Source organism: Narcine bancroftii, chromosome 6 (genome assembly GCF_036971445.1).
Source record: "Narcine bancroftii isolate sNarBan1 chromosome 6, sNarBan1.hap1, whole genome shotgun sequence".
Taxonomy (NCBI): Eukaryota; Metazoa; Chordata; class Chondrichthyes; order Torpediniformes; family Narcinidae; genus Narcine; species Narcine bancroftii.
The window spans coordinates 252,955,062-253,027,150 of record NC_091474.1 but is presented as its reverse complement, the minus strand read 5'-3'; the positions used below and the strand labels follow the sequence as shown (position 1 = coordinate 253,027,150).

At 45.4% G+C, this 72,089-nt stretch overlaps 1 protein-coding gene across 3 annotated transcripts; it reads right to left on the bottom strand.

The window, feature by feature from the left end:
* Nucleotides 1–18,045: 18,045 nt before the first annotated feature.
* tcte1 (t-complex-associated-testis-expressed 1) lies at nucleotides 18,046–61,771 on the bottom strand. Of its 3 annotated transcripts, XM_069887994.1 has the most exons (5): nucleotides 61,598–61,771; nucleotides 50,207–50,406; nucleotides 48,377–49,386; nucleotides 28,042–28,089; nucleotides 18,491–18,556 (listed from the first exon to the last, which is right to left on the bottom strand). In XM_069887994.1, the coding sequence occupies exons 2-4, from the start codon at nucleotides 50,364–50,366 to the stop codon at nucleotides 28,072–28,074; spliced, it is 1,188 nt and encodes a 395-aa protein (XP_069744095.1). In that variant the 5' UTR covers nucleotides 50,367–50,406; nucleotides 61,598–61,771; the 3' UTR covers nucleotides 18,491–18,556; nucleotides 28,042–28,071. The 3 variants fall into 3 exon arrangements, with proteins under 3 accessions (XP_069744093.1, XP_069744094.1, XP_069744095.1); XM_069887992.1 differs by lacking the exon at nucleotides 28,042–28,089 and having other exon boundaries at nucleotides 18,046–18,556; nucleotides 61,598–61,768; XM_069887993.1 differs by lacking the exon at nucleotides 28,042–28,089 and having other exon boundaries at nucleotides 18,046–18,556; nucleotides 50,207–50,371; nucleotides 61,598–61,768.
* Between the last annotated feature and the right edge of the window lie 10,318 nt (nucleotides 61,772–72,089).

Genomic DNA, 72,089 nt, shown 5'->3' with positions numbered 1-72,089 from the left:
AAGTCTTCCTCAACAAATTTTCCTTCACTTATATTTCACTAAAATCCTCTGAATTTGTATTTTCCTCATCCAATGCTTAACTTCAGTCAGTTTTAATGCCTTAGAAATAGCCATCTTTTCTCATTTCTCATGTCTGTAGCTCTGCAGGTGAGGGTTGGAACAAAAATGTATCATCATCCACTACTGCTGTTTTTCAGGCACCAGCTTTAAGTTCGCTTGGAAAAATAGCTTGCAAAAATTCCAGTCACAATAGCTTGCAAAATAAAACCCAATCAACTAATAAATCAATGTTCAAATCCTAAACGACAAGTCCCCATAAAATGTTACGGAGTCCAGAGGACCCCAAAAACTAGCAGCAATAGATATGCCCCACAACACAGGGTTACTTAAACACAAGTAGTTTTTAATTATATTTGAACAAAAGAACAGAATTAAACTTTTTATTACTTAACCTACCTAACTACTTAATCCCCCCTCTAGTACTAAGAGCGGGTGTGTATAATGTATATTTAAAATTAGAAAAGTTCTTTGGATCACAGTCCAATCTCACGGGTTGCAGGCAATTCTTGGACTGTGCACAGAAGTTAGCATTAACAAAGTTCACTAGGCTTTGGTGTTTAACAGGCAAATGGTGACCACTCAGGAGGTTTCTTGCTGGTTTTCAGAGAGAGATTCCTTTTCTAGGTCATCCGCAACTGATTCCTTCTCAATCAGTCTTGCTGACGAAATTTGCGGCCTTCAGGGTTCTCCAGATGATCCTCTTTCTTTCAGGTCACTTTTCAGACCACCAGTCTTCTCCTTCAACCAGGCAGCCTTCCAAAGTTTGCCAGCTTTGTCCTTCTGGAACTGATTTCTGTGTCTCTCCTCTCTGTTTCACTCCCTCCCTCTCTAGGCACTTTCAGGTGGCCTATTTCCCCACATGTAAATCCGCATGTTTAGGCAATATGCGGCTGTTTTGAGGCTACCTGAATGTGCTTGAGGTGAGCTATGTAACCCTCCTCCGAGAGGGATAATCAGCTCAGCTCAGTGGCTCCCCCAGCCACCTGAATGCAGCTGGCTGAAAGCGGATGTTAAAGAGTCAGCCTGACATGGCAGTGACGTCGTCAGCCTGAGACGCCTGGTGCAAATCTTGAAGCACATTGTACAGGCAGGCTAGTGTAGATACAGTCGTTTTGTTTAGCAGTGAAGGAAAACAGTGCATTTGAACAATGGCTTCAAGAAAGGCTAGTAACTGGTCTGAGGAAGAGGCAAGACTGCTTTTAGACCATCTGACTCAGGAATCCCAGGAAAAGGAGCTCACTGGGACAGTTAAGGATGGTCCCACTTTTGAGCGGCTGTCTGGAGTGGTCGCAGCACAAGGGCACAAGTGCAAAAAAATCAGGTGGTCACAAAGATGAAGAGCATGAGGAAGAAATTCCACGCAGTCCTGGACCACAACAGGAGTGGCAATGGGTGCAAGGAGTGGCAGTACTTCAACCAGTGCCACACTCTCTGGGGGGGGGGGGGCTAGCTGCTCAGTTACTCCCCTGAATGTAGCCAGTGCTCTGGAGACCCCCAAATCCACAGAGCTCATCCCTGAGGGATCTCAAGGTTCACACAGCAGCAATGGAGGAGGCCACCGCCGAGGACCCGGCAGCCATGGATTTGGATGCCCTCAAGAGAGGAAGTGCAGAGGTCACAGTCCCTGGAAGTGGTGAGGCGGCACTCTCAACAGAGAACACAGGGACAGTAGCATTGGGGTTGTGTTTATAGAGAAGCACCTAAGTCCAATGCTGATGCACTTTTCCTGTTTCCACCCACAGCCTCTGGTCCCAGACGCAAGCGCCAGCGACTGACAAAGGGGCAGCTTCTCGCGAAGGAGCTTCAGGCGATGATGTTGGGACTTGATAGGGAGGACAGTGAGAGAGACCGCCAGTGTGCAGAGGAGGCGCTGGATCACGAGAGAGTCATGCTCGCCGACCAGAGGGAGGACGAGGAAGCAACATGCCGCTCCGAAGTGGAGAAGCATGCCCAGTCGATGTCTGAGTTTGCAGCTTCCCTGCGGGGACTGAACGCCACAACGGACAGGCAGTCAGTCATCTTCAACAGATTGGTCACGCGATTGGAGGCCTCCCCATTCCCACAGTCATATGGTCAGCCTCATCCCACGTACCTGGCCCCTCCATCCAGTATGCCATTTCATTCCACACCAGTGCATCACAGTAGTGGACGCTTTGGCATGACTGAGATGCTGGGGTCCAGAACCGATTCCTCATTCCCCCCACACCCCCCCCCAACTCGTTCCTCTCAATGCTGGAATGAGGTTTGTGTCGAACTAAACATCCTTAATACTGCTAACTCACTGTTCACTTTTGTTGTTCCTGAAGCCCTTCATAAGTGCAATGTTATGTGTGACTCTTTAAGGATGGAAACATTCAGTGAGAAGCTCTGGTGCCGGGTGGTTGTGTTTACTGTTTTAGAGTTTCATTTATATGCACCCGTTCATTCGCGAGAACACATAACATGCCAGGCAGCAGGCTCATGTCACCACATTGGGTGGGGAGGGTGGAAATTAGGGAGCTGGGTAGCAGGGACATACCCTTACAGGATGGACATGATGGCAGAACGGATGGCCTGGTGCCCATGGCCCTGGTGATCTGAACGATCTGTGCTATTGAGCAGATCATCTGCTTCAACTCTGAAGGGAAGCCTTCCTTGTTCATCTCACATATATTGTGCAATACACAGCAGGCAAACACAACATAACATCTGGGACTAAGGCGGTAGAGATATATAGATGCTTGGACAGGCATCGCCAGTGGCCTTTTAGACGGCCAAATGCATGTTCCACCACTATCTTTGCTGAATTAAGGGCCTTGTTAAATCTTCGCTGATCCTGATCCAGTTCTCGGGGCTGTGTGAACCCCTTCATCAGCCAGCTTCGTAGGTGATGCTGCATCACCCACAAGATGCACTGGAACCTCCACTCCCTCAACATCCTTGAACACCTGCAGGTACAATGCAGAAATGTAGTTAATTCATGTACCTGAACGTTGACACAGCCAGCATGCATAACATTTGAAACACCGAGCTTTGAAGCGTGAACACTCACGTCACATGGGAAGAGGTATCCGACCTGGTCCTCTACTTTTCGATACAGAGGAGAGTTGGCAAGCACTCGGGCATCATGCGTGTGGTCCGGCCACCCAACAAACACATCTGAGAAGCTGTAACATGAATGGAAATCACAGTGGAAACCACACAGTGAAGTTCTAGTCATTGGAAATGTGATGTGTTGTACATCAATGGAGGCTTAACTCACCAGAATCTGTGGTCAACCACTGCTTGCAGGACCACCGAATGCCACCCTTTGTGATTGTACTAGGCTGCAGCGTCCACGCTGGGTGTGATAATGGGAATGTGTGACCCATCAATGGCACCAGCACACATTGGGTATCCCCTTTGGGCAAAGCCATCAATGGTCTCCTGGAGACGTGTTCCACTTGGCAGGGAGATGAAATGTTTACCGAGGAACTTCCTCAAGGCAGCAGTCACCTCCTGCACCAGCATGCACACGGTGCAGACGCTTATTCCAAAGATGGTACTGATGGATTGATACTCAAGGGCTGGCATACCACCACAAGGCCACAGCTAATCGAAGTTCAGGCTCCAATGGTCCGGTCTATGCGCCTTCAGGTGAGGTTCTATGAGTTCCAGCACGAAGTGAAAAGTGCCACATGACATACAAAAGTGTCTCCTTCACTCACCATCATCATATTTGATGAGGACATTACTCCAGAACTCAGCACCCTGCAGTTGGTTCAATCTCCAGAGAGACCGATGTGTCACCATTGCTAATTGACTGACCAGCAGCTTTCGCCTTCGTCTGCGGCTCTTACGTTCCACGCGCCTTTCGACCGCTAACTGCTGTCTTCTTGCCCTCAACCTTTCCAGGAACCTTCTCCTGATTGCACCCATGTGATTTTCAGTTCTCAAGGACGATTGAAGAGCTTCAACAGAACAAATAGCCTTACCAAGGATCTGCCATATCTCGTTCTGAACACTCAGAAATGCTGAAATCATCATCATTATGTCTCCTTCCTGCACAGGGTCGGCCATTGACCTGTGTTCCTTCTTGTCACGCTCAAAATGACATTACATCAGTGGACGGGAGGGAAGTCACGTGATGGAGTAGTGGCCGGACGGTGAACTCCAGCCCTCTCCAGAAAAGTTGAAAAAAATAAAGGAAAGCACAAAGGCACAAAAATAACAATTAAAGTAAAGTGAATATAAAGGTGGAAAGAAAATGGCGACGAAAAAAGAAAAATCAAAAACAACGGTAAGAAGAGAGGAAGAGAAGACAACAGAAGAAAAAGGAGAAGGCCTTACCTGTTCGAAGAGCCCGGCGGTGGAGAGAGAAGCCCGCTCCCTCAGGTCGGTAGAAAGTGGACTACAAAAATGGCTCGCTGAGCCGAGTAAAAGTGCGCAACCACGCATGCGCGAGGAGTCGCAAATAAACACCGACGGGAGGGGCAACCAGCTGGGGAGTCGATCTCCACAGCCGGCAATGACAGCTACAAAACAGCAGCAGCAAGAGGAGAACATAGAAGACAACGAAAACAAGAAAGAAGAGAAGAAAAAGAAAACAAAGAAACAACAGATGGCCAACCCAGAGGAAGAAGAAGAGGAAGAGGAAGAATACAGTGAAATAGATGAAGAAGGGAAAGGCAAGGTAAAGGATATACTTTCTCTTATTAAAGAATACATGGAGTCATTTAAAGAATGGCAAACACAAGAATTTAGTGATTTAAGAAGAAGAATAAACAATATAGAAGAGAAAGTGAATAAATAGATATGACCTTATCAGAAATGGGAAAAAGAATGGTCAACGTGGAAGAACGAGAAGCAGCAGTAGAAATGGAGGTAGAGGACTTAAAAAAGAAATTAGAGGAATCTAATAAAAAAGTTAAAGAGACACAAGAGTTGTTAGCTCAGAAAATAGATATAATGGAAAATTATAACAGAAGTAATAACATAAAGATAGTGGGCCTTAAGGAAGATGAAGAAGGCAAGAATATGAGAGAGTTTATAAAAGATTGGATCCCCAGGATCTTAGGATGTCCAGAACTACAGCAAGATATGGAAATAGAAAGGGCACATAGAGCATTAGCCTTTAAACCACAACCACAACAAAAGCCAAGATCCATTTTAGTAAAATTCCTAAGATATACTACAAGAGAAAAGGTAGTGGAGAAGACAATGGAAAAAGTAAGAGTGGACAACAAGCCACTGGAGTACAAAGGGCAAAATTTTTTTATTTATCCAGATATAAGTTTTGAACTCCTGAAGAAGAGAAAGGAGTTCAATACAGCAAGAGATTTTATGGAAGAAAGGTTATAAATTTATACTAAAGCATCCAGCGGTATTGAAAATATTTATTCCAGCAAAACAGACTATTCTTGGATCCAGAGGAAGCACGAAAATTTGCAGAACAATTACAAAATAGACTGAGAGATGAAGACGTGTAACGAGAGTACAAAAGACTGTGAACTAAAAAGACGTGTGTATAGGACTATATACATATATAATACATATATTACATAAGTGTATGTGCATTTAAAAGAAAATATCTCCATCGGGCACACAAAACTCAAAACGGTCAACCAGTTTACCTATCTCGGCTGCACCATTTCATCAGATGCAAGGATCGACAATGAGATAGACAACAGACTCGCCAAGGCAAATAGCGCCTTTGGAAGACTACACAAAAGAGTCTGGAAAAACAACCAACTGAAAAACCTCACAAAGATAAGCGTATACAGAGCCGTTGTCATACCCACACTCCTGTTCGGCTCCGAATCATGGGTCCTCTACCGGCACCACCTACGGCTCCTAGAACGCTTCCACCAGCGTTGTCTCCGCTCCATCCTCAACATCCATTGGAGCGCTCACACCCCTAACGTCGAGGTACTCGAGATGGCAGAGGTCGACAGCATCGAGTCCACGCTGCTGAAGATCCAGCTGCGCTGGATGGGTCACGTCTCCAGAATGGAGGACCATCGCCTTCCCAAGATCGTATTATATGGCGAGCTCTCCACTGGCCACCGTGACAGAGGTGCACCAAAGAAAAGGTACAAGGACTGCCTAAAGAAATCTCTTGGTGCCTGCCACATTGACCACCGCCAGTGGGCTGATAACGCCTCAAACCGTGCATCTTGGCGCCTCACAGTTTGGCGGGCAGCAGCCTCCTTTGAAGAAGACCGCAGAGCCCACCTCACTGACAAAAGGCAAAGGAGGAAAAACCCAACACCCAACCCCAACCAACCAATTTTCCCTTGCAACCGCTGCAATCGTGTCTGCCTGTCCCGCATCGGACTGGTCAGCCACAAACGAGCCTGCAGCTGACGTGGACTTTTTACCCCCTCCATAAATCTTCGTCCGCGAAGCCAAGCCAAAGATATAGTGTATAGAGAAGAATTAATGAGGGAAAAAAGGGGAAGAGAGGAGTAAAGAGGGAATTTAGAGAGTGACCTTTGTTGTATATAAAAATTGAAATCTTTTCTGGGGGGGGGGCTGGGTAGGGAGAAATTACGGTCACTGCAAAATCAGTTGACGCTTGCGAGTGAATTCGCAAATCCAAAATGAGAGGGGAGATGTGGTTGCCCGACAAGGGATAATGGGCAACTCAGGAAGGGGAGGGGACAATGGGGTTAAAGAAATATTAGGTAGGAGAATAAGGGGAATGTTTGATGTGTTAAAAATGTTGTCTTATAAACTGTTCAAAGAAAGAAAGCAGAAATGGATGAGAAGGAAAGGTGATGATGAGGAAACGGAAGGGAAAGATAAACAAAGTATAAAATGGCTACATTAAACTATATGACTTTAAATATTAATGGAATACATATCCATATTCAAAAGGAAGAAACTGCTAAATTTAATGAAAAAAGAAAAAATTGATATTGCATTTGTGCAAGAAACACACTTAACTGAAGTGGAGCACAAGAAATTAAAGAGAGATTGGATAGGACATGTAACGGCAGCGTCATATAACTCAAAAGCTAGAGGAGTGGCTATATTAATCAGTAAAAATGTACCAATTAAAATAGAAGAGGAAATAATAGATCCAGCAGGAAGATATGTAATGATAAAATGTCAGATATATTCGGAGTTTTGGAATTTACTTAATATATATTCGCCTAATGAAGAAGATCAAAAATTAATGCAGGATATTTTTCTGAAGATAGCAGATACGCAAGGGAATATATTAATAGGAGGGGATTTCAATTTCAATTTGGATTCAAACATAGATAAAACCGGGAAAAAAAATTAACAGAAAGAATAAAGTAACCAAATTTATAATTAAATCGATGCAAGAAATGCAACTTTTGGATATATGGAGGAAACAACACCCAAAGGAAAAGGAATATTCATATTATTCGGATAGACATAAAACATATTCAAGAATAGATTTATTCCTGTTATCAGCTTGTATCCAAGATAGAGTTAGGAAAACAGAATATAAAGCTAGAATATTATCGGACCATTCACCCTTGATATTGACAATAGAGTTAGAGGACATCCCTCCAAAAATGTATAGATGGAGATTAAACCCCATGCTACTTAAAAGACAGGATTTTAGAGAATTCATAGAAAGACAAATTAAAATATATTTTGAAATAAATACGGAATCAGTGAAGGATAAGTTTATATTATGGGACGCAATGAAAGCATTCATCAGAAGGCAAATAATAAGTTACGTAACTAAGATGAAGAAGGACTACAATCAGGAAACAGAACAGTTGGAAAAGGAAATAGCAGATATAGAGAAAGAATTAGCAAGGAAGGAAGACACTACTAAAAGAAGGGAATTGGTAGATAAAAAAATAAAATATGAAACATTTCAAACATATAAGGTGGAGAAAAATATAATGAAGACAAAGCAGAAATATTACGAACTAGGAGAAAAAAACGCACAAAATTCTAGCGTGGCAGCTTAAGACAGAACAAACTAAAAGAATGGTATTGGCATTAAGGAAAAAGGACAAACAGATCACATATAATCCAACGGAAATTAATGAAAATTTCAGAGAATTCTACGAACAATTATACCAAACTGAAAATGAAGGGAAAGAAGGCAAAATAGATGAATTCTTAACTAAAATTGAACTACCGAAATTACAAACAGAGGAACAAAATAAATTAATAGAACCATTTGAAATAGTAGATATACAACAGACAATAAAAAATCTGCCGAATAATAAAACACCAGGAGAGGATGGTCTCCCAATAGAATTCTATAAAACATTTAAAGATTTATTAATTCCTCCCCTCCTGGAAGTAATCAACCAGATTGATAAAACACAAAGCTTACCAGATTCATGCAAAACAGCAATAATTACAGTAATTCTAAAGGCAGGGAAAGATCCACTCGCACCAGCATCATATCGACCAATATCTCTACTTAACACAAATTACAAGATAATAGCTAAATTATTAGCAAACAGATTAGCTGATTATGTACCAAAAATAGTAAGTCTAGACCAAACTGGATTCATAAAAAAAAGACGAACAACAGATAATATTTGTAAGTTTATTAACTTAATTCATGCAGTAGAAGGAAATAAAACTCCAACAGTAGCAGTTGCTTTAGACGCAGAGAAGGCCTTCGACAGAGTAGAATGGAATTATTTATTCAAGGTACTACAAAAATTTAGTTTACCAGAGAAATATATTAATTGGATTAAAGCATTATATAAGGGGCCATTGGCGAAAGTGACAGTAAATGGATATGTATCAAAACATTTTAACTTAAGCAGATCAACAAGGCAGGGATGCCCACTATCACCCTTATTGTTTGCGTTAGCTATAGAACCACTAGCAGAATTGATAAGAACAGAAAATAATATAAAAGGGATAAAAATAAAAGACAAGGAATACAAAATCAGTTTATTTGCAGATGATGTTATAGTATACCTAACGGAACCAGAAACATCAATAAAAGAATTACATAAGAAAATGAAGGAGTATGGAGAAGTGTCGGGATACAAGATTAATGCAAATAAAAGTGAAGCAATGCCAATGAATAATGTGGATTTCTCAAAATTCAAGAAAGAATCACTGTTTAGATGGCAAATGCAAACAATACGATACCTAGGTATACAAATAAATAAAAACCTCAGCCATCTATATAAACTTAATTATTATCCACTAATGAAAAAAATACAGGAAGATTTAGAGCATTGGAAAGACTTACCATTAACACTAATAGGAAGGATAAACTGTATTAAAATGAACATTTTTCCAAGGATACAATACCTATTTCAGGCACTGCCAATCTCTTTCTCTTTGGCTTGGCTTCGCGGACGAAGATTTATGGAGGGGGTAAAAAGTCCACGTCAGCTGCAGGCTCGTTTGTGGCTGACAAGTCCGATGCGGGACAGGCAGACACGGTTGCAGCGACTGCAGGGGAAAATTGGTTGGTTGGGGTTGGGTGTTGGGTTTTTCCTCCTTTGCCTTTTGTCAGTGCCAATACACTTGACAGAAAAATTCTTTAAGGAGTTAAAGAAAATAATAAGGAAATTTTTATGGAAAGGGGGGAAACCGAGGATAGCACTAGATAAATTAACAGAATGGTATAGACAAGGAGGCTTACAACTGCCAAATTTAAAAAATTATTATAGAGCCGCACAATTAAGATATCTATCAGATTTTTACCAAACAAAAGAAAAGCCAGATTGGACTAGATTAGAGCTAGACAAAATAGGGGAGAAGATACCTGAACATATATTATATAAATGGGATGAAAAATTGGTAAAACATAGGAATTCTCCAGTATTGCACCATTTGCTTAATATTTGGAAGAAGATTCATGTAGAAAGAAATAAAACAAAATACCAATTATCAAAACTAATACTGACGCAAAACCAGCTAATCCCTTTTACGGTAGATAACCTGTCTTTTAGAGAATGGGAGAAAAAAGGGATTAAAAGAATAGAAAATTGTTTTTCGGGGAATAAATTATTATCCTTTGAACAAATGAAGGATAAATATAATATAACTCAAGATACAGTGCTGGCATATTACCAATTGAAATCCTATTTAAAGGATAAATTGGGAAGTAGTCTGAAGTTACCAGAAGGAAGCAATTTTGAATATCTGATTTCAGACACAATGATAATTAGAAAATTTATAACAAATATGTATATCAAATTACAAGAAAAGGAGAATGAGGAAATAAATGATAAAACTAAACAAAAGTGGGAACAAGATCTAAACATAAAGATAAAAAAGGAAACATGGGAGAGGTTATGTTTAGGAACTATGAGAAATACAATAAATACGAGATTACGTATGATACAATATAATTGGATACTTAGGTTATATATCACTCCTCAAAAGTTAAATAAATGGGACCCAACAGTATCTGACAGATGTTTTCGTTGTAAAAAAAGAAATAGGAACAACAATTCATGCAATCTGGACTTGTGAAAAGGTGAAAAAATTTTGGGAAGATCTAAACCAGATATTAAATAAAATTACAGAAAGCAATATACCAAAAAACCCAGAGATCTTCCTCCTAAGTAACATAAAAAACAAAGAATTTGGACTTGATTTGGAGGGTGTACAAAAAAGATTTGTTAGGATAGCCCTAGCTGTAGCAAAAAAATGTATTATGTCAAACTGGAAATTAGAAGATAATTTGAAAATACAGCAATGGTATATAGAAATGAATAAATGTATTCCATTAGAAAAAATAACATATAGTTTAAGAAATAATATAACATTATTTGAACAAATATGGGAGCCGTACATGGAATATAATAGAGAAAACCTACCGGGACATCTATCACCTAAAATGACAAAAGGAAAAGAGAATGGAAAGAATTGACTCAGTGGAAGTTTTTGTTCTTTAATGTTGAGTGACAACATTGTTTGATAGGTTTGATGTATCTTGGACTCAGAGTTTTGAATGGATGGAGGGGGAGGTGGGGGGGGGGAGGGGAGGAGGTGGGGGAGAAAACGACACTGTATATATTTGAAAGGAGAAATGTGTATATCTTGAATAATGTGATCTATAGTGTGAAAAATAAAAAATTTTTAAAAAAAACATCAGTGGACGGGATCCCAGCTGACCCTGGGCAGGAGCCGGAGTGGGCTCAGAGCCGCATCCTGTGCAGCTGTCCTTCAGGTGGCCAGCATTGCGCTTTAAACGCTGCCACCTGAACGGCAATTTAAAAGGCCGCTTCTGCTTCTTCAGGCGCATTCTTAGCGTAGAATACACCTGAAAAAGCCTTCTGAGAGCAAAGCTGTTTTCCCTCTGCCTGCTGTATGCTGTTACTTTGTTGCTCTTTGCAAAAAGCTTTCTGCAAAAGTCCTCCAAAGATTCTGTGTTTTAAAATGTTTGTGCGCAATCTGCTCTAACATTTCCTCCCAAACCACCTCTAAATATTCTGTCACAATCCTCATTGCCAGCACAGACGCCTGGACCCACAAAGAACATTTAAAACGCCTGTTTGCCCAGCTGCACACTTTCGGGCTAACCATCAACCCGTCCAAGTGCCAGTTCGGTTTATCCACTATCAACTTCCTTAGGCACATCTCCAGCGAAGGAGCAACACCTTTGCCTGACAGGGTCGAGGCCATTCGAAACTTTCCCAGGCCCAAAACCCTCAAAAGCTTGCAGGAATTCCTCGGGATAGTGAATTTCTATCATCGCTTCCTCCCAGGAGCAGCAGCCACCAGGCGGCCTCTTTTCCACCTCATTAAGGCAGGTAACAAGGAGCCCAGCTGGTCTGTGGAGACACTCCAGGCATTTGAGGAGACCAAAACAGTACTTTCCAAAGCCACGTTCCTGGCACACCCGAATCCAGACTTAACCCTGTCGTTAACAACAGTCACCTCAGACCGGGCAATGGGTGCAGTGCTGCAACAGTGGGTGGATCACCAGTGGCGGCCACTCGCTTTCTTCAGCAAACACCTCCGACCACCTGAGCTGAAGTACAGCGCTTTTGATCGTGAACTGCTGGCAATTTACCTGGCCATATGCCATTTCCAGTACATCCTCGAAGGCCGAGTGTTCACAGCCTACACGAACCACAAGCTGCTGGTTCAGGTGCTGGTCAGCGAGGCAACAATGGCACCTTTCGTACATCTCCAAATATACAACGGACATCTGTCATGTAGTGGGGAAGTCCAACGTGGTAGCTGACACATTGTCCAGACCAATGATCTCCGAGGTGACAGGTGGCGTCGACACAGCTCAGCTCGCCAGGGACCAGGCTGAAGATGCTGACACACAGCCATACCACACCGCCATCACCAGCCTACAAATTGAGGAGTTTGCGCTAAACACAGGAGGCCCAACACTCCTGTGCGATGTCTACAGGCCAATCCTGCCCACAATCAGGAGATGGCAGGTATTCAATCAAGTGCATGGACTCTCTCATCCTTCCATCTGGTCAACAGTCTGCCTCATTTTGGACAGGTTCATTTGGCACGGGATTCAACGTGAAGTTTCACTTTGGGCAAAAACTTGTGTACAATGCCAGCAAGCCAAAGTCCATTGTCACACTAAAGGCCCAGTGTAATGTTTCCCGCCCACAGCAGGCAAGTTCAACCAAGTGTACATGGACATTGTAGGGCCCCTTTCCATCCGCCAGGGGATGAGGTACCTTTTCATTGTGGTCAACCGCTTTGCATGCTGGCCAGAGGTGGTGCCCTTGCTCGTCTGCGACAAGGAAACCTGTACGAGAGCCTTTACCTCACAGTGGGTCGTCCGTTTTGGTGTCCTTTCCCACATAACTTCAGACCGGGGAGCTTAGTTTACCTCCTCCCTCTGTGCGACCATGGCCAAATTCTACGGCAGCCAGCTGCACCACACAACTGCCTACCACCCTCAATCCAATGGGCAGGTAGAGCACTTTCACTGCCATCTAAAAGCAGCCCTCAAATCACGGCTGCATGGATCCAACTAGATGGATGAACTCCCATGGGTCCTGCTGGGCATTCACACAGCACCTAAAGAGGGCCTCCCCACCTCTTCAGTGGAAGTGGTCTCTGGCTCGCCACTCTCCATCCAAGTCGATGTCCATTTCAGCTCCACAGAACCACCACCAAACACCCTGGACAACCTACAGCGGCTGAGGAGCCACACCGCCTACCCACATCCACATCCTACCTCAACCCACAGGAAGCCAACCAGTCACATCCCACAAGAACTCAAAGCCGCAGACTTTGTCTTTGTAAGACGGAGCAAACCAGGTGCCCTCCTGCAGTGTCCTTACAAAGGGCCTTTCAAGGTACTGAGAGGGGGTTGTATATACTCCAGACATTGGAGGCAGGCACGAGATGTTTAGTCGACTGCCTCAAGAAAGCCCACTTGGACTGTTCAGAGCCTTTCCCCACCCCTACACTACGGCGCCGGGAGCGCCCGCCCAAAGACAATCTCCCAAACCTCACCCAAAGAGACCAATTCTGGGGGGGGGGGGGGGGGGGGGGAGGGGTGGTGGTGGTATAGCACTGGGTCCACATGACCAGCTGAATTGCTGTAGTGAACAGCCAGCACGGCAAGGCATAGGGGCTTTACCCCCACCATGCAGAAATTTCAGGCTGCAGGAGCGTGTTGCCAGGAGAATGGCCAGGCCTCACAGCAGCATTATGACATCGCTCCCGTGAGCCCGTCGCCTCCCCTAAAAAGGAACGTGCGTGGTTTGAATAAACGGCAGTTACTGGTTTACTTGCTTGGTGTGGACAGCATTTACTTCAGCGGCTCTGCCTTTAGCAGAGCTACACATGATAATATTCTATGGATGGGCCCTACATCTTTTCAAATTGAAACTTTCTATCTTTAACATTTTATCTAATTTTCTCCAAACTGAAATAGGACATTACATCATGTAAACCACTGAGATGAGTCACCTTTCCATTTCAATAAAATTGCTTGTCTGGCTATCAACGTGATAAAAACGTGATAAAAAGACATTTTTTAAGTTATTTACAAGTTAGACATTTTGTTCAGTCCAAGTTCTCTGACTTTCATCAAATCTCAAATTCTTATATTCTTGATTTATTCTTTAACTTAAGTCTGTTCATGGTGGATCATCTATTTATAACAATTTATTGGATTTAAGATCGGCCCCAATGGCTGGGATTAAAAATGAATGGGAACGTGATTTGAATATAACATTTTCAGATGACGACTGGTACTTCACTCTAAGTTTGATTAATGATTCCTCATTCTGTGTAAGGCATTGTTTATTACAATTTAAGGTGGTACATAGAATACACATGTCCAAACGCAAATTATCTTGTTTTTATGCAGATGTTATGTGGGAAGTGAAACATTTTTGAAGCTTCATTGATTCATATGTTTTAGGAGTGTTCCAATTTAGAAAGATTTTGGGAAAACATTTTCCAAACTTTATCAACTATTTTTAAAATCAAAACAGAACCATGCCCTTTAATTGCCTTGTTTGTTTATTCTCGTGAACCGGATATACTTTTGTCCGTACCCCAGGAGAAAGACTTAGCTTTTCTCATGTTGATTAGTCTCGTTTCTGAAGGTCACTATTCGATCCATTAAGTTTACATCTTTTTCTACAAGGTAATCTTGATTAGCTGGGACATGGCAGCGAGGTCCTTGGGTTGTAGGTTTTATATCGGAGTGACCTTCTTCTATGCAGGTTGCTTAACCGGGCTGAAGAGGCCTGCCTCCCCTTTTAGGTCGAACCATTTCTGGAGATCTACGACCGCTGTCCCCAGTTATGGAGTGGTGCGCCCTGGAATCGGCCTGCGTGCGTTTACTCCTGCCGTGGCCGACTAAAGGGGATGCAGCATTGGTTGAGGATCAGAAAGAAAAGTTCTAGTAGAAATTTTTAAGACTGGAGAGAACTCTGCAATGGAGTTCACAGTTGTTAATGTTTAGACTATTGGTTTTTGAGGTGTGTATTAAACTCTGAAATACACTAAACAGTTCTCATTGACTGCTCCCGGCCCGGGGCTCGGCTGCCAGCTCATGACATCCTGTTTTGCGGAAACTGCCAAAATGTTTGTCCTGGAAGTCAGCCTGAAGAAAACTGAGGTCCTCCATCAGCCAGCCCCCCCACATCTTCATCGGGCACACAGAACTCAAAACGGTCAACCAGTTTACCTACCTCGGCTGCACCATTTCATCTGATGCAAGGATCGACAAAGAGATAGACAACAGACTCGCCAAGGCAAATAGCGCCTTTGGAAGAACTACACAAAAGAATCTGGAAAAACAATCACCTGAAGAAACACACAAAGATCAGCGTGTACAGAGCCGTTGTCATACCCACGCTCCTGTTCGGCTCTGAATCATGGCTCCTAGAACACTTCCATCAGCGCTGTCTCCGCTCCATCCTCAACATTCATTAGAATTACTTCATCACCAACATCGAAGTACTCGAGCTGGCAGAATCCACAAGCATCAAATCCACGCTGCTGAAGACCCAACTGCGCTGGGTGGGTCACGTCTCCAGAATGGAGGACCATCGCCTTCCCAGGATCGTGTTATATGGCGAGCTCTCCACTGGCCACCGAGACAGAGGTGCACCGAAGAAGAGCTACAAGGACTGCTTAAAGAAATCTCTTGGTGCCTGCCACATTGACCACCGCCAGTGGGCTGATATCGCCTCCAACCGTGCATCTTGGTGCCTCACAGTTCAGCGGGCAGCAACCTCCTTTGAAGAAGACCGCAGAGCCCACCTCACTGACAAAAGACAAAGGAGGAAAAACCCAACACCCAACCCCAATCAACCAATTTTCCCTTGCAACCGCGCCTGCCTGTCCCGCATCGGACTTGTCAGTGACCAATGAGCCTGAAGCAGACGTGGACATACCCCTCCATAAATCTTCGTCCGCGAAGCCAAGCCAAAGAAGAGAAGAAATCTTGATTAGAGGGGTGTGGTCGATTAGATTTAGTTTTAGATCTTTTTTGTTTTCTTTCTTTCTCTCTTTTTATTCCTTTTTTAAATTAACTTGCTAATATGGGTTTAATAACGGTTGTCATAGATCAGAGCATTAAATTAGACAGAACGTGCCCCTTGTTTAGACCAAGGGATTGTCTAATGTAGTTTACTTGGTTTCTATCCAGAATTATTTTAAAGAAATGTTAAATAAACAAATATGGATAGGTTTTTTTATTTAAATTTATATTAATTTGTGATGTGTATATGATGTGACCTGTTATTTGTTTTATTGGAGGACTTTGTATGCAGGATTTATATGTTAAATTCAAGAAAAATATTTTAAAAAGAAAAATAATGTCCTTTGTGGTCAAGGATGACTTGCTTGGATCCTGGCTTAGTGGTTCAGACATGCCTGATGAGGCCATTGAGGGTAAGCACAGATGGTTGGGGCAGTCAGTGGGTAGTTTGTGAAGTGGGGCATTCCTTCCACAGGCGCTTCACTGAGGTCCTGAGATTCTCAATGTGAACACTCCCTTCTCACCTTGAGTGGTCACAGATCTGGGTTTCTCAGGAGTCAGTGGGCGTATAAACCAGCAGAGCACAGGAAAAGGCCCTTCGGCTCCCAAACTCATTGGATCCAGCAGCATCAATAGTTGTTGTGTCAAGGCAGACCACTATCGAAACTGGGGAAAAGCAGTCAGGAAGCCAGGGTAAAGAGGATGGGGTGGGAGCAGAATCCACAATAGGAGAGGTATGCAGAATTCCTGTCGAAGAAGTGGTGGGTGGCGGGGGGGGGGGGAAGGAAACATTTTCAAAGTCACCATGCCACAATGGGGACTTTGCAGTAGAGTAGTCCACAGAAGAAAGGAATATCTCGACTGCCAGAGCAGCTGTAACGGCAAACTGCCGCTGGTGAGGAACCATGATGGGTGGAGACACAATGCTCCCTCACATGATTCACCCACCCAGTCCTTTAAACAGCCTGTTAATGGAGCCAATGGTGGTTTAATTTACAAATTCTGTCACCATGGGGTCCGAGCCCAAGATGGCACTGCCCATGTTCGGCAGCAGCTTTTTAGGGTTGCAGACTCCAGGGAAGCGGAGAACTGGCCAAGAGAACCAGAAAACAGGGAGAACACTCCCTGCCTGAGAAGGAGATGCAGAGGAGACAACCCACGGGTTGGTGACCACAGTGGCGGTCCAGTGAGGGGTTCTGAGGCTGAAGAACACACAAGTGATGGGCTATTGGTGACTTAAGACGTGGAACCCACACAGGCTGCAGATGACCATGAACGAGGGAATTCACATTGGGCTGCAGTCAGCTTGAGGCTGGTATTGGAACCAGGATATGAGAGCGTGCGGAGGGCGATGAAGGCTTCCTGATGGTGTTGGAAGTTTGAATCTAGAGCTTGGGTTGTCAATGGTTTGGACTGGACTCTGTATGGCTGCAGGGGCGCTGGAGGTGAATCCACGGTCACTCGGTGACTCTGAGGGAACTCTCTTTTGCTTCTCTCTCTCTGACTGTAAGAGGTGCTTCAGGCAATTTCTGTCGATGGCGAATCTGTCTGCCCGATGGCAGATGAAAGACAATTCGTGTAATATTGCACTGTTTTTATTAAATGGCAATAAAGGAATCTGGAATATCTGCCCCGGCACAGTTAGTTACAGCACCAGTGACCAGAGTTCCAATCCTTCCCTGTCTGTAAGGAGTTTGTATTCTCCCCGTGACCTTATGTGGGTCTTCCTCGGGAGCTCCAGTTCCCTCTCACCCTCCATAAACATACAAAGGTGTAGGTTAATTGGGTGTAATTGGGAAGCATGGGTTTCAATATGTTGTAAATAAACATTTTAAAAAATTTATTCTGCAATGGGAACTCTGAGTCATCGTCTTTCAGGCAGGAAAAACTTTAATTTAATTTAGACATACAGTGCAATAACAGGCCATTTCGGCCCACGAGCCCATTCTGCCCATTTACACCCAATTAACCTACAAACCCATACTTTTTGCAGGATGGAAAGAAACTGGAGACCCTGGAGGAAACCCACACAGACATGGTGGAAGAATGTACAGACGGTGCTGGATTTGAACGCAATTCACTGGTGCTGTGATCCAAGAAATCAAGAAGGTCCAGGCTAATAACCTTCCAACAATATATTTATTCATCAACACAGTCCCAGTGATTCTGTCCTGTTTCACTGGGTGAGGCCAGGCCGTGGGGCAGCCAGGCCACCAGTGGCTACCCAGGCCGTGGGCCACCCAGGTCACCAGTGGGCTACCCAGGCCATGGGACAGCCAGGCCACCAGTGGGCTACCCAGGCCACTAGTGGGCTACCCAGGCTGTGGGGCAGCCAAACCACCAGTGGGCTACCGAGGCTGTGGGGCAGCCAAGCTGTTAGCCACCCAGGCCACAGGTCGCGGGCCACCCAGTCCCTCAATCAGATGTGTTGAAATGGTCAGACACACCCTGTGGAATGACCCTGCTGGCCTTGGCTGGGTGGCAGGTGGCATCCCGTACCTGCTCCCGGTTGCTGTTCAGGATCTGGCCGATGGCGTACTCGCTCTCCTGACCAATTTGCGTCAGCCGTAGGTCACACTCCAGGATGGTCTTGTTCATGGAGATTCCCTCCAGTAGCTGTTTCCCGCCCTCCTGAGGGAAAGGAACAGGAAAACTTGTGGGATGGGGCTATGGCAATGCAGCGTCAAGTTAAGCCTGAGTTTGTTTCATTACAATTTTAAATGTAGACATACAGCAAGGTAACAGGCCCAGAAACCTGTACTGCCCAAATACCCAAGTTAACCTGTAACCCCAGTACAGCTTGAAGGGTGGGAGGAAACCGGAGCACCCAGAGGGAACCCACACAAACATGAGGAGAACGTATATAGAAACATAGAAGATAGGAGCAGGAGTAGGTCATTCGGCCCTTCGAGCCTGCTCCGCCATTCAATGAGATCATGGCTGATCTTAAAGTTCAGTACTCCATTCCCGCCTTCTCTCTGTAACCCCAAATTCCCTTATACTGAAGAAATATATCTAATTCCCTCTTAAATATATTCAATGAACCTGCTTCTACTGCTCTCTGTGGCAATGAATTCCATAGATTCACCACCCTCTGGGTAAAGAAATTCCTCCTCATCTCGGTTCTAAATGGTTTGCCTATTATCCTCGAACCATGGCCCCGGGTTCTGGACTCCCCCACCATTGGAAACATCCCTTCCGGATACATTCAGTCCAGTCCTGCCAGAATTTTATAGGTCTCTATGAGATCCCCTCTCAATCTTCTAAACTCCAGTGAGTACAATCCCAATTTGCGCAATCTTTCCTCATAAGTCATTCCTGTCATTCCGGGTATCAGCCTGGTGAATCGTTTCTGCACTCCCTCCATTGCAAGAACATCCTTCCTTAGATAAGGTGACCAAAACTGCACACAATACTCCAGGTGGGGTCTCACCAAGGCCCTGTACAGCTGCAGTAAGGTATCCTTGTTCCTAGACTCAAACCCTCTTGATATGAAGGCCAACATACCATTTGCCTTTTTAACCGCCTGCTGTACCTGCATGCTTGCCTTCAGAGACTGATGTACAAGTACCCCTAGGTCTCTCTGCACTTCCCCATCTTTTAATCTATTGCCATTCAAATAGTAATCTGCCCTCCGGTTTGTATTACCAAAGTGGATAACCTCACATTTATCCACATTGTAGTGCATTTGCCATGGATCTGCCCAGTCCCTCAATTTATCCAAATCACACTGGAGCTTCCTGACCCCCTCTTCCGTGCACACAACCCCTCCTAGCTTAGTGTCGTCTGCAAATTTGGAGATATTACATCCAATCCCCTCATCCAGATCATTAATGTAAATTGTGAACAGCTGGGGTCCCAGTACAGATCCCTGTGGCACCCCACTGATCACCGCCTGCCACTCAGAAAACGAGCCATTTATCCCAACTCTCTGTCTTCTATCTGCCAGCCAGTTCTCAATCCACATCAATACTTTGCCCCCAATCCCATGAGCCTTGATTTTGCATGCCAGTCGTTTATGTGGGACCTTATCGAAGGCCTTTTGGAAGTCTAGGTACACCACATCCACTGGCTCTCCCCCATCTATTTTACCTGTCACCATCTCAAAGAATTCCAATAGATTTGTCAAGCACGATTTACCTTTTGTAAATCCATGTTGTCTCTGTCCGATCCCTTCTCTGCTAGTTATATGCTCCGCTATTACATCCTTAATAATGGATTCCATCATTTTGCCCACTACTGATGTAAGGCTCACCGGCCTATAATTCCCTGCTTTTTCTCTACCCCCCTTTTTAAATAGTGGGGTAACATTAGCTACCCTCCAATCCATGGGTACTGATCCTGAGTCTATCGAGTTCTGGAAAATAATTCTTAAAGCATCTGCTATCTGAATGGCCACTTCCTTGAGTACCCTAGGATGTAGATTATCAGGCCCTTGGGATTTATCTGCCTTCAATCCCATCAATTTCCCCAAGACCATGTCCTTAGAGATACTGATTTCTTTCAGTTCCTCCCTTGCATTAGTCTCTATGTTTCCCAACATCCTTGGGAGGTTATTTGTATCCTCTCTTGTAAAAACAGAACGAAAGTAAGAATTTAATTGGTCTGCCATTTCCTTATTCCCCATTATATATTCCCCTGATTCCGACTGCAAGGGACCTACTCTGGATTTCACCAATCTTTTCCTCTTGACATATCTATAAAAGCTTTTGCAGTCAGTTTTTATATTTGCCACAAGCTTACTTTTATAATTTATTTTTGTCCTCTTGATGAATCCCTTTGTCCTCCTTTGGTGCATCTTGAACAAATGCTATGCTGATAGAAGTGGGTCCAAACCTGGAGGAAGGCAGCATTGCGCCAACTGCTGCACTAACTGAGCTGCCTTCAACTATAATTCTTCTCCATGTGGTTTCTGAACATCCTGCATTGTCCAAACATCCTCAGGAAAGGGCATCTGCCACCCAATAGTTTCATAAGGACATACAGGAGAACATCTCAGGCTCCTCACCCCTGCATGGCTGAGGCCTCACCTGGTCTCCTGTGCCAAGTGCCCATCATCCTGAGTTGTGGAGATACACAGTCCCTCCTCTCCCAATGCCAACACTCACCAGTAAACCCTCAATTCCATGAGAGAACGTCATAGGAGCCGAGCTAGGCCATTCAGCCCTATCAAGACTGCTCCACCATTTCATCAAAGGTATTTTACTATCCCTTTCAACCTCATTCTACCACCTTTGACCCTTAATTCTCAATTCCCTTCCTAATCAAATCTCTCCAATGACTCGGCCTCCACAGCCATCTCTGATAACGAACTGCACAGATTCACCTCCCTCTGTGTGAAGAAATTCCCCCTCATCTCTAATCTAAAGGGATGTTTTTGTCCTCTGGTCCCAGACTCCCCCACCATAGAAACAGCCCCTCCACCACTCTATCCAGGCCTTTCAGGATTCGATAGATTTCAATGAGATCCTCCTCATCTTCTAGGAGCCTTCACACACTCCTCATAGGAACACCCTTTCATTCCAGGGATCATGCTCATGAATCTGTGCTGGACCTGCTCCAGTGCCATCAGATCCTTCCTTTGATAAGGAGCCCAAAACTGCTCACAATGCTCCAAGGCAGACTGCATAGAGAGTGGCAGATGTCTGGAGTGTACTGCCAGGGAAGTGGTGGAAACAGATCAGTAGAGATGTGCACTCATCTTTTTTTGGCTATGGGCACCCCCCCCCCTTAGGACACTGTTCAATGTTCCCTGCTCTATGAAGCATTCAGGTTTCATTTGTTTCTTCCGCACTCTCCAACTGACTCCATAAAAAACAAAACATATTAATGTTATGTGAGATGAAAAGAAAATATTACTTTTTCTCTGAGCGTAAAAACTGTGGTTTGTGATTCCAGGATTCAAGGGGCGGCAGGGTTGCAGTAACGGTTAGCGCAACACTGTTACAGCGTCAGTGATCGGGACCAAGGTTCAAATCCTGCGCTGCCTGTACGAAGTTTGTACGTCCTCCCTGTGTCTGCATGGGTTTCCCTGGGGGGTTCTGGTTTCCTCCTACTGTTCAAAACTTATCGGGTGTTGTAGGTTATTTGGGTGTAATTGGGCAGCACAGACTTGTAGGCAGAAATGGCTTGTTACAATTTATAAATTAAAAATCTACAATTTAAAAATGTAAAATTTTAAACATTTAACATACAAATAGCAAATCATTCTTATTGAACATGAAAAATGTAAAAAGGATTCTTACAGCACAATGAGTCATTATTAGGGAATCTTAAACATAAACGCAAGGATGGGAAAAAAGAGGAACCCTACAAGGCAGGTAGTACATGGCCAAAGTCGGTTCCACATCAATCAAATACAATCGTGTCGAAGCAAGGAATGCTTTGAAAACCATTTATTTTCCACATTTTTCTTGGTCATTCAAGGCTGCCTCCAACCTTGGTATAATCTCGCATTGCTTGGCAACTATACACCAATGTCCTTTCCTTCCCCAAAACATATTGAATCTGTTCTGTTTCCATGTCCCCTCTACACCTTGTCCCCCTCCTGCTTATTAAGAAAATCTAAAAGGGATGGAGGCAGGGCATTGCCTAATTTCCAATTTTACTACTGTGCAGCCAATATACGCAACCTTACATTTTGGTTATACTTTCATAACTGAGGTGACTGTCCATTATCGGTAACAATGGAGTTGAATTCTGTAGAAAACATTCCAATCCAGCACATCTTGGATCCTCACTTCCCCTTTCCTTAAATAAATTAATTGATAATCTGGTAATCAGGCAGACTGTGAGAGAATGGGCTCAGTTCAGAAAACATTTTGGTTTTCCTTTTTCGAGTCCTATTCTATCCAATCATCTCTTCCAACCCCCCTTGTATGATTCTGCATTTCATGCAGGGTAAAGGCTGGGTATTGAGTGAGCATTTTAAAGATCTTTTTATCGATAACAGTTTCAACAACTTTCTGAAAAATTCAACCTGCCAAATAGTCTTTTTTTTTCAGATATTTGTAAATCAGGCATTTTCTCCATTCTGTTACCAAACTTAACTGGGGTATCTGGTACGAACACCGTTGATGTGTTTCTTAGTTTACAGCCCTCATGCAAAGGTTTAATATCCATAATCTATGCTAAATTGGCAGGTCAAGACATGCCCCTCTTGATAAAATTAAAGCAGCATGGGAACAGGATTTAAACCTTTCACTGACCGATGAGGTTTGAGATTCAATTTTTAAGTTGGTTAATTCTTCATCTCTCTGCACCAATCCTTGTCTGCTGCAATTTAAAGATGTGCACAGAGTTCATAGGTCCAAAGTCAAATGATCTCTTATTCATTCAAATGTGGATTCGTTCTGACAAATGTAGGAGAGGTGAGGCTTCCCTTATTCACATGTTCTGGACAGGTCCAAGCCTGAAAAAATACTTAATTTAAATCTGGAACCCAATCCTTCGGTTGTCCTTTTTGGTACCACTGGAGAAGACCATGTTAGCTTAACTCCAATCAAACCACGAAATCCAATCCAATCCACGAAAACCAACAAGGTTGGGTCAGATACAGCAATGAGCTCTCTGAACCCTTCTCCATTAACAATGGCGTGAAGCAAGGCTGTGTTCTCACACCAACCCTCTTTTCAATCTTTTTCAGCATGATGCTGAAACAAGCCATGAAAGACCTCAACAATGAAGACGCTGTTTACATCAGGTACCGCACGGACGGCAGTCTCTTCAATCTGAGGCGCCTGCAAGCTCACACCAAGACACAAGAGAAACTTGTCCGTGAACTACTCTTTGCAGTCGATGCCGCTTTAGTTGCCCATTCAGAGCCAGCTCTTCAGCGCCTGACGTCCTGTTTTGCGGAAACTGCCAAAATGTTTGGCCTGGAAGTCAGCCTGAAGAAAACTGAGGTCCTCCATCAGCCAGCTACCCACCATGACTACCAGCCCCCCCACATCTCCATCGGGCACACAAAACTCAAAACGGTCAACCAGTTTACCTATCTCGGCTGCACCATTTCATCAGATGCAAGGATCGACAATGAGATAGACAACAGACTCTCCAAGGCAAATAGCGCCTTTGGAAGACTACACAAAAGAGTCTGGAAAAACAACCAACTGAAAAACCTCACAAAGATAAGCGTATACAGAGCCGTTGTCATACCCACACTCCTGTTCGGCTCCGAATCATGGGTCCTCTACCGGCATCACCTACGGCACCTAGAACGCTTCCACCAGCATTGTCTCTGCTCCATCCTCTAAATTCATTGGAGCGCTTTCATCCCTAACGTCGAAGTACTCGAGATGGCAGAGGTCGACAGCATTGAGTCCACGCTGCTGAAGATCCAGCTGCGCTGGATGGGTCACGTCTCCAGAATGGAGGACCATCGCCTTCCCAAGATCGTATTATATGGCGAGCTCTCCACTGGCCACAGTGACAGAGGTGCACCAAAGAAAAGGTACAAGGACTGCCTAAAGAAATCTCTTGGTGCCTGCCACATTGACCACCGCCAGTGGGCTGATAACGCCTCAAACCGTGCATCTTGGCGCCTCACAGTTTGGCGGGCAGCAACCTCCTTTGAAGAAGACCGCAGAGCCCACCTCACTGACAAAAGGCAAAGGAGGAAAAACCCAACACCCAACCCCAACCAACCAATTTTCCCCTGCAACCGTGTCTGCCTGTCCCGCATTGGACTTGTCAGCCACAATCGAGCCTGCAGCTGACGTGGACTTTTACCCCCTCCATAAATCTTCGTCCGCGAAGCCAAGCCAAAGGAGAAGACCATGTTAGTTTAACTCCAATCAAATGTCACACTCTGTCTTTCACCTCTCTTTTGAGTAGATGTAGGATATTAATAAGATGGAGGGGCACTGCCCTGCCTATACATGCTCAATGGCTGAGGGATGTCTTGTTTAAATTGAGAAAAGATTCGCTATTCAATTAGTAAAACAAACTTTCAAATGGTGTGGGGCCCTTTCCTGGATTACTTTCAAAGTTTCAAATGGTGTGGGGCCCTTTCCTGGATTATTTTCAAAGTTTCAAATGGTGTGGGGCCCTTTCCTGGATTATTTTCAAACTTTCAAATGGTGTGGGGCCCTTCCTGGATTATTTTCAAAGTTTCAAATGGTGTGGGGCCCTTTCCTGGATTATTTTCAAAGTTTCAAATGGTGTGGGGCCCTTTCCTGGATTATTTACAGAACTATTTTTTTTCTTTACTCCTCTTTAAATATAAAACCTGACTTCCAGCAACGTAATAAGTTACTCCAGGAATGAATCATACCTTTAAATATAAAAGTCTGGTGTACAGAATCAGTGTCCCTCAATAAATCATCTTCCATCCCATTAATTGCACAAGCGATTTTATCAGTCTCTACTTTAACTGTCCCATGCCTTGAGCACAAAGTTACACAGCACATCAAGTGATGCAACAAGTATTGCCCCACCTTTGGTAAATGACTTTTCTACACTCAACATGATGTATTCCATTCCTCACACAAATGGTCTTTGAATGGCTTGTTCAAGCAGACATCGAGAGGTTGCAATATAGATGTCAAACCACCCGGGATAACCGCCATGTAAGTATTATGTAGTGCTAATCACAGTTTAGTGGCTACGAAATGCATCACTGACCAGCAAACACCGTTCTTTGCATAAACCACCTGGCTGCCTGTTCCACACATTATCTATCCATAGTTTTACACCATTTTCATCCATTCATCCTTTTCCACAAAAATACCTGCAGGGAATTTTATTTTAGTTTGAAGATTACCACGGGTCTTAACTTTGTCCCGTCGGCTGTGCACGAATAACATCATGGTAAACCTGGTCCTTTCATGGCCTGTCCTGGTGATTTGTGCAGTTTTCACACCTTTCTATGCCACTGTTCTATTGCCTATATCGTCGAAATTTATGTTTTTTCCTCCATGTTTCCAATATTTGCCAATGCAAATTTGTGTTTCTGCTGGTTACGTATAATAAACTGGTGAAAACTTGCAACTTTAAGATCTTTTGGTAGTTTCTGAGCAATTTTTGTTTTTTTGTCGTAATACCAGATTTTTCTGTCCATGAAATGGTTGCACCCGCCTACTGTAGCCCCAAAATCTTTACTTTCTGGGTGCGACTTAACCCACTGCAGTGCGAAGGTTGTTATTTTATTTTGGGTGACTATGTAGCAATCTTGCCTTTGTTCATGTATCCATTCTGTAACATGATTTTCCAACTCTGGCCAATGAGTGATTCCTTTTCTCAACAAACATTACCTTTTTGGTATTTTTCTTAACACCTCGACTTTTTTTCTCCAGTCTCTTACCAACTTCATATATACATCAAATTTTCTTGCAGCCACACAACTGTTGGTTATCTTGGCCATTTCTAGCACTTTCAATTTAAAACTCATTTCATACTTTTGTCGCGAGTTGCTTTGGGTTGATGGACCCTCCATGATGGCAATTACCTCCAGCCAACACCCATCAAATCAATCTTTGGGAATCGATATCTTCTTCTTTGGCTTGGCTTCGCGGACGAAGATTTATGGAGGGGGTAAAAAGTCCACGTCAGCTGCAGGCTCGTTTGTGGCTGACAAGTCCGATGCGGGACAGGCAGACACGATTGCAAGGGAAAACAGGCAGACACGGTTGCAAGGGAAAATTGGTTGGTTGGGGTTGGGTGTTGGGTTTTTCCTCCTTTGCCTTTTGTCAGTGAGGTGGGCTCTGCGGTCTTCTTCAAAGGAGGTTGCTGCCCGCCAAACTGTGAGGCGCCAAGATGCACGGTTTGAGGCGTTATCAGCCCACTGGCGGTGGTCAATGTGGCAGGCACCAAGAGATTTCTTTAGGCAGTCCTTGTACCTTTTCTTTGGTGCACCTCTGTCACGGTGGCCAGTGGAGAGCTCGCCATATAACACGATCTTGGGAAGGCGATGGTCCTCCATTCTGGAGACGTGACCCATCCAGCGCAGCTGGATCTTCAGCAGCGTGGACTCGATGCTGTTGACCTCTGCCATCTCGAGTACTTCGACGTTAGGGGTGTAAGCGCTCCAATGGATGTTGAGGATGGAGCGGAGACAACGCTGGTGGAAGCGTTCTAGGAGCCGTAGGTGGTGCCGGTAGAGGACCCATGATTCGGAGCCGAACAGGAGTGTGGGTATGACAACGGCTCTGTATACGCTTATCTTTGTCTCTACATCACCTTTGGGAATCGATATATACGCCAGTCAATGGGCCATTTCAGGCATCGCGATATTTGGAGGAGAGGGGTCGAATTATAGGCTGGACCATGGGACCACTCAGGCATTCTGAAAACTGGGGTCGACTTATTCGTTACATATACAATAAAACCCTTAAAATGAGGCTGAAAAATGGGGGTCTACTTATACACTGAAATATATGGCAGTTAAAGACTGATTCAAATATTTGGGAATTGTAAGAACATTAAGAGAACTTTTTTTTAGGGTTAATTAACCAGACTAAAGATATTGTTGGGACAATGATTGGACTTAATAATGCAATTAGAATGAACATTTTACCTAAATTTTTGTATGTTCTGATCTTTACCAATTTTTATACCTAACACTTATTTTAATTCATTAGATTCAATTATTTATTGACATATATGGTAAGATAAACAGCCTGTATAAACAAGGCTTATTTATCTTCAAAGGACCAAAAGGAATGGGGGATTATCTTTCCCAAATTCTAGATATTACTAACGGGTAGTCAATATACAAAATTTACTATTAATAATATATTTTGATACTAAGTTTAGATGATCATCCCTCTTGGATAGAAATGGAATTGAGTTTTTCTGAAAGATTAGCAATGTTTGCAGTTTTAGGTTCTTATTTACCCTTTTCCTTTTTGAAACTGATGGATAATCCGATAATGAGACGTAGATTAAGAACATGGGCACAATTTAGAAACAATTTTTGGCTTTCCCAATGTTTCTCTTGCTAGCCCTATTATTAAGAATCATCTTTTTCAACCCTCTATTTTGGACGTAGGTTTCAATGAGTGGGTCCAATTGGGTATAAACAATTTTAGGAATCTGTATATTTGAGGTTAGTTTGCTTCACTTGAAAAATTAACAGTTACATTTAATCTTCCGAACAGGCACTTTTAGATACTTACAGATGAGGCATTTTGATCTGTCCATACTTCCTAATTTCCCTTGTATTCCTGAAACCAATATCCTTGATTTACTTTATGATGTAACATTTTCTCATGGTGGATTGATAGCAACTCTTTATAATAACCTGATGGATCTAAGAATATGTTTAGAGAGGGGAATCAAGAACAAATGGGAAAGAGATTTGAATACATCAATTCCAGATGAAGATTGGGATACTACACTTGACCTTCATTTTGTGCATGACATTGTTTATTACAATTTAAAGTGGTACATAGAATACATATGTCCAAAGTTAAACCATCTCATTTTTATTCTGATGTTGATCCACTATGTGATAAATGTAAAATCTTTGAGGCATCTCTGATTCATAAGATTCATATACATTAAATGGTAGACAATTGAGGAGTGCAGAGCAACAAAGGGATTTAGGAGTTGTGGTAAATAGTACCCTCAAGGCTGATACTCAGGGAGATGGTGTGGTGAAGAAGGCATTTGGAATGTTGGCCTTCATAAATCGGAGTATTGAATTCAAGAGTAGGGAGGTTATGATGAAATTGTACAAGGCATTGGTGAGGCCAAATTTGGAGTACTGTGTACAGTTTTGGTCACCAAATTATAGGAAAGATATAAACAAAATAGAGAGAGTGCAGAGAAGGTTCACGAGAATGTTGACAGGATTTCAGGGTTTGAATTACAGGGAAAGGTTGTGCAGACTGGGGCTTTTTTCGCTGGAGCGTAGAAGATTGAGAGGGGACAATCGAGGTGTTTAAGAATTTAAAAGGGACAGACAGAGTAAACGTGGATAGGCTTTTTCAATTAAAAGTGGGGGAGATTCAAACTAGAGGGCATGGTTTAAGATTGAAGGGGGAAAATTATAAGGGGAACATGAGGGGAAATTTCTTTACGCAAAGGGTGGTGGGGATGTGGAATGAGCTTCCGGCAGACGTGGTCGAGGCGGGATCATTGGTTACATTTAAGGAAAGACTGGATCGTTACATGGATAGGAAGGGACTAGAGGGGTATGGATCGGGTGCTGGTCAGTGGGACTAGGAGGGTGGGGATTTGCTAAGGCATGGACTAGTAGGGCCGAACTGGCCTGTTCTGTGCTGTAAGTGGTTACATGGTTATATGTTTTGGGAATGCCCAAAGCTATAAGATTTTTGGGAACAATTTTTCCAAACTTTATCAGAGATTCTTAGGATTAAAGTGGAAACTTTCCCCCTTTATTGCTTTGTTTGGTTATCCTCAACAGGAAAATATTTCCTTGAACTTGATTCAAAAAATAATTGTAGTCTTTACTTCATTGATAGCCAGATGAGCAATTTTGATGAAGTGGAAAGATAGTTTACCACTGACTCATATGCAATGGATGCAGGATGTTATGTTTTGCTTGTGTTTGGAGAAAATTATATAACATTAAAGAGATCAAGATTGAATTTGACAAGATATGGACTATTATCATAATTTGAATACATAGGTGGCGGTGCTCTGGGAATTTTCAGGAGCCAAAACTTGATTCTTTACATATTATTCACTGACGAATGCATTTAGTGAGAGGGGTAGGATTAGAATTTGTGGGGGGGGGGGGATTTTTTCCTCTTTCTTCTTTCCTTCCAAAATGCATAATGTCACACATCCAGATTGAACACCATCTGTTACTTTTCCACCCAACTCTGCATCCAGTCTAAATCCTTTTGAAACTTTCAACAACCTTCAGCTCCATCCACAACTCCTCCAAACCGTATCATCTGCAAACTTCCTGACTCATCATTCAGGTCATTTATAAAAATCACGAAGGGTCCTAGGCCAGATCTCGAGCCACTGACCCTCCAGGCAAATACCTTTCTCTCCACTGCTACTCTCTGTTTCCTACAGGCAAGTCATTTCTGAATCCATGGATCCCATGACTTTCTAAACGAGTCTCCCATGGGGACAGTGTCAAATGGCTTATAGACCACATCTACTCCCCTATCTTCATCAAACACTGAATTAGACTCGTGAGGCACGACCTTCTCTTCACAAAGCCATGCTGACCATCTTTGGAGTATATACTGTACTCCTCCAAATGGCTTATAGACCACATCTACTCCCCTATCTTCATCAAACACTGAATTAGACTTGTGAGGCACGACCTTCTCTTCACAAAGCCATGCTGACCATCTTTGGAGTATATACTGTACTCCTCCAAATGGCTTATAGACCACATCTACTCCCCTATCTTCATCAAACACTGAATTAGACTTGTGAGGCACGACCTTCTCTTCACAAAGCCATGCTGACCATCTTTGGAGTATATACTGTACTCCTCCAAATGGCTTAAAGACCACATCTACTCCCCTATCTTCATCAAACACTGAATTAGACTTGTGAGGCACGACCTTCTCTTCACAAAGCCATGCTGAACATCTTTGGAGTATATACTGTACTCCTCCAAATGGCTTATAGACCACATCTACTCCCCTATCTTCATCAAACACTGAATTAGACTTGTGAGGCACGACCTTCTCTTCACAAAGCCATGCTGACCATCTTTGGAGTATATACTGTACTCCTCCAAATGGCTTATAGACCACATCTACTCCACTATCTTCATCAAACACTGAATTAGACTCGTGAGGCACGACCTTCTCTTCACAAAGCCATGCTGACCATCTTTGGAGTATATACTGTACTCCTCCAAATGGCTTAAAGACCACATCTACTCCCCTATCTTCATCAAACACTGAATTAGACTTGTGAGGCACAACCTTCTCTTCACAAAGCCATGCTGACCATCTTTGGAGTATATACTGTACTCCTCCAAATGGCTTATAGACCACATCTACTCCCCTATCTTCATCAAACACTGAATTAGACTTGTGAGGCACGACCTTCTCTTCACAAAGCCATGCTGAACATCTTTGGAGTATATACTGTACTCCTCCAAATGGCTTATAGACCACATCTACTCCCCTATCTTCATCAAACACTGAATTAGACTTGTGAGGCACGACCTTCTCTTCACAAAGCCATGCTGACCATCTTTGGAGTATATACTGTACTCCTCCAAATGGCTTAAAGACCACATCTACTCCCCTATCTTCATCAAACACTGAATTAGACTTGTGAGGCACAACCTTCTCTTCACAAAGCCATGCTGACCATCTTTGGAGTATATACTGTACTCCTCCAAATGGCTTATAGACCACATCTACTCCCCTATCTTCATCAAACACTGAATTAGACTTGTGAGGCACGACCTTCTCTTCACAAAGCCATGCTGAACATCTTTGGAGTATATACTGTACTCCTCCAAATGGCTTATAGACCACATCTACTCCCCTATCTTCATCAAACACTGAATTAGACTTGTGAGGCACGACCTTCTCTTCACAAAGCCATGCTGACCATCTTTGGAGTATATACTGTACTCCTCCAAATGGCTTATAGACCACATCTACTCCCCTATCTTCATCAAACACTGAATTAGACTCGTGAGGCACGACCTTCTCTTCACAAAGCCATGCTGACCATCTTTGGAGTATATACTGTACTCCTCCAAATGGCTTATAGACCACATCTACTCCCCTATCTTCATCAAACACTGAATTAGACTTGTGAGGCACGACCTTCTCTTCACAAAGCCATGCTGACCATCTTTGGAGTATATACTGTACTCCTCCAAATGGCTTATAGACCACATCTACTCCACTATCTTCATCAAACACTGAATTAGACTCGTGAGGCACGACCTTCTCTTCACAAAGCCATGCTGACCATCTTTGGAGTATATACTGTACTCCTCCAAATGGCTTATAGACCGCATCTACTCCCCTATCTTCATCAAACACTGAATTAGACTTGTGAGGCACGACCTTCTCTTCACAAAGCCATGCTGAACATCTTTGGAGTATATACTGTACTCCTCCAAATGGCTCAAAGACCACATCTACTCCCCTATCTTCATTAAACATTGAATTAGACTCATGAGGCACGACCTTCTCTTCACAAAGCCATGCTGACCATCTTTGGAGTATATACTGTACTCCTCCAAATGGCTTATAGACCACATCTACTCCACTATCTTCATCAAACACTGAATTAGACTCGTGAGGCACGACCTTCTCTTCACAAAGCCATGCTGACCATCTTTGGAGTATATACTGTACTCCTCCAAATGGCTTATAGACCGCATCTACTCTCCTATCTTCATCAAACACTGAATTAGACTTGTGAGGCACGACCTTCTCTTCACAAAGCCATGCTGACCATCTTTGGAGTATATACTGTACTCCTCCAAATGGCTTATAGACCGCATCTACTCCCCTATCTTCATCAAACACTGAATTAGACTTGTGAGGCACGACCTTCTCTTCACAAAGCCATGCTGACCATCTTTGGAGTATATACTGTACTCCTCCAAATGGCTTATAGACCGCATCTACTCCCCTATCTTCATCAAACACTGAATTAGACTCGTGAGGCACGACCTTCTCTTCACAAAGCCATGCTGACCATCTTTGGAGTATATACTGTACTCCTCCAAATGGCTTATAGACCGCATCTACTCCCCTATCTTCATCAAACACTGAATTAGACTTGTGAGGCACGACCTTCTCTTCACAAAGCCATGCTGACCATCTTTGGAGTATATACTGTACTCCTCCAAATGGCTTATAGACCGCATCTACTCCCCTATCTTCATCAAACACTGAATTAGACTTGTGAGGCACGACCTTCTCTTCACAAAGCCATGCTGACCATCTTTGGAGTATATACTGTACTCCTCCAAATGGCTTATAGACCGCATCTACTCCCCTATCTTCATCAAACACTGAATTAGACTCGTGAGGCACGACCTTCTCTTCACAAAGCCATGCTGACCATCTTTGGAGTATATACTGTACTCCTCCAAATGGCTTATAGACCGCATCTACTCTCCTATCTTCATCAAACACTGAATTAGACTTGTGAGGCACGACCTTCTCTTCACAAAGCCATGCTGACCATCTTTGGAGTATATACTGTCCTCCTCCAAATGGCTTATAGACCGCATCTACTCCCCTATCTTCATCAAACACTGAATTAGACTCGTGAGGCACGACCTTCTCTTCACAAAGCCATGCTGACCATCTTTGGAGTATATACTGTACTCCTCCAAATGGCTTATAGACCGCATCTACTCCCCTATCTTCATCAAACACTGAATTAGACTTGTGAGGCACGACCTTCTCTTCACAAAGCCATGCTGACCATCTTTGGAGTATATACTGTACTCCTCCAAATGGCTTATAGACCGCATCTACTCTCCTATCTTCATCAAACACTGAATTAGACTTGTGAGGCACGACCTTCTCTTCACAAAGCCATGCTGACCATCTTTGGAGTATATACTGTACTCCTCCAAATGGCTTATAGACCGCATCTACTCTCCTATCTTCATCAAACACTGAATTAGACTTGTGAGGCACGACCTTCTCTTCACAAAGCCATGCTGACCATCTTTGGAGTATATACTGTACTCCTCCAAATGGCTTATAGACCGCATCTACTCCCCTATCTTCATCAAACACTGAATTAGACTTGTGAGGCACGACCTTCTCCTCACAAAGCCATGCTGACCATCTTTGGAGTATATACTGTACTCCTCCAAATGGCTTATAGACCACATCTACTCCCCTATCTTCATTAAACACTGAATTAGACTCATGAGGCACGACCTTCTCTTCACAAAGCCATGCTGACCATCTTTGGAGTATATACTGTACTCCTCCAAATGGCTTATAGACCGCATCTACTCCCCTATCTTCATCAAACACTGAATTAGACTCGTGAGGCACGACCTTCTCTTCACAAAGCCATGCTGACCATCTTTGGAGTATATACTGTACTCCTCCAAATGGCTTAAAGACCACATCTACTCCCCTATCTTCATCAAACACTGAATTAGACTTGTGAGGCACGACCTTCTCTTCACAAAGCCATGCTGACCATCTTTGGAGTATATACTGTACTCCTCCAAATGGCTTATAGACCACATCTACTCCACTATCTTCATCAAACACTGAATTAGACTCGTGAGGCACGACCTTCTCTTCACAAAGCCATGCTGACCATCTTTGGAGTATATACTGTACTCCTCCAAATGGCTTATAGACCGCATCTACTCCCCTATCTTCATCAAACACTGAATTAGACTTGTGAGGCACGACCTTCTCTTCACAAAGCCATGCTGAACATCTTTGGAGTATATACTGTACTCCTCCAAATGGCTCAAAGACCACATCTACTCCCCTATCTTCATTAAACATTGAATTAGACTCATGAGGCACGACCTTCTCTTCACAAAGCCATGCTGACCATCTTTGGAGTATATACTGTACTCCTCCAAATGGCTTATAGACCACATCTACTCCACTATCTTCATCAAACACTGAATTAGACTCGTGAGGCACGACCTTCTCTTCACAAAGCCATGCTGACCATCTTTGGAGTATATACTGTACTCCTCCAAATGGCTTATAGACCGCATCTACTCTCCTATCTTCATCAAACACTGAATTAGACTTGTGAGGCACGACCTTCTCTTCACAAAGCCATGCTGACCATCTTTGGAGTATATACTGTACTCCTCCAAATGGCTTATAGACCGCATCTACTCCCCTATCTTCATCAAACACTGAATTAGACTCGTGAGGCACGACCTTCTCTTCACAAAGCCATGCTGACCATCTTTGGAGTATATACTGTACTCCTCCAAATGGCTTATAGACCGCATCTACTCTCCTATCTTCATCAAACACTGAATTAGACTTGTGAGGCACGACCTTCTCTTCACAAAGCCATGCTGACCATCTTTGGAGTATATACTGTACTCCTCCAAATGGCTTATAGACCGCATCTACTCCCCTATCTTCATCAAACACTGAATTAGACTCGTGAGGCACGACCTTCTCTTCACAAAGCCATGCTGACCATCTTTGGAGTATATACTGTACTCCTCCAAATGGCTTATAGACCGCATCTACTCCCCTATCTTCATCAAACACTGAATTAGACTTGTGAGGCACGACCTTCTCTTCACAAAGCCATGCTGACCATCTTTGGAGTATATACTGTACTCCTCCAAATGGCTTATAGACCGCATCTACTCCCCTATCTTCATCAAACACTGAATTAGACTTGTGAGGCACGACCTTCTCTTCACAAAGCCATGCTGACCATCTTTGGAGTATATACTGTACTCCTCCAAATGGCTTATAGACCGCATCTACTCCCCTATCTTCATCAAACACTGAATTAGACTCGTGAGGCACGACCTTCTCTTCACAAAGCCATGCTGACCATCTTTGGAGTATATACTGTACTCCTCCAAATGGCTTATAGACCGCATCTACTCTCCTATCTTCATCAAACACTGAATTAGACTTGTGAGGCACGACCTTCTCTTCACAAAGCCATGCTGACCATCTTTGGAGTATATACTGTCCTCCTCCAAATGGCTTATAGACCGCATCTACTCCCCTATCTTCATCAAACACTGAATTAGACTCGTGAGGCACGACCTTCTCTTCACAAAGCCATGCTGACCATCTTTGGAGTATATACTGTACTCCTCCAAATGGCTTATAGACCGCATCTACTCCCCTATCTTCATCAAATACTGAATTAGACTTGTGAGGCACGACCTTCTCTTCACAAAGCCATGCTGACCATCTTTGGAGTATATACTGTACTCCTCCAAATGGCTTATAGACCGCATCTACTCTCCTATCTTCATCAAACACTGAATTAGACTTGTGAGGCACGACCTTCTCTTCACAAAGCCATGCTGACCATCTTTGGAGTATATACTGTACTCCTCCAAATGGCTTATAGACCGCATCTACTCTCCTATCTTCATCAAACACTGAATTAGACTTGTGAGGCACGACCTTCTCTTCACAAAGCCATGCTGACCATCTTTGGAGTATATACTGTACTCCTCCAAATGGCTTATAGACCGCATCTACTCCACTATCTTCATCAAACACTGAATTAGACTTGTGAGGCACGACCTTCTCTTCACAAAGCCATGCTGACCATCTTTGGAGTTTATACTGTACTCCTCCAAATGGCTTAAAGACCACATCTACTACCCTATCTTCATCAAACACTGAATTAGACTTGTGAGGCACGACCTTCTCTTCACAAAGCCATGCTGACCATCTTTGGAGTTTATACTGTACTCCTCCAAATGGCTTAAAGACCACATCTACTACCCTATCTTCATCAAACACTGAATTAGACTTGTGAGGCACGACCTTCTCTTCACAAAGCCATGCTGACCATCTTTGGAGTATATACTGTACTCCTCCAAATGGCTCAAAGACCACATCTACTCCCCTATCTTCATTAAACATTGAATTAGACTCATGAGGCACGACCTTCTCTTCACAAAGCCATGCTGACCATCTTTGGAGTATATACTGTACTCCTCCAAATGGCTTATAGACCACATCTACTCCACTATCTTCATCAAACACTGAATTAGACTCGTGAGGCACGACCTTCTCTTCACAAAGCCATGCTGACCATCTTTGGAGTATATACTGTACTCCTCCAAATGGCTTATAGACCGCATCTACTCTCCTATCTTCATCAAACACTGAATTAGACTTGTGAGGCACGACCTTCTCTTCACAAAGCCATGCTGACCATCTTTGGAGTATATACTGTACTCCTCCAAATGGCTTATAGACCGCATCTACTCCCCTATCTTCATCAAACACTGAATTAGACTCGTGAGGCACGACCTTCTCTTCACAAAGCCATGCTGACCATCTTTGGAGTATATACTGTACTCCTCCAAATGGCTTATAGACCGCATCTACTCTCCTATCTTCATCAAACACTGAATTAGACTTGTGAGGCACGACCTTCTCTTCACAAAGCCATGCTGACCATCTTTGGAGTATATACTGTACTCCTCCAAATGGCTTATAGACCGCATCTACTCCCCTATCTTCATCAAACACTGAATTAGACTCGTGAGGCACGACCTTCTCTTCACAAAGCCATGCTGACCATCTTTGGAGTATATACTGTACTCCTCCAAATGGCTTATAGACCGCATCTACTCCCCTATCTTCATCAAATACTGAATTAGACTTGTGAGGCACGACCTTCTCTTCACAAAGCCATGCTGACCATCTTTGGAGTATATACTGTACTCCTCCAAATGGCTTATAGACCGCATCTACTCTCCTATCTTCATCAAACACTGAATTAGACTTGTGAGGCACGACCTTCTCTTCACAAAGCCATGCTGACCATCTTTGGAGTATATACTGTACTCCTCCAAATGGCTTATAGACCGCATCTACTCTCCTATCTTCATCAAACACTGAATTAGACTTGTGAGGCACGACCTTCTCTTCACAAAGCCATGCTGACCATCTTTGGAGTATATACTGTACTCCTCCAAATGGCTTATAGACCGCATCTACTCCACTATCTTCATCAAACACTGAATTAGACTTGTGAGGCACGACCTTCTCTTCACAAAGCCATGCTGACCATCTTTGGAGTTTATACTGTACTCCTCCAAATGGCTTAAAGACCACATCTACTACCCTATCTTCATCAAACACTGAATTAGACTTGTGAGGCACGACCTTCTCTTCACAAAGCCATGCTGACCATCTTTGGAGTTTATACTGTACTCCTCCAAATGGCTTAAAGACCACATCTACTACCCTATCTTCATCAAACACTGAATTAGACTTGTGAGGCACGACCTTCTCTTCACAAAGCCATGCTGACCATCTTTGGAGTTTATACTGTACTCCTCCAAATGGCTTAAAGACCACATCTACTACCCTATCTTCATCAAACACTGAATTAGACTTGTGAGGCACGACCTTCTCTTCACAAAGCCATGCTGACCATCTTTGGAGTTTATACTGTACTCCTCCAAATGGCTTAAAGACCACATCTACTACCCTATCTTCATCAAACACTGAATTAGACTTGTGAGGCACGACCTTCTCTTCACAAAGCCATGCTGACCATCTTTTGAGTTTATACTGTACTCCTCCAAATGGCTTATCGTTCCTATGCTTAAAAATCCTCTCTGGGGTTACATGATGCAGCAGAGATAGGAGGATGCAAGCCTCGGGGCTCCTCAGAAAAATCTAATTAAGCTAATTAAATCTAAAAATCTAATTAAACACCATTAAAAGCACTTGGGTGATTCTTGGTGAAAAAAGCTAGTTGAGAAGCTAGAATATGAGCAAAAAAAAAACCAAAGAAACAAACCATATAATTTCTTCACCGAATAAAATTAATCTTCTACAATAGAATTCACTTCAGCAACGGGCCATCAGAAAAATGGCTGCTGCAAAAGCTTCAAGGTCTACAGAGGGACTCATCCCTGGAACAGAGCCAGCCCAAGAGCAACTGTTGAAGGAGGGAGATTCAGGTCCTCCTGCAGGAGATTAAAAGAGATAATAGACAATAGGTGCAGGGGTAGGCCATATGGCCCTTTAAGCCAGCAGTTATTCACTGTGATCATGACTGATCAACCACAACCAGTACCCTGTTCCTGCCTTCTCCCCATATCTCTTGACTCCACTATCTTTAAAAACCTCTATTGAACTCTTTCTTGAAAGCATCCAGAGAATTGGCCTGCACTGCCTTCTGAAGCAGAGCATTCCACAGATCCACAACTCTCTGGGTGAAAAGTTCTTCAACTCTGTTCTAAATGGCCTACCCCTTCTTCTTAAACTGTGGCCTCTGGTTCTGGACTCCCCAACATCAGGAACATGTTTCCTGCCTCTAGTGTGTCTAAACCCTTAATAATCTTATATGTTTCAATCAGATCCCCTCTCATCCTTCTAAATTCCAGTATATACAAGCCCAGCCCTCCTATTTTTCAGCATATGACAGTCCCGCCATCCTGGGAATTAACCTCATGAACCTAACCTGCACTCCCTCAATAGCAAGAATGTCCTTCCTCAAACCTGGAGACCAAAACTGCACCCAGTACTCCAGGTGTGGTCTCCCCAGGCCCTGTACAACTGCAGAAGGACCTCTTTGCTCCTATACTCAACTCCCCCTGTTATGTAGGCCAGTGGATGTGGTGTACCTGGATTTCCAAAAGGCCTTCGATAAGGTTCCACATAAACGACTGGCATGCAAAAAATCAAGGCTCATGGGATTGGGGGCAAGGTATTGATGTGGATTGAGAACTGGCTGGCAGATAGAAGACAGAGAGTTGGGATAAACGGCTCGTTTTCTGAGTGGCAGGCAGCGACCAGTGGGGTGCCACAGGGATCTGTACTGGGACCCCAGCTGTTCACAATTTACATTAATGATCTAGATGAGGGGATTGGATGTAATATCTCCAAATTTGCAGACGACACTAAGCTAGGAGGGGTTGTGTGCACTGAAGAGGGGGTCAGGAAGCTCCAGTGTGATTTGGATAAATTGGTGGACTGGGCAGATACATAGCAAATGCACGACAATGTGGATAAATGTGAGGTTATCCACTTTGGTAATACAAACCAGAGGGCAGATTACTATTTGAATGGCAATAGATTGGGAGATGGGGAAGTGCAGAGAGACCTAGGGGTTCTTGTGCACCAGTCACTGAAGGCGAGCATGCAGGTACAGCAGGCGGTTAAAAAGGCAAATGGTATGTTGGCCTTCATATCAAGAGGGTTTGAGTATAGGAACAAGGATACCTTACTGCAGCTGTACAGGGCCTTGGTGAGACCCCACCTGGAGTATTGTGTGCAGTTTTGGTCACCTTATCTAAGGAAGGATGTTCTTGCAATGGAGGGAGTGCAGAGGCGATTCACCAGGCTGATACCTGGAATGGCAGGAATGACTTATGAGGAAAGATTACGCAAATTGGAATTGTACTCGCTGGAGTTTAGAAGATTGAGAGGGGATCTCATAGAGACATATAAAATTCTGGCAGAACTGGACAGAATGGATGCGGAAGAGATGTTTCCAGTGGTGGGGAGTCCAGAACCCGTGGCCATGGTTCGAGGATAATAGGCAAACCATTTAGGACCGAGATGAGGAGGAATTTCTTGACCCAGAGGGTGGTGAATCTGTAGAATTCATTGCCACAGAGAGCAGTAGAGGCAGGTTCATTGAATATATTTAAGAGGGAATTAGATATATTTCTTCAGTATAAGGGAATTAGGGGTTACGGAGAGAAGGCGGGGACGGGGTACTGAACTTTAAGATCAGCCATGATCTCGTTGAACGGCAGAGCAGGCTCGAAGGGCCAAATGACCTACTCCTGCTCCTATCTTCTATGTTTCTATAAGCCATTAGCTTTCTTCATTGCCTGCTGTACCTGCAGGCTTACTTTCAGAGACTGATGAACAAGGACACCGAGATCTCATTGTACTTCCCCTTTTCCTAACTTGACACCATTCAGATAGTAATCTGCTTTCTTGTTCTTGCCACCAAAGTGGATCACCTCACATTGATCCACATTAAACTGTACTTGCCATGCATCTGCCCACTCACCCAACCTGTCCAAGTCACCCTGCATCATAACATCCTCCTCACATTTCTCACTGCCACCCAGCATCTGTAAACTTGTTAATGAAGCTATCTCAAATAAGATGGTCTCCAAAAGTGAAGGGATTCATCAAAATCCTGTTAAACAAGCTTATTTCCCACGTGGCTGCTGTGGAGGAACAAGTTGGGAGGGGAAAGGATCAACTAACAGAGATAGGTTCCTCCCTTAGTGTGTTGAGGGAAAATGACTTTCTACTGGGGATAATAGACCAGCGAGAGAACCATAGCCAATATCTATATTATTAACGATAGCAGGCTCTGAAGGAAATAACCCCATAGCATTCATCACTGGCTGGATGGTAGACATATGGGACAAGAACACTTTAATGAACCGATAATAATTGAACAGGCCCATCAAGTTCTTGTGCTCAACCCATCTGCAGGCTAGAGACCGGAAAAAAATCTTGCTTGTACTGGGAAGGGTTGTGTCTGTCATGTGACAGCACTGTCCCCTACCACATGCCAATCAAGGTTTGGTTCTGCCCCACCTATTAGTGCACACCCTTACTGATTGTCAAATGTAAATTACCTGGACTGCACTCTCCAGCCTGCCTGTCTGTACTTGGTCTTGGGCCATTGGCTGTTGTAATTGGATTAATCCTCCTGGCACTGAGCCATTCTAGGCTGGACCCTCCAGCACTATAAAGGTGCCACGTGTTCTTTGTTCTCCCTCTTTGCCAGCTTGGGACCACCCTGCTTCACTCCAGGCCTAGAAATGTGGAAGGTTGCTGGAGAAACTGTTGGTAAGGTGTGCCCTGCTAAAAGGGTTGGAAGTGTTTAATTAGTGCCCCATGTAGCATAGAGCTGTGCCTGCACTGAGTCAAGGGGTGGTGGGGCATCATAGAGAATTTTCCTTGATCACTGTATATACCAGTTCATTGTGTGTGGGGTGAGTGGGTGGGCGTGGGGTGAGTGGGATGAGTCTGTGTGGGAAGTGAGTGGGGGGGGGGTGTGTGGGGGCGAGTGCGTGTGGGGGGGGGCGAGTGCGTGTGTGGAGGGGTGAGTGTGTGCACGGGGGGGGAGTGTATGTGGGGATGTTTGTGTGTGTGGAATGTGTGGGGGGAGGGTGTCTGTGGGTGGGGTTGAGTGTGTGTGGCGTGAGAGTGTGTGTGGGGGGTGAGTATGTGTGGGGTGAGTGTGTGTAGGGAGTGAATGTGGGTGTGTGTGGGGGTGAATGGGTGTGTGGGGAGTGAGTATGTGTGGGGTGAATGTGTGTAGGGAGTGAGTGTGGGTGTGAGGAGTGTGTAGGTGGGGGGTGAATGTGTGTGGCGTGAGTGTGTGTATGTGTGTGTGGGTGTGTGCGTGCGTGTGTAGATTTTGTTCCCACGCTATTTTCTGCACGTTAATTATTAATTATCCACTATTTCTTTCCCACAGCTGCTGTAAATACAGTGTGCACTCGCTGAATCAGTTACCACTTCCCACACTTGCCTTTTGTAAATAAAACCCTTCCTCATTAAATCTGTGTTCAGAGTCCTTGTCTTTGAAACCTACCAACCCTGTCTCCTCACTCACAAAAGGGTGTCACCAAGAACAAGAGCCCCATTATATACAATAGTCCAGTGCTTTTTTTCCCTGACTGAAGTGCAAGTTTAATGAAGTGTAGGAGGGAGCTTGCTCAAGTCAAGAAGGAATTCTGATGAAGAACATTCCAATTGCTTGACATTCCTCTGTAACATTGGAGAAACTATAATTGACTCGTCAGCCCGATATGTATTAGTTAATTGTCAGCTTTTTTCAGCCTCATGGACATTTTTAAACCGAAAGGCACCTAATTACGATCATGAATCCCTTATTCAAGATATCTTCCTTAGGGTTTCGGGGGAATGACAAAATATTCTTCAATTTCTGTTTGGATCCTGCCCTGGATAAGTCAGGATCCAAACAATATCCAAAATCAAAGCAGCCAAGACTACTTTGGCTTTCATGAAAGATTTAAATTGGACAGAAACACCCCCCCCCCCCCCAACCCCAAACCAGGGATTTCAGCATTTCTGTTTTCATTCTTTCTATGTCTACCATATATTTCTTCTTAATATCTTTTGTATATGAGATTATCTGTCCCCTAAGGAAGGCTTTTAACATGTCCTGTAAAATAAAATTATTGGAAACGGAGGGACAGTTTATCTCACAGAATAACTAATAAATTGGCAAAATTCTCTAATAAATTGGCAAAATTCTGATTTTTGAAGGAGTGAGATTCAAATGCCATCCGGAATCCAAATAGGGTCAAAGGCGAATGGTTCAACAGGGTTACAGATAGAAGGTATTCAGACTGTGTTGGTAACAAAAAGGGGTCAATCTTAGTGTGGGAATCATGGGAGGGGAGAAGTTCTACACAAACTTATATAAATCAGAATATCCCCAAGACCTGACTAAAGCCCCTTTCACACTTGCATCCCACTAAATTGTCCATCCAGTGTCCTGGGATAGGAATGGGGGTTTGGCTTTTCACACTTCACCACTGACTGGGACACTGCACGTGTTCACCCTTATATTACAGCACGGAAACAGGCCAATTTGGCCCTTCTAGTCCACATTGATCCAAGTACCCAGCTCTAATCCCACTTACCAGCACTCTACCCATATCCCTCCATCCCCCTCCCATTCATATACTTATCCAACTCTTTCTTAAATGACAAAATTGACCCTGCCTCCACCCCCTTTCCCGGAAGCCCATTCCACACAGTAACCACTCTCTGAGTAAAGAAGTTCCCCCTCAGGTTACTCCTCAACCTTTGCCCATCAACTCTCAACCCATGACCTCTTGTCTCCATCTCTCCTGCTCTCAATGGGAAAAGCCTTTCCACATCAACTCTATCCATCCCTCTCATTATCTTAAACACCTCGATCAAATCCCCTCTCACCCTTCTACGTTCCAAGGAATAAAGACCTAATTTGCTCAATCTCTCCTTGTATTCCAGATGCTGAAACCCAGGCAACAGTTTTGTTCTCTGCACCCTCTCTATCTTGTTGCAATGAGCCATCCCCTGAGTTAGGACTGTTCTACCTTTCACTACTGACATCATGGTGGACCTGCCCTAATCCTGATCAATGTATTATGATCTTATATTTGAACAAAATAAATCATGCCTAATTATAACATCATTCAGTTTTATGTACAGCACAGTACGAGCCCTTCAGCTCCTGTTGTTGTGCCGACCTATATGAACCTTTATAAGGGACCGTGGGGAAGTGCTAGCAATAAATGGCAATAGTGGACAATTTTTAAACAGGTGGGGAAGTTTATATAGTGTGGGAATGTTGGTAGCACTATCGCGTACAATTTATAAAGACCGTGGGGAAAAATGATGGTGGACCTGCCCTCCCAGAACTTCAAGCAGCAGAGGAAGGGCTGTATGACTGGCTGCAGCATTTATGGAGGCGTTTCTCTGCCACACTGCATTCTGGGAAGTGAGGTCCTCCATTGCTTTTTCCCCCACGGTCTTTATAAATTGGCCAATACCTGCCAAAATTAATAAATCCTGACCAGAATGGGTTTATTTTGAAATGCCGATTGGCCAACAACCTATGTTATTAAAACAACCTTTAATATTATCTATTTTGCAACGTCTAAGGCTGAACCGAGTGTCACTGTGGCTCTGGATGCTGAGAAAGCCTTGACAAGCTGGAATGGCCCCACTTGTTTAGAGTCTTGGTCAAGCTTTGGTTTGAACAACTGTTTATTAACTGTGTTAAAACCCTTTATCACAGACCAAAAGCCAGGGCTGCCACTAATGAACAGATCTTGACAACGTTCCCTTTGAGCAAGTTGAGTCAACAGGGTTGCCCCTTATCGCCAGGACTTTTTCTCTTGGCTTTAAACCCTTGGCAGAGGCACTTATACAAGACTTGGATATAAAGGGTCTTTATAATGGATCACACAAATCACAAAATTAATCTTATGGCAGATGAGGCAGATGATGTAATCCTGTATATAACAGATCCAGTTAATTCCCTTACTAAATTAATTACAGACTTGATTAAAAGCTTATGGCCAAGTTTCAAGGATACAAGGTAAACTGGGAAAAGTGAAATCATCCCACTAACAAATTTTGACTGCACTGGGTGGCATTAAATACCTTGGAATAATGGAAGAAAATGATCTTCAGAATTTATATAAACTTAATGAACTCCTGTTACTTAGTAAAATTGAAGAAGATTTGAGTAGGTGGGTGAACTTGCCCATCACTCTAATTGGCAGAGTCAACTGTGTGAAGATTAATATATTGCCAAGACTGCAGCATCTTTTCCAGTCCTTGTCCATTCCACTACACCAAACCTTTTTAAAAATCCTTAATAAGCATGTTGGCAGCTTATATGGAACTGTAAAGTACCCAGAATATCCATGGAAAAATTTATGGGATTCTAGATTTAGGAGGCAGCTGGTTACTTAGTTAAAAAAATAATTTTTTTGGCAGCGAAATGAGATTCATTTTATTTTTTTGAGGGTGATGATGCCCCCTCCCGGATACAAATTGGATTGCACTCCCTAACAGAGAAAGTGTACAATGATTTTATTTATAAAAGGAATTCCAGAATTATAGCCAACAGGACAAACTACACCACAGAACATTATAATACACAAACAGGCCCTTTGGCCCTTCTAGTCTGTGCCGAACCATTTTTCCACCCTAGTCCCACTGCCCTGCCCCCAGTCCATAGCCCTCCATACCCCTCCCATCTATGTACCTGTCCAAATTTCTCTTCAATGTTAAAATTGAGCCCACATTCACCACTTCAGCTGGCAGCTCGTTCCACACCCCCATGACTCTCTGTGTGAGGAAGTTCCCCCTCATGTTCCTCCAAACCTTTCCCCTTTCACCCTTAACCCATGTCCTCTGGTTTGTATCTCACCTACCCTCAGTGGAAAACACTGACCTACATTTACTCTGTCTGTCTCCTTCATAATTTTAAATACCTCGGTCAAATCTCCCCTCATTCTTCTACGCTCCAGGGAATAAAGTCCTAACCTGTTGAACCTTTCCCTGTAACTTAGTTCCTGAAGTCCTAGTCAATCTTCTCTGCCTCTATCTTATTGAGATCTTTCCTGTAGTTCGGTGACCAAAACTGCACACAATCCTCCAAATTGGGCCTCACCAATGTCTTAGACAACTTCACCATAACATCCCAGCTCCTGTACTCAATACTTTGATTTATGAAGGTCAATGTGCCAAAAGCTCTCTTTACAACCCTGTCCACCTGTGACGCCACTTTCAGGGAATTCTGTACCTGTATTCCCAGGTCCCTCTGTTCTCCCCCACTCTTCAGTACCCAACCATTCACTGTGTACGCCTTGAAGAGTTTCTCTAGCATGTTTGTGAGTTGAAGGATTGTTGTGGAGGGAAACAAGAACATCGGCAGATGCTTAGGTCTAATTCAAGACACAACAGGACAGACCACGCACCATCCACAGGCACCATTTTAAAACACTTGGTTAGAATGTAGTGTGAGACCTGTGGAGGCTTTGGACTGAAAATACAATTTCCACCTAAAACACCCTTAAGACAAAATGAATGTACCCATGACCTTGAAGAAGAGCTCAGGGCCGAAAAGTCGGCAATATATTTTCACACAGGGTCTGCACCCAAGATGACAGCACTTGTTGATTGGCAGCAGTCACGAGGGGTTGCTCCAGTCCTGGGAAGCAGAGGACTGGAGCGGGGGACTAGAGGACAGAAAGCTCACCTTGTCTGAGGAGAAGTGGAGGAGATGACCCATGGGACAGTGACCACAGTGGCAGACCAGTGAGGGGCTCTGAGGCTGAGGAACCAGTGCTTGCAGTGGGCAGCCGGTGACTCAAAGCGAGGAATCTGCAGAGGCTGTGGACTGTAGGAGACTGCTGTTGGGAGACACGCTGGGCTGTGGAATGCTGGTGACTGGCTCAAACTGGCTGGAAGGGCACCAGGTATCAGAAATGGGATGCGAGGGGGTGCCGAGGGTGTTAAAGGGTTCCTGACTGTGTTGAAGGTTTGGATCTGGAGTCTGGGTGGCCGCAGAACCACTGGAAGTGAATATACGGACACTCAGTAACTCTGGGGGGACTCTCCTTTGCTTCTCTTTCTCTGACTGAAAGTCTAAAAAATGTAAGAGGCACTTTGGCAATTTCTGCTGGTGGCAAATCTGTCTGCCTTGCAGCAAGCACAAAGAAATTTCATGTAATAGGACATAGTTTTATTACTATGACAATAAATTGAACCTTGAATTTGAACAAGATGATTCTGGAAGCGTGGTATCATAATGGGATACAAATAGAGAAACAGATCGATGAGTTAGAAAAGGAATTTCAGAAAGATGCTACAGAAGATCAGAAAATAGAATTATCTAGGTTGAAATTGAGACATAATTTGCAATCTTATCAATTTGAATGTGTGATTAATAGGACTAAACAACGGTATTACGAATGGGGAGAGAAAGCACATAAGGTACTGGCATGGCAATTAAAGAAAGAACAGATATCGAGGACTATTAATGCTGTTAGACAGAATTCTCTTATTACTTATAAACCTCATGAGATTAATGATGAATTTTATTCATTTTATAAAAAGTTATATACAAATGAAGGAAAACAGGAAACTGGATCGATTGATTTTTTTTTTAATCACAGTTGAATTTACCGATATTAGAGGATGGAGATATACAGGAGTTAGAAGAACCATTTACTGATTCGGAAATTAAAATGGCTAGGCTGGAAATGCCGAACGGTAAATCGCCTGGTGATGATGGATTTTCGGTTGAATTTTATAAAATTTTTAATGATGTTTTATCTACAGTGTTTGGGGATGTATTAAGTCAAGTTGAAGAACATTATGAATTACCTGAGTCTTGTTCTAGTGCTTTAATTACAGTAATTCCTAAAAAAGAGATCCTTTGAAAGTATCTTCATATAGACCAATTTCGTTGTTAAATGTAGATTATAAAATAATAGCTAAAATATTAGCGAAAAGATTGGCTAAATTTTTACCAAAGTTGAATCATTTTGATCAAACAGGTTTTATAAAGAATAGATATGCTTCAGATAACATTTTGCGCATGATTAGTTTGATTAATAGATTTCGACAATCTTTAGATCATCCGATGATGATATCCTTAGATGCAGAAAAAGCATTTGATAGAGTTGAATGGAATTTTTTGTTTAAAGTTTTGGAGAAATTTAAGTTTGGTCCTTCTTTTATTGGTTGGATTAGGGCTCTATATAGTAAACCAGTAGCTAGAGTATTGATGAATGGTTTGATTTTGGAATCTTTTAAGTTAACTCAATCAACTCGTCAAGGTTGTCCTTTATCACCAGCATCCACTTAAGGCCTATGTGTCTCACTATTCTAAGGCCTGTACGTCTCAACCATCTTAAAGCCTGCGTGTCGCATCCACTTAAGGCCTATGTGTCTCACTATTCTAAGGCCTGTGCGTCGCATCAATTTCCAACCCATTTGTCATCACTGAATTTCTGAAACTGAACTTTGAACTGCCTTGAGAAATGAGCCTTGAGCTGTAGTGGCTTGGGGTGTTCCACACACACCAATATACTCACACATAGTTAGAGTTTCAGTTAGATAATTGTATATAAATTTAGCTAAGTTTAGATAAGTGTTATATAATTGTTGATTAATAATTTAAAATATTATTTTAAATACTGCATAACACCATCTGGGCTATTTTTTCTCGCTGTTGTCTGGTATGTAACAAGATGTCCTCTGATGTTTCCTGCTCCCAGCTTGAGGAAAAGGGATTGGCTATCCACCCCATCTCTACTTCTCACAATGTTATACTGACCGGTCCGATGTTGTTGCAGGACAGGTTGATGCCCCGAAGGGTCTGATTCCTCATCAGGACCTTGGATATGGCCGTGGCCACACGCTCTGACAGTTCATTGCTTGCCAGGTTGATGTCTTCCACCGAGGAGGTAGCCAGGGCCCGTGCGATGGCCTCCCCGCCCTCATCACCAATTTGGTTCAGCCGCAGGTTGAGGCAGCGGAGCGAGGAGAAGCGGCGCACCTTGTAGGCGATGGCCTTGGCCCCAAAGGCGGCGATGCTGTTGTCGCACAGGCAGAGGGTCTGCAGCCCGGAGTGCAGCAGGAGCTTGGCCAAGGCCTTGGCACCGACGTCTCCGATCAGGTTGTGCGACAGGTCGAGCTCCACGAGCGCAGGGTGGTTCATCAGGTACCTGACCAGCACCCTCAGGCGCTGGTCATCGATCCGGTTACGAGGGAGCCTCAGCACCCTCAGGGCTGGGCAGTCATGAATGGCCTTGCCCAAGGAGGAGCAGTCCTGGGCTGTGAACTGGAAGACGTTCCACTGGAAGTTCATGCCACAGTCCTTCACCCCATAGGTCACCGCTAGCTCTTCCAGAAGTGGCAGATCGTTCAGCAGCAGGTTGAAGTCAAAGTGGTCCGTGGTCAGACCTTCACTCTCGCTCCCTGTGTCCGAGCCCTCCTCCTCTGGCCTGTCTCCCGCCTGCCTGACTGGTGGTAGGAGCTGGTCAATCTCCAGCCTATTCACTGAGTCCCTGCAGAGGGGGATCAGATCCAGGACCACCCTCGGCTCTGTGGTATCAGGGACAAAGAACTCCACCACCTTCTTCAGCAGCCGCTCAAAGAACATGCGCTTCCAGCTGCCACCATGCAGGGAGGGGTCGCACACTTGCCAACACTGAAGGCAGCACCGGCGCCAGTAGCCGTCATCGCTCACAAGATTGGCCGTCACCTGCAGAGGGAGGGAGCAGGGCAGCTGGGCCAACACTGAGGCCTTGTGCTGTGCGGGCAGCTCCGTCAACAGTGGGCGGACTGTGGGAGGAAAGGGGAGAGGTGGTGGGTGCTCTGTAGTGAGGGGGAAGGAGTCAGTGGTCTGTGGGGAGGGGGAGAAGGAATGGGTGCACTTTGGTGGGAAGTGGAGAGGGTTGGCACTCTTTGGGGAGGGAGGGCTAGATGCTCCGTAGGGTGGAAGGGGGAGACGGAGGGGTGGGTGCACTGTGGGGTTGGGGGGGAGAAGGGTGGATGCTCTGTAAGGTGGGAGGGGGAGAGGGATGGGTGCACTGTGGAGGGACAGGGAGTGTGGGTGCACCATGGGGAAGGGGAAAAGAGGATGTGGGTGCACCATGGGGAGGGGGAAAAGAGGATGTGGGTGCACCGTGGGGGTTGGGAGGGGAAGAGAGGGTGTGGGTGTACCTTGGAGGGGAGGGGGGTGAAGGGATGGTTGGACTGTAGATGGGGGGGAGAGGTAGGTGGACTGTGGGGGGAAGGGGGAGAGGGACTGGGTGCTCTGGGGAGGGGAGAGGGGGTGGGTGTTCTGAGAGAGGGGGTTGGGTGCTCTGTGGGGTAGGGGAGAGGGAGTGGGTGCTCTGTGGGGAGAGAGGGAGCGTGCTGTGGGTGAGAGGGAGAGGGTTAGGAAGAGATCCAGCTGGACCTGAGCCCACCGGACCCCAGGGCTGGGGCAACTTGCCCTCTGGACCTCAGGGCCAGACTGGATCCCAGGTTTGGACAGCATTCCAATTGAATTCCAGACTGGGCCAGATCTTAGGTCAAGACTGGATCCCAGGTTTGGATGCCATTCCCATTGGATCCCGGACCGGACTGGATCCCAGAGCTTGGCACCACCCTGACCTACCGGCAAAGTTGCGGACGATGTGGGCAATGCAGAGGTGTACGAGTCGTGGGACAGTAGCCAGGGACCACTCGGGGTCCTCTGCGATGATCCTCCTCATCCTGCGGGGGTCGGCCGCAGGATTTGGCCCCGAGTACTTGGTCACCCATGGGTTGCTGTTCATTGTCGCTGTGTGTACCAGAACATAGTGCTCAGTGGGGAACCTTGAGGTACAGGAGACAGTGCTGTGAGGGGTGCTCAGAGCAAAATGTTGCCCCAGTCCATGTGACCCCCACCACTCTTCACCCCTGTCTCAGTTCCCAGTCAGATCCAAACATTGACTGGCACTTCCTGACTGCAAGATAGATAGATGGGACAGAATTTGTCAGGTATGTTCAAGAAGGTTTCCTGACACAGTATGTGGACCACCTGATGAGAGGAGAGGCCACATTGGATCTAATTCTGGGTAATGAAGCTAGTCAGGTGGTGGACCTCTCAGTGGGGGAGGATTTTGGTGAGAGTGACCACAACTCCCTGAGATTTAGCATAGCTATGGACAAGGATAAAAGCAGATGAAATCGGAAAGTGTTTAATTAGGGAAGGGCTAATTATGAAGGGATGAGGCAGGAACTAGAAAGAGTAAATTAGAAACATATGTTCTCATTCGGATGAAGAGGCATTGTGCACCTCAATAGGCATGGAAACTTAACCCATGTCCTCTGGTTTGTAACTCACCTACCCTCAGTGGAAAAAGCCCATCTGAATTTACTTTGTCTGTCCCCCTCATCATTTTTAAATACAAATCTCCCCTTGTTTTTCTACACCCCAGGGAATAAAGTCCTAACCTATTTAACCTTTCCCTGTAACTCAATTCCTGAAGTCCGGGCAACATCCTACTAAATTTTCTCTGCATTTTTTCCATCTTATTATCTTCCTGTAGTTAGATGACCAAAACCGCACACAATCCTCCAAATTGGGCCTCACCAATGTCTTATACAACTTCACCATAACATCCCACCTCCTGGACTCAATACTTTGAAGGCCAATATGCCAAAAGCTCTCTTTACAAACCTGTCCACCTGTGATACCACTTGCAACAAATAAAATATCTGTATTCCCAGATTCTTCTGCCCTGCCGCTTACAGTGCATGTCTTCCACCATCAGATTTCTGAATGGAAATTGAACCAATGGACAGGACTTCACTTTTCTCTTTTTTTGCATATTTTAAAAATATTGTATTTCTGAATTGTAATTTATAGCAACTTTGCACCTGTAATGCAGAATAATGCTGCACAACTCATTTTCTGACACATGTTCATGACAGTAAACCTGATTCTACCTTGCTTTGTCCTTCTAAATTGCAACACCTGACAATTGTCTGCATTAAATTCCATCTGTCATTTTTCCAGCTGGTCCAGATCCCTCTGCAAGCTTTGAAAACCTTCCTCACTGACCACAACGCCTCTAACCTTTGTGTCATCTGCCAACTTGCTGCTCCAATTTATTGATAGACAACAAACAACAATGGTCCCAGCACCGATCCCTGAGGCACCACTAGTCACAGGCCTCCAGTCTGAGAAGCATCATCCACCACTACTCTCTGGCTTCTCCCGTCCAGCCATTGTCGAATCCAGTTCACTACTTCACCATGAATATCTAGCGTCTGAACTTTCCTGACTAACCTCCATGTGGGACCTTGTCAAAGGCCTTACTAAAGCCCATGTGGACAACAGCCACATTATTTTCTCATCAACTTTCCTGGTAACCTCCTTGAAAAACTCAATCAGATTGGTTAAAATCCAAGCCGAGCTCTCTTTGTCCTCCTCCTGTCGGGGAGCAGTCTCGGCAGTGTGGAAGTAATAACTTCAGGATTAGAGTGTTTCTTCCCTGCAGCCATGACGTTCCAGAATTAATCACACAAATATTATAGATAGGTTATGTGAGTGGCCCAGGGTCTGGCAGATGGAGTGCAATGTTGGCAAATGTGGAACTTTGGAAGGAAAAATTGAAGTCAGAATATTATTTAAACAGCAAGCAGTTGCAGCACGCTGCCGTGCAGAAGGATTTGGGAATGCTTGTGCATGAATCACAAAGGTGGGTTTGCAGGTGCAGGAAGCTATCAAGAAGGCAAATGTTCACCAGGTTGATTCCAGGATGAAGGGGTTAGCCTATGAGGAAGATCAAGTCATCTGAGACAGTATCCACTGGAATTTAGAAGAGAGGAGATCTTAGAGAAAAATAAAATAAAGGGAATTTTGCAGCTATGAGGGAGGAGCTATCCAAAATAAAATTAGAAGATACACTAGCTGGGAGGACAACTGGGGAAAAATGGCAGGTTTTTATGGACATTTTTCACAGGATTCAGGACAAATTTATTCCAAAGTGGAGGAAAGGCTCTAGGAGATGCAAATGGCAGCCCTGGCTAACTAAGGAAATCAAGTGCATTATCAAGTCCAAAGGGAGTAATTATAAGATAGCGAAGCGGAGTGGGAAATTAGAGGATTGGGAAACCTTCAAAGAACATCAGAGGGTAACTAAGAAAGCCATAAGAGACGGGAAAATGAAGTACGAGAGGAAATTAGCAGATAATATTGCGGAGGATAGCAAAAGCTTTTTTAAGTATGTGAAGAGGAAGAAATTGGTTTGGTCTAAAATTGGCCCTTTGAAAATGGGCAAGGGTGAAATTATTACTGGAAACAAGGAGATGGCAGAGGAATTTAACAAATACTTTGCAAATGTCTTCACCAAGGAGGATATAGGTTATAGTCAGTTAGGGGGTAGTGGTCATGCGGTACCAAGAGACTTGGGGAACTTTACTGGGGAGGTAGGGGATCTAATGGATATCCGGATCCAGAAGCAGGAGGTTATGAGTAAATTATTGGGACTGAGGGCTGATAAATCCCCAGGGCCTGATGGGCTGCATCCTAGGGTGCTTAAAGAGGTGGCTATGGAAATTGTGGAGGCACTGGTCGACGTTTTCCAATGTTCCATAGATTCTGGGGAGGTCCCTGAGGATTGGAGAGTGGCTGATGTGGTGCCGCTTTTTAAGAAAGGAGGGAGGGAGAAAACGGGAAATTATAGACCGGTTAGCCTGACATCAGTGGTGGGGAAGATATTGGAGTCCATCATAAAAGGAGAAATAGCAGAACACTTAGTCAGTAATAATAGTATAAGGGCTAGTCAGCATGGATTCCTTAAGGGTAAGTCATGCTTGACTAACCTTCTGGAATTTTTTGAGGATGTTTCAAAGAGGGTGGACTCGGGAGAGCCAGTGGATGTGGTGTATTTGGACTTCCAGAAGGCCTTTGATAAGGTACCGCACGGGAGTCTAGTGGGCAAGATCAGGGAGCATGGTATTGGAGATAAGGTGCTGACATGGATAGGAAATTGGTTAAGAGATAGGAAACAAAGGGTTGGAGTAAATGGGTCTTTTTCAGAATGGCAGGATGTGACGAGTGGAGTGCCTCAGGGATCGGTGTTGGGTCCTCAGTTGTTTGTAATTTATGTTAATGATTTGGATGAGGGGATTTTAAATAACATGAGCAAATTTGCAGATGACACTAAACTGGGTGGCAGTGTGGGGTGTGAGGAGGATGTAAGGCTGGAGGAGTGGGCGGCTAAATGGAAGATGAATTTCAATGTGAACAAATGTGAGGTTATTCATTTTGGGGGAAGTAATAGGAAAGCTGAGTATTATTTAAATGGAGACAAGCTAGGGAGTGGGGAAGTGCAAATGGATCTGGGTGCACTTGTTCACCGGTCACTGAAGGTTCAGAAAGCTGTGAAGAAGGCAAATGGAATGTTGGCTTTCATAAAGAGGGGATTGGAGTATAGGAACAGAGACGCTCTTCTGCAGTTATACAGGGCCCTGGTGAGACCCCACCTGGAGTATTGCGTCCAGTTCTGGTCTCCAAACTTGAGGAAGGACATACTAGCTATAGAGGGTGTGCAGCGCAGATTTACAAGGTTAGTTCTAGGGATGGCAGGGTTGTCATATGCAGCAAGGCTAGAAAAATTGGACTTGTATCCATTGGAGTTTAGAAGGATGAGGGGGGACATGATTGAGGTATACAAAATCATCAGGGGGATAGACAAGGTGAAGTCTGATTACTTGTTCCCAATGATGGGAGAGACGAGGACTAGAGGGCATTGTCATGATAATGAATATGCATGAGATGTACCGGAAGTCACGTGGTATGAGAGAGAGATAAGAACACAAGCAGGAGAACAAAGGAAAACGGGAGAATAAAGCCACTAAGAAGTTTACCTGATAAACTTGTGTTTAATGTTTTATTAACTTCACATTTCGGGCCACAAATGTGACATTGGCGACAAGGATGGGATAAGCTTGAAGAAAATTAAAGACTAAACAAGATTACAGAGGATTACAGACAACTTCAAGGTGATAAGAATTTTCTCTGTGACTCAGTACTTTTGGGACTGGAATATTTCCTCATGGCTGGGGCAGACTTTCTAACACATAGTGGAATTGCTCATTTTGACCCAACGGGTGATGCAAGCACTGTAAGTGTGAAGTGGAAGACATGGCTGGAAGAATTTGAATCCTATGCCGACAGTCGTGGCCTATTTCTAGGTACCGGTACAGTTGAACAAAAAGCGCAGAGAAGGGCGTTACTTCTTTTCACTGCGGGACCCTCAGTTCGGGAAACATTTAAGACACTTTTAAATACTGGAAGAAAAGAGGAGTACCAGAAAGCGGTAGATGCATTAAATGCACACTATGTAGTGACACCGAATGCTACATTTCAACGCCATTTGTTTCGGAGAACGAGACAAGAAGATGGCCAGACAATTGCTCAGTACGTGACGAGACTACGCCAGCTAGCTGTTGGATGCAATTACATGCCAGCTGATTTGGACAACTAATTATTGGATCAAGTCGTACAGCACTGTAGATCAGATAAACTCAGAAGACGTCTACTGGAAAGAGGGAGTGAGTTGGAACTCACCGATGCTTTAACCATTGCTGCTGCATTAGAGGGTGTTGAAGGGCAATTTCATACCATGACCCTGAAAGACAACTCAAGCCAGCAAATTAAGAGGCTCTCTCATCACCATAACCAGCCAAGATATGCATCGACACAGGACGTGGAGTGTTATCGATGTGGATACCGAGGTCACTTTGGAAAAGACCCATATTGGCCGGCCAAAGGCAAAGTTTGCAGAAAGTGTGGAGGTAAGGACCACTTTGCAAAGAAGTGCAAAAGCAAGTCCAATGCAGACCAGAAAAGAAAGATTACAACTTCCAAAGGCAAAGCCTGGGGGAAAGGAAAGTATCCTGGAAAGAAAGATACCATTCGCCAGATAGACGGTGACGATAATGATACCCAGGAGGAACAGAGTTGTTACCAATTTACGTTGAATGAAGTACATCATGAGAAGGTCCCAGTGATCATTGGTGGAGTGACAGTGCAGGTCATTGTAGACTCAGGCAGTGACAGTAATGTGATTGATCGACATTTATGGGAGAAGTTGAAAAGGAAAAAGATCATCTGTACCTCAAAGAAGTGTTCCAAGAAACTGTATCCATACACAGCAACCAAGCCATTGCAGACCATTGGATGTTTTACTGCAACTGTTGAAGCTGGAGATAAGTACACCGAAGCAGAGTTTATGGTCATAGAAGAGAGGGGAGAACCATTGCTGAGTAGAAGCACAGCGCAAGACCTGGCAATACTTCATATTGGAGCTTGTGTCAATTCAATTCAGTCATACGAGGATATGAAGCAAGAATTCCCCGCAGTCTTCCAAGGAGTAGGAAAGCTGAAAGGTCGACAATTGAAGCTATCGGTAGATGAAACGGTCAAACCAAGGCACAACCAATGCACCGAACTCCGTTTGGACTTCGTGGGAAAGTCGAAGCCAAAATTAAAGAATTGATCGAACAAGACATTATTGAACCGGTGGAACATTTGACACAATGGGTCAGTCCCATAGTGATTGTGCCCAAACCAAAGGGTGACATAAGACTATGTGTTGACATGAGAATGGCCAATGAAGCTATAATTAGAGAACGACACCCTATACCAACAGTGGAGGAAATATTTCAAGAACTAACTACCAGCAAGATATTCTCAAAAATTGATCTGAGGTGGGGCTATCATCAATTAGAGCTGGATCCAGGTTCCCGAGATGTAACTACATTTGTGACTCACTGTGGATTGTATCGTTACAAGAGACTTTTTTTCTTTGGCTTGGCTTCGCGGACGAAGATTTATGGAGGGGGTAAAAAGTCCACAAGAGACTATCATTTGGAATTAATGCAGCTTCGGAGATCTACCAGTATGAAATTCATCGAGTGATTCAAGGCATTCCTGGAGTTGCCAACATTTCTGACGACATCATAGTCCATGCACCAACGAAGGAAGAGCATGACAAACGGTTGAGGCGTGTACTATCTAGACTACAGGAGGCAGGCCTTACCGTAAATGGAAACAAGTGACAGTTCGGTGTGTCAGAAATGGTCTTCATGGGACACAGACTTACACGGGAAGGACTAAACCCTGCAGAGGCCAAGGTGAAAGCTATTGAAGAGGCACGTGCACCTCAGAACGCAACAGAGGTGAGGAGTTTCCTGGGATTGGTTAATTTTTGTGCAAAGTTCATTCCTAATTTCGCTACAGTGCCAGAACCACTAAGAAAACTAACCAGGAAAGGTGTACCATTTCATTTTGGATCTGAGCAGAAGAAAGCGTTCACAGCGCTGACAGATGCAAAAACTCTTGGATATTACGATCCGGCGGCATCAACCAAAGTCATAGCGGATGCCAGCCCAGTTGGTTTAGGAGCCGTGTTGGTCCAGATACATGATGGAGGACCAAGAATCATTGCCTATGCCAGCAGATCGTTATCAGATGTGGAGAGAAGATACTCTCAGACAGAGAAAGAAGCACTCGGACTTGTATGGGCCTGTGAGAGGTTCCATGCATATTTATACGGCATTGAATTTGAACTCATCACAGATCATAAGCCATTAGAGGTGATCTATGCACCTAGATCCAAACCATGTGCCAGAATAGAGAGATGGGTACTCAGACTACAACCCTACAAATATAAAGTAATCCACATAGCAGGGAAAGCAAACATTGCAGATCCGCTGTCCAGATTGGTGAAGGAGATGGTGGTCCACAATCCAAGTCAAAATTGGGAACAGAAACAGAGAGCTTTGTACGCTTCGTAGCTATTTAGGTGACACCGAAAGCTGTGACTACGAAGGAAGTCGAGAGAGAATCCGAACGTGATCCAGAACTCATGGAAGTAAGAGAATGCATACAGAGTGGACAATGGGACAAGTGTACTCACAAGGCTTACATTCCCATTAGAGATGAACTTTGTTGCATCGGACAGTGTGTATTGAGAGGTTGCAGATTGGTGATTCCGCAAAGATTGAGACCGAAGATCGTATCCTTAGCGCATGAAGGACACCTAGGTATTGTTGGTACCAAGCAAAACCTCAGGACCAAGGTATGGTGGCCAAGTTGTGATAAAGATGCCAAGAAATTTGTTAAAACTTGTCACGATGTCAAATCACAAGTAGGAGTAATCCGCCAGAACCGATCCGGAGTACGCAACTTCCGACAGGACCATGGATCGACGTAGCTGTTGATTTTCTTGGACCTTTACCGACGGGTGAATCAATTATGGTAGTGATAGATTACTACAGCAGATACTATGAGTACGTGGTGTTGAAGTCCACAACCACTGAAAAAACAATACAAGCATTAGCAGAGATATTCGCAAGATATGGATTACCTGTTACATTATACTCTGACAATGGTCCACAATTCATTTCAGAGACATTTGCGGAATACATGAGGACCACAGGTATCCACCATCATAAAGTAACTCCGAAATGGCCGCAAGCCAACGGAGAAGTAGAGAGACAAAATCAATCCATTGAAAAACGATTGAGGATTGCACACGCAGAAGGACAAAATTGGCGAGAAGCATTGCTATCTTATGTGGCTGTCTATCAAGCAACATCTCATGCAACCACTGGAAAAAGTCCTGCAGAAGCATTTTTTGGGAGAAAAATCCGCACAAAAATGCCAGAAATAAAGGAAATCCGAGACGATCAGGAGATGAGGGACCACGATGCTGAAAAGAAAGGTGCAGCAAAGCTGTACACAGATTCGAAACGTGGAGCCAAGTACTCAGACATCATGCCAGGAGATAATGTTCTAGTGAGGCATGAAACTGGTGGTCAGCTAGACACACCTTATTACCATCAACCCTATACCGTCGTATCCAGAAGTGGCAGTATGGTGACAGTCAAGTCTCCGACTGGAGTCCTGTATAAGAGAAATGTATCAGGTGTAAAAAGGTACCAGTCCAGAGATATATCGAGCGAAGAGGTTGAAAGGCCAATACGAGATGCTGAAACTGAGAGACCTGATGATGTTCCAGAGGCAGTTACCAGCACTCCTGATGAAGTGACTAGAGCGCCAGAAACACCCGAAGCCGTGGTGAGCAGTATTTCCGACGCCGAGAGTGAACAACCGAGAAGCGACGACAATATCGCAGGCAGGCCGAAACGAAACCGGAAACCGCCCAAACGATACGAAGACTTTGTGCCATAGTTTTAATAAGAACTTTGGGACAGTATTTAATCTTATATCATAAAGTGCATGTATGAGGGCTGTAGGAAGTAAATTTTATGTAGTTGAGTTATAGTATTACCATTAGTTACGATGTTTGTATGTTTCCGAGGGATATTGGTAAGTGAAGGTAAAGTTTATTTCTGATTAAAGGAGGGATGTCATGACAATGAATATGTATGAGATGTACCGGAAGTCATGTGGTATGAGAGAGATAAGAACACAAGAAAGAGAACAAAGGAAACGGGAGAATAAAGCAACTGAGAAGTTTACCTGATAAACTTGTGTTTAATGTTTTATTAACTTCACATTTCGGGCCACAAATGTGACAGGCATAGTTTAAGAATACAGGGTAGGCCCTTTAGGACGGAGATGAGAAAGCATTTTTTTACCCAGAGAAGTTTGAATCTGTGGAATGCTCTGCCACAGAGGGTGGTAGAGGCAGATTCGCTGACTATGTTCAAAAGAGAGTTAGATAAGACTCTTGTGGGAAACGGAGTTGAGGGTTATCAGGGATAAGGCTGGAAATGGTAATGATCAGCCATGATCTAAAATGGCGGTGCTGGCCCGATGGGCCAAATGGCCTACTCCAGCTCCTATTGTCTATTGAAAGGCATAGATAAGATAGAGGTAGGTACATTGTTTCCATTGGTGGGGAGACCAGAACTAGGAGACATAGCCACAGGATTTGGAGCAGTAGATTTAGGACAGAGATAAGGAGGAACTGCAAAGTGGTGAATCTAGGATTCACTGCCCATTGAAGCAGTGGAGGTAACCTCAGTGAATACATTTAAGACAAGGGTGGATAGTAGTGAAATTAAGGGATATGGGAAAAAGGCAAATAGTTGGAGATGAGGCTCTCCTCTCACCCCGCCTTCCACTTTCCCACTCTTCCTCCCTTCCCCTCATCCTCCTCCCCTTCACCCACCCTCACATCCTTCACTCTCCCCCCTCACTCCCTTCTCCTTCCCCTCTCTCCCCATTTCCCCCTTCCTCTTCATATCCCTCCCCCTCACTGCCCTTCCCTCTCCCCCTCTCCCCACTCCTTCCCTCTCCCTCCCTCTCTCACCCCTCCCCTCCCCCTCACTCCCCTCCTTTCCCCTCATCCACCTCCACTTCACCCACCCTCACATCCTTCACTCTCCCCCTCACTCCCTTCTGCTTCCCCTCTCTCCCCATTTCTCCCTTCCTCTACATATCTCTCGCCCTCACTGCCCTTCCCTCTCCCCCTCTCCCCACTCCTTCCCTCTCCCTCCCTCTCTCACCCCTCCTTCCCTCCCCCTCACTCCCCTCCTTTCCCCTCATCCTCCTCCACTTCACCCACCCTCACATCCTTCACTCTCCCCCTCACTCCCTTCTCCTTCCCCTCTCTCCCCATTTCCCCCTTCCTCTTCATATCCCTCCCCCTCACTGCCCTTCCCTCTCCCCTCCTTCCATCCCCCTCCTTCCATCCCCCTCACTCCCCTCCTCTCCCTCCCCCCCTCTCCGCTTCCCCTCTCTCCTCTCCCTCCCCTCCCTCTCCCCTTCCTCCTCTCCATTCCACTCCCTCCCCCCTCTCCTCTCCCCCCTCTCCTCTCCCCCCTCTCCTCTCCCCCCCTCCCTCCCTCCCCCCTCTTCTCCCCCCCCTCCCTCCCCCCTCTTCACCCCCCCTCCCTCCCCCCTCTTCACCCCCCCTCTCCCGCCCCCCTCCCCTCGCCCCCCTCTCCTCTCCCCCCCTCCCTCCCTCCCCCCTCTTCTCCCCCCCCTCTTCACCCCCCCTCTCCCGCCCCCCCTCCCCTCGCCCCCCTCTCCTCTCCCCCCCTCCCTCCCTCCCCCCTCTTCTCCCCCCCCCTCTTCACCCCCCCTCTCCCGCCCCCCCTCCCCTCGCCCCCCTCTCCCGCCCCCCTCCCCTCGCCCCCCTCTCCTCTCCCCCCCTCCCTCCCTCCCCCCTCTTCTCCCCCCCCCTCTTCACCCCCCCTCTCCCGCCCCCCCTCCCCTCGCCCCCCTCTCCTCTCCCCCCTCCCTCCCTCCCCCCTCTTCTCCCCCCCCCTCTTCACCCCCCCTCTCCCGCCCCCCCTCCCCTCGCCCCCCTCTCCTCTCCCCCCCTCCCCCCCTCCCTCCCTCCCCCCTCTTCTCCCCCCCCCTCTTCACCCCCCCTCTCCCGCCCCCCCTCCCCTCGCCCCCCTCTCCTCTCCCCCCCTCCCTCCCTCCCCCCCCTCTTCTCCCCCCCCCTCCCCCCCTCGCCCCCTCTTCTCCCCCCCCTCGCCCCCTCCCCTCCCCCCTCTCCTCGCCCCCTCCCCTCCCCCCTCTCCTCGCCCCCTCCCCTCCCCCCTCTCCTCGCCCCCTCCCCCCTCTCCTCGCCCCCTCCCCCCTCTCCTCGCCCCCTCCCCCCTCTCCTCGCCCCCTCCCCCCTCTCCTCGCCCCCTCCCCCTCTCCTCGCCCCCTCCCCCCTCTCCTCGCCCCCTCCCCCCTCTCCTCGCCCCCTCCCCCCTCTCCTCGCCCCCTCCCCCCTCTCCTCGCCCCCTCCCCCCTCTCCTCGCCCCCTCCCCCCTCTCCTCGCCCCCTCCCCCCTCTCCTCGCCCCCTCCCCCCTCTCCTCGCCCCCTCCCCCCTCTCCTCGCCCCCTCCCCCCTCCCCCCCTCCCTCTCCTCCCCTCTCCCCCTCCCTCTCCTCCCCCCTCTCCTCCCCCCCTCCCCTCCCCCTCTCCCCCTCCCCCTCTCCCCTCCCCCCCCTCCCCCTCTCCTCTCCCTCCCCTCCCCCTCTCCTCTCCCTCCCCCCCTCTCTCCTCCCCCTTCCCCTCCCCTTTCATGTCCCTCACCTCAACCAACGAGACTCCAACCGCCTCTAATTCGCGCGCCGAGGCGCATGCGCATCTCACACTATTGACGTCGCTATGGCAACGGGTTTTCCCGCCCATCCATCGGCAGCATGAGCCCGGTCAATCAAGTGTAACCACGCCCATCCACTGGCAATGATGCTGTCAGTCAAACGGAACCACGCCCTCTCCTGTGTGATGCGCGCCATTCACTCGCAGCATAGGCGACACCGCACGCTGATTGGTCCCTGGGAGAGGGGGTGGATGGGATTGGTCCCTGGGAGAGGGGGTGGATGGGATTGGTCCCTGTGAGAGGGGTGGATGGGGGCAACGGGGTGGGAAGGGGGAAATGGAAAGAGGGGCAAAGCTGGGGAATGGAGCGAGGTGCAGGTGGGGAAGGGGAGAGGTAGAGAATGGGTAGAGGAGGGAGAACGGTGGAGGAGGTGAGGTAAGGTGGGGAAAGGAAAGAGGGTCAAGTAGAGAAGGGGTAGGGGAAGAGGAGGGAAAGGGGTGGAGGTGGAAGGGGGTCAGGTGAAGGTGGGGAAAGGGGTTATGGTGGAGGGGTGGAAGGGAGTCAGGTGAAGGAGGTAGATGTGGAGGTGGGGAAGGGGATCAGGTGAAGGTGGGGAAAGGGAAGGGTCGAGGTGGAGAAGGGGTAGAGGTAGAGAAGGAGGAGGGTGGATGTGTGGCGAAGGGAATCAGGTGAAGGTGGGGGAAGGAGGTGTGGAGGAGGGGGATGGGTGGATGGGGGGGAAGGGGGTCAGGTGGTCTTGTGAAAGGGGTAGAAATGGAGGTGGGGATGGAGTGAAGGAGAGGTTGATGGGGTAGGGGGTCATGTGAAGGTGAGGGAAGAGAAGGGCTGATGTGGGAGATGGGTGGATGTGGGGTAGGAGGGGGGTCAGGTGAAGGTGGGGGAAGGGAGGGGGTAGAGGAGGAGGAAGGGAAGGGATGGGAACCTGGGTAAGGGGATGATAGGAAGAGGGAAGGTGTGGATGGGGATAGGAAGGGTAGATAGGGAAGGAGAGGGGTGGAGGAGGGGAAGAATTGGGAGGAGGAGGAGGGGAAGGTGGTTAAGGCGGTAAGGTGAAGGAAGGGTCAGGTTGGAGAAGAGGGAGAGGCTGGGGTGGGGGAAGGGTGGATGTGGGGGGAGAAGGGAGTGAGGTGAAGGGAGTGGTGGAGGAGGGGGAAGGGAACAAGGTTAAGGGGCAAGGAGGAGGGGGAGGTGTAGAGGTGGGGGAAGTGGGGAAGGGGGTGAGGTGGGGAAGGGGGCAAGGTGGAGGAGGGAGAGGTGAGGGGAGGGGTGGATGTGGGGGAGAAAGGAAAGGTGAAAGGGTAGTGGGCGAGGAGAGGGGGGGTGGAAGTGGGGAAGGGGGCGAGGTGGGGGAGGGGTGGAGGAGGGGAGAGGTTTAGGGAAGGGAGGGGTGGATGTGGGGGAGGTGAAAGGGTAGTGGAGGAGGGAAAGGTGAAAGGGTAGTGGAGGAGGATGTGAAGGGAACTTAGGGAGAATGGTGGGGGTGGAGGTGGGGAAGGGGATGGTGAAGAAGGGGGAGGGGTGGAATATGGCAAGGGATGGTGAAGGAGAGGTGGAGGAGGGGAGAGGTGGGGAAGAGGAGGAGACCAAGGGGATGGTAAGGGAGGGGAGGGAGAAGATGGTGTGGAGGGGGAAGAAGAGGGTGGATAGGGAGAGTGGAGGGTGAAGAGGAGGGATAGGGGTGGCTGTGGAGGATAAGGGAAGGATGGGGAGCCAGGGGTGGGGGAAAGGGAGGTGGGAGAGGGGATGGGTGGAAAGTAAAACATTAAAGTCTGCAGACACCATGGTTGAAGTAAAAACACACGATGCTGGAGAAACTCCACAGGTCGAACAGTCTCTATGTCGCAAAGAGTAAAAATACAGAACCGACATTTCGGGCTTGAGCCCTTCATCAAGGGATGGAAAATTGTTGGCAGGTGTCCAAGCAAAAGGGTAAGGGTGGAGGGGTGGTGGGAAGATCACGATCTCACAGGTGGAGAAGGGAGGGAGGGGATAGCAGTGAGCAGGGAGAGGAGGGATGCCTCTATGAATAGAGAGGAAAGGGGATGAAGAGCTGAAGGGAAGGGGATGAAGAGCTGACGGGAAGGGAAGGGAGGGAGGGGGAAAGGAGAACAGGTAAGCAGAAACCGAAAACGTGGATGTTAATGCCATCAGGCTGGAGGGTGCTCAGATGGAAAATCCAGTGCTGTTCCTCCAATATGCAGATGGTCTTGGTGGGATAAGATCATGGACAGACATGTGAGGGGATGAGTGGAGAAAGGAGCATCACCACTTGTGAATCTGCAGGTGGTGTCTACTACATCCTGGACACAGAGTGGGAGATCACTTTGTTGAGCACCTTGGCTCTGTCCACTACAATAGCAGGGACCTCCCAGTGACCTTGCTGCCTTGCAGTGAATAAAAGTAGATGAATCCAGCGGGCTGGATATGATATTTCCTTGGACCTTGAGGTAGGCGAGTGTTGAAATTGCAGTGGCCCTGGCAGATATATTCAAAATGCCTTTAGCCAAGGGTGAAGTGCCAGAGGATTGGAGGGGAGCTCATGTCCCGTTTTTTAAAAAGGCTCCAAAAGTAAACCAGGTAATTATAGGCTGGTGAGCCTGACATCAGCAGTAGATAAATTATTGGAAGGTGTTCTGAGAGATCAGATTTACAAGTATTTGAACAGCCAAGAACTGATTAAGGACAGTCATCGTGGCCTTGTGCATGGTAGGTCATATTTAACAAATCTTGTAGAGTTTTTTGAGGAGGTTACCAGGAATCTTGATGAAGGAAAGACTGTGGATGTTGTCCACATGGACTTTAGTAAAGCCTTTGACAAGATGTTGCCTGGATTGCAGTATTTAGAATACAAAGAAGGATTGAGTAGACTCAGCGTAGAAGGTTGAGGGGGGATTTGATGGAGGTATTTAAAATTATGAGGGGGATCAATAGAGTAGATGTGAATAGGCCCTTCTGCTTGAGGGTAGGTGAGATTGGAACGAGGGGTCATAAATTAAGGGATGGGGGCAAAAGTTTAGAAGTAACATGAGGGGAAACTTCTTCACTCAGAGAGTGGTGCTGAGTGGAATGACCTTCCGGAAGAGGTGGTTGCAGTAGGGCCATTTTTGAAATTTAAGTGAAGGTTGGATAAGTGCATGGATGTGAGCAGGTAGGTGGGACTAGAGGAGATCACTTAAATCGGTGCGGACTAGAGGGGCCGAGATGGCCTGTTTCCGTACTGTCTTTGGCTTGGCTTCGCGGACGAAGATTTATGGAGGGGTAATGTCCACGTCAGATGCAGGCTCGTTTGTGGCTGACAAGTCCGATGCGGGACAGGCAGACATGTTTGCAGCGGTTACAAGGGAAAATTGGTTGGTTGGGGTTGGGTGTTGGGTTTTTCCTCCTCGCCAAGATGCACGGTTTGAGGCGAGATCAGCCCACTGGCGGTGGTCAATGTGGCAGGCACCAAGAGCTTTCTTTAGGCAGTCCTTGTACCTCTTCTTTGGTGCACCTCTGTCTCGGTGGCCAGTGGAGAGCTCGCCATATAACACGATCTTGGGAAGGCGATGGTCCTCCATTCTGGAGACGTGACCCACCCAACGCAGTTGGATCTTCAGCAGCGTGGATTCGATGCTGTCGGCCTCTGCCATCTCGAGTACTTCGATGTTGGAGATGAAGTCGCTCCAATGAATGTTGAGGATGGAGCGGAGACAATGCTGATGGAAGCGTTCTAGGAGCCGTAGGTGATGCCGGTAGAGGACCCATGATTCGGAACCGAACAGGAGTGTGGGTATGACAACGGCTCTGTATACGCTAATCTTTGTGAGGTTTTTCAGTTGGTTGTTTTTCCAGACTCTTTTGTGTAGTCTTCCAAAGGCGCTATTTGCCTTGGCGAGTCTGTTGTCTATCTCGTTGTCGATCCTTGCATCCGATGAAATGGTGTAGCCGAGATAGGTAAACTAGTTGTCCGTTTTGAGTTCTGTGTGCCCGATGGAGATGTGGGGGGGCTGGTAGTCATGGTGGGGAGCTGGCTGATGGAGGACCTCAGTTTTCTTCAGGCTGACTTCCAGGCCAAACATTTTGGCAGTTTACGCAAAACAGGACGTCAAGCGCTGAAGAGCTGGCTCTGAATGGGCAACTAAAGCGGCATCGTCTGCAAAGAGTAGTTCACGGACAAGTTGCTCTTGTGTCTTGGTGTGAACTTGCATGCGCCTCAGATTGAAGAGACTGCCATCCGTGCAGTACCGGATGTAAACAGCGTCTTCATTGTTGAGGTCTTTCATGGCTTTACCTGCTGCATGCTAGAGCAAAATGTGTGTGCATCATGCTGAAGAAGATTGAAAAGAGGGTTGGTGAGAGAACGCAGCCTTGCTTCACGCCATTGTTAATGGAGAAGGGTTCAGAGAGCTCATTGCTGTATCTGACCCGACCTTGTTGGTTTTCGTACTGTAATTGTTATATGATTATATAGGTCCCACGTGGGAGGTTAGTTCAGAGGTTCAGACACTGGGTATCCATGGAGAGGTTGTAAACTGGATTTGTAATTGGCTGTGTGGGTGAAAACAGAGAGTGGTAATGGATGGTTGATTCTCAGACTGGAGACCTATGACGAGTGCCTCAGGAATCTGTGTTGGGACCGTTATTGTTTGTTGCATATATTGAAGATCTGGATGATAATGTGGTAAATTGTATCAACAAGTTTGCTGACGACACAAAGACAGGAGGCGTTCTGGACAGCGAGGAAGATTTTCAAAGCTTGCAGAGGGATCTGGACCAACTGGGAGAATGGGTCTGTAAATGGCAGATGGAATTTAATGCAGACAAGTGTGAGGGATTGCATTTTGGAAGGACAAACCAAGGTAGGACATACACAGTAAATGGTCGGGCACTGAGGAGTGCAGAGGAGCAAAGAGATCTGGGAATGCAGATACATAATTCCCTGAAGGAGGCATTGCATGTGGACAGGGTTATAAAGAAAGCTTTTGGCATCTTGGCCTTTATAAATCAAAGTATTGAGTACAGGAGTTGGGATGTTAAGTTGTTTAAAACATTGGTGAGGCCAAATTTGGAATATTGTGTGCAGTTCTGGGCACCTAACTACAGGAAGGACATCAATAAGATTGAGAGAGTGCAGAGATTTACTAGGATGTTGCCGGGTCTTCAGGAGTTGAGTTACAGGAAAAGATTAAACAGTTTAGGAACTTGTTCCTTGGAGCGAAGAAGAGTGAGGGGAGATTTGATAGAGGTTTACAAGATTATGAGAGGTATAGACAGAATGGATGTGAGTAGGCTTTTTCCACTTAGATTGGGGGGTAGATAAATATGAGAGGCCATGGTTTTAAGCTGAAAGGGGAAAGGTTTAGGGGGAATATTAGGGGAAAGTTTTTCATTCAGAGAGTGGTGGGAGAGTGGAACAAGCTGCCATCTGACGTGAATGTTGGCTCGATCTTGAGTTTTAAAAATAAATTGGATAGACACATGGATGGGAGAGGTTTGGAGGGTTAAGGAATGGGACCAGGTCAATGGGACTAGTGGAATAATGGTCAGCCCAGTCTAGAAGGGATGAATGGCCTTTTTTCTGTGCTGTAGCATTCTATGGTTCTATGCCCACACATCTCAATTCCCCGTCCCTTTCCCGTGCTGGCATGTCCATCTGTGGTCTTGTGCACTGCCAGACTAAGACCACCCGTAAATTGGAGGAACACCACCTCATCTTCTGACTGGGCCCCCTCCAACCGAATGACATTAACATTGGCTTCTCTAGTTTCCTTTCAACCCCCCATCTCTCCCCTTTCTCTTTCCTATCTCTCCTTTTCTCTCGCTCTGTCTCTCTCTGACCCTCCCCCTCTGTCTCCATTCCTCCAGCTCTGCATTAACAGAGCCAGCCCTTCCCTGATCAATTCTCAGCTTTTCGCTCCTCTCCTCCTATCCATGTACAGTTATAGCCTCCTGCCTGTTGGCCTGTGTTCCTCCCCCTGCCTTTTCTTCCCTGCTCCGCCCAGCTTTTTGCTCATACTGGGCTCAGGCCTGAAACATTGGTTATATATCTTTCCCTCCCATGGGCACTGTGTGACCCGCTGAGTTTCTCCAGCATCTCTGTGGTTTTATGATAATGACTCTTCCAACTGCAGGCATGCCCCGATCCTTAACATCTGCCCTTTCCCTCCTGCGATGATGTGTGACCCGCTGAGTTTCTCCACCATGCACTCGCCCCCAGTCCCTGCACACTGTCTCGTTTACCACTTGCAGCCGGCAGATTTTACTGAAGGAACGGAGCTCAAATTATTACAAACTGGACTGGGATTGAACAAATCACATTGTTTAATTCAGTAAACATTTGAGAATTGATCACTTCTTTTGAAACCCAGCCATTTTTGGATGTGTAAGGTGTGAAGCAAGCATGACATGACACAAGAATGACACATGGTGATCGCTTGGGATTCCCTGCATCAAACAGATCACTGCGTGAGCACATATAGGGGTCTCTCCATTCCTGAGCTGATATACCTTCCAAGACTGAGGGTTAAACTCTTCTCCAATGACATCAGCATTCCTGCAAAATGGGACTGGACAAAGGAATCTGGGCGCTGTTATATTGATTGAGGAAGAGTACATGGGAGTAGGAAATCTCGAGGGTAAAGAGATTTGGAAAACGGACCATAGGGATGGGCTTTTGAACATAATAGTCAGTCATCCAGCTGGAAGAGGAGGGCCAGACCCCACAGGACCCAATGCCGGGGAGGCAGCAGAGTGGGAAGATTGACTGCAATGATCAGTTGGAGGAGAGGCCGGTGGTGGAGAGGGAACCTGCTCGCCGAGTGGTTCGGTACAGAGGATACTCATACTGCTGCTCCTGTGACTGAGCGACCTCCACCAGCCTAGACCGGCCTTTTTGGCTTTCCATCTGAAATAAGAACAACTGGGATCAAATGCTAAAATCAAATATTACATCTTCACATCAAATATTATACCTTCACATCAAAGATTACACCTTTACATTAAATATTATTGATGTAATATTTGTAGATGTATTTGGGAGATAAATTGGTAAAATTAAAGAAGGTTACACACATATACACACTTTAAAACATCTTATTTGAAATACTGAAGAATTCATATTCCGTGACTACAGAAACTATGGAGAATGCTATGCACATTTCACAAGTAGGTGCTAATTGAAATGATGTCCTCAAATGAATCGACTGGAGACACTCTGGCTGTTGAAAGCTCTTTGCAAGTTATTTGACAGTGCACAGAAAGGTCACTTCTGTGTTCTTGTTTACCTAAAAACAACAGGTGGAAGCAGAAAACTAACTCCTATTGTTTGCTGGAGAAGGGGGGGGGGGGTTGCAATTGAGAGAGAGAGAGAGAGAGAGAGAGAGAGAGAGAGAGAGCTGAAAACAAGCAGGAAAAGCTTGTTGGAACGGAAACAGAAACTCCAGAGTGGCGGATGGCTGGAAGTGCTATCTGTCTGATGTTTCTCTTGGAATAAGTAGAACAGAAAGGAACTCTGTAGTAGTCTGAAAGAAAGAGGTTACTATCTGGAGAACCCTGATGGGGCAGGTTTCATCAACAAGACATTGAGGTGACTAATGGTGATACCTCAGTTGTGGAAATCCTGGAACAACAAATCTCTCTCTGCAAATCTACAAAGAACCTTCCTGAGTGGTAACCATTTAACTTTGGAGCACCAAAGCTTGGTGAACTTTATACATTAAATTCTGTGCACAGTATAAGAATTGCCTGCAACCAGTGAACTTGGAAGAATGAGAGGTGAGATTGAACTGTGAACCAAAGAACTTTTCTTAAATTTACACACACATTACATACAGGTGCGCTTAGAATTAGAAAAGGGTTAAGTTGGGTTAGTTAAGTTAAAGTTTGATTCTGTTTTCATGTTTAAAGATAATTAAAAGCAACTTGTTTAAGTAACCATTTGTCATGGTGAATATCTATTGCTGCTGGGTTTTGGGGCCCTTTCGGATCGTAACAATTGCACTTCATATCAAATATTACATATGCATCCAAACTTACAGCCTCATCTCAAATATTACAGCTTTTCATCAAATATTACACCTTTAAATCAAATACTGCACCATCACATCAAATATTGCACCTTCACATTGGACTATGTGAGATAAGTGAGGCAAATGGCTTAGTTATAGAAAAGATAGGGATTAGTAAAGAGAGGGGTTTGGAGCTTCTAGGGTCAGTAAAAGTGGATAAGTCTCCCGGTCCTGATGGGATTTTCCCCAGGACGTTAAGGGAGGTCAGGGAGCAAATAGCGGAGGCACTGTCAGTGATTTTTCAACGATCACTGGAGGAGGGTGTGGTGCCACGGGATTGGAGGATTGCTAATGTCGTTCTGTTGTTTAAAAAAGGCTCGAGATGTCGGTCAAGTAATTATAGGCCTGTAAGTTTGACTTTGGTGGTAGGGAAAGTTATGGAGGGTATTCTTAGAGATGGTGTGTATGAATATCTAGATAAGCAGGGATTGATCAGGAGCACCCAGCATGGGTTTCTGAAGGAGAAGTCATGTTTGACGAATCTTGTTGAGTTTTTCGAAGAAGTGACAAGAAAGATGTAGTCTATCTGGATTTTAGCAAAGCTTTTGTTAAAGTTCCACATGAAAGGTTAGTTAGGAAGGTTCAGTCACTAGGGATTAATAGAGAAATAGTAAGATTGGTTCAGAGGTAGCTGGAGGATAGACAGGAGTCAAGGTGGACAACTGTCTGTCAGGATGGAAGCCTGTGACGAGCGGAGTACCTCAAGGATCGGTGCTAGGTCTCTTGTTCAATATTTATATTAATGATTTGGATGATGGGGTGATTAACTGGGTAAGTAAATACGCAGACGATACAAAAATAGGGGGATAGCGAGGAAGGTTTTCAGGGATGACAGAGGGATTTGGTTTGTCTGGAGAGTTGGGCTGAAAGATGGCAGATGGAATTTAATGTAGAGAAGTGTGAGGTGCTTCATTTCGGTAAAAATAATCAAAATAGGACGTGTAGTAAAGGGGAGAACATTGGAGAATGCTCAAGAACCAAGAGATTTTGGAGTTATGGTGCAGAGTTCCTTGAAGGTGGATTCCCATGTTGACAGGGTGGTTAAGAAGGCATTTGGTATGCTAGCCTTCATAAATAATAGCCGAGAGTATAGGAGCTGGGAAGTGATGCTGTGACTGTTTAAGGTGCTGGTGAGGCCAGGTTTGGAGTATTGTGTTCCGTTCTGGTCTCCAAATTATAGGAAGGATCTAGATAAGGTGGAGAGGGTGCAGAGAAGATTTACAAGGATGTTGCCTGGCTTAAAATAACTAGAGTACAGAGAAAGATTGAAGAGGTTAGGACTTTATTCCTTGGAACATAGATGGTTGAGAGGGGATTTGATAGAGGTGTTTAAAATTATGAAGGGAATTGATAGACTCGATGCAAGTAGACTCTTCCCCCAGAGAGCAGGGGAGGTTGAAACAAGAGGACACAAGTTGAGGGTAAGGGAGCAAAATTTTAGGAGAAACATTAGAGGATGTTTCTTCACTCAGAGAGTCTGAGGAGTGGGAGCATGAGTTGGGGGGGTTACCCAGTGTGGTGGTACACCACTGGCCTACTGCAGAGAGCAACCTCTGTACCTGCAGGAGTGTAAGGGGGACAGGACAACACCTGGACGGCTGGCAAACAGTGGACCTGAATGGATCAAGCCCCACCCGGTCGGGTGTCAATCACCCTCTGGGATATAAGCCTGCGCCGGCCTCCGAAGTCTCACTTAGAGTTGCTGCAGCAACAGCCAGTTGAACTCAGTGGAAGTCTTTGTGGATTAAAGACTGCTGTACAGTCTTTACCTTATAAAAGGTAAGGGGATTGTAGATTAATTGGAGTACAAGGGGCAGCATAGGCTCATGGGTTAGAAAGGCCTAATAGCATGCTCTCTGTCTACATTGAAATAAATAAAATGACCTCACATCCAGAATCTACTGTTTCTTGCATCTATGGCCTTGTCTAAGAGTCTTTTAAATGTTCCTATTGTTCCAGCCTCCACCACCATCCCTGACAAGGCATTCCAGGCCCCCACTACTCTCTGTGTAAAAATACTTACCCCTGACATCTCTCCAAACATTCCTTTCCTCCTCTTCTACAGATAGATCCACAGAAATAGGAACTTTTGGCCCTTCTAATCCATGCCAAACCATTACTTTTGCCTAGTCCCACTGACCTGCACCCAGCCCTCCATACCCCTCCCATCCATATATCGGTCCAAATTCCTCTTAAATGTTAAAACTGAGCCCACATTCACCACTTCAGCTGGCAGCTCGTTCTACACCCCCACCCCTCTCTGTGTGAGGAAGTTCCCCAAACTTTTCCCCTTTCACCCTTAACCCATGCCCTCTGGTTTGTATCTCACCCACCCTCAGTGGAAAAAGCTGACCTACATTTATTCTGTCTGTCCCCCTCATCATGTTAAATACCTCCATCAAATCTCCCCTCATTC

Coding starts and splice junctions, on each gene's coding strand:
- tcte1 (XM_069887992.1), bottom strand. CDS start 50,366: ATGAACAGCAACCCATGGGTGACCAAGTACTCGGGGCCAAATCCTGCG. Junction 49,387..50,206: donor CATCGTCCGCAACTTTGCCG/GTAGGTCAGGGT, acceptor TTCCTCCCACAG/TCCGCCCACTGTTGACGGAG. Junction 18,557..48,376: donor CCTGCAACAACATCGGACCG/GTCAGTATAACA, acceptor CCTTTCCCTCAG/GAGGGCGGGAAACAGCTACT.